The 72,089-nt window shown below is 33.1% G+C and overlaps 4 protein-coding genes and 1 non-coding gene across 6 annotated transcripts; 4 read left to right on the top strand and 1 right to left on the bottom strand.

Annotated features, from left to right (window-relative positions):
• The first annotated feature begins 15,239 nt into the window (after positions 1–15,239).
• On the top strand, positions 15,240–15,347 carry LOC130983964 (small nucleolar RNA R71). The gene has a single exon (XR_009087929.1). It is a non-coding gene; the product is annotated as a small nucleolar RNA R71 (small nucleolar RNA).
• A 14,014-nt stretch (positions 15,348–29,361) lies between these two features.
• LOC130981978 (receptor-like protein kinase HSL1) lies at positions 29,362–33,251 on the top strand. Of its 2 annotated transcripts, XM_057905762.1 has the most exons (3): positions 29,362–32,100; positions 32,250–32,681; positions 33,064–33,251. In XM_057905762.1, exons 1-2 carry the CDS (start codon positions 29,475–29,477, stop codon positions 32,666–32,668), a joined length of 3,045 nt encoding a protein of 1,014 aa, XP_057761745.1. In that variant the 5' UTR covers positions 29,362–29,474; the 3' UTR covers positions 32,669–32,681; positions 33,064–33,251. The 2 variants fall into 2 exon arrangements, with proteins under 2 accessions (XP_057761745.1, XP_057761744.1); XM_057905761.1 differs by lacking the exon at positions 33,064–33,251 and having other exon boundaries at positions 32,250–32,900.
• A 2,554-nt stretch (positions 33,252–35,805) lies between these two features.
• LOC130980254 (receptor-like protein kinase HSL1) lies at positions 35,806–39,491 on the top strand. Its single transcript, XM_057903931.1, has 2 exons — positions 35,806–38,549; positions 38,750–39,491. The coding sequence occupies exons 1-2, from the start codon at positions 35,963–35,965 to the stop codon at positions 39,145–39,147; spliced, it is 2,985 nt and encodes a 994-aa protein (XP_057759914.1). The 5' UTR covers positions 35,806–35,962; the 3' UTR covers positions 39,148–39,491.
• Positions 39,492–40,185: 694 nt separating this feature from the next.
• LOC130982475 (hexokinase-1-like) lies at positions 40,186–43,852 on the bottom strand. Its single transcript, XM_057906492.1, has 9 exons — positions 43,356–43,852; positions 42,553–42,703; positions 42,282–42,464; positions 42,058–42,132; positions 41,704–41,859; positions 41,483–41,581; positions 41,205–41,335; positions 40,939–41,020; positions 40,186–40,841 (listed from the first exon to the last, which is right to left on the bottom strand). Exons 1-9 carry the CDS (start codon positions 43,619–43,621, stop codon positions 40,494–40,496), a joined length of 1,491 nt encoding a protein of 496 aa, XP_057762475.1. The 5' UTR covers positions 43,622–43,852; the 3' UTR covers positions 40,186–40,493.
• A 25,895-nt stretch (positions 43,853–69,747) lies between these two features.
• LOC130981273 (protein MAIN-LIKE 2-like) lies at positions 69,748–71,706 on the top strand. The gene is made up of 5 exons (XM_057904876.1): positions 69,748–69,819; positions 70,403–70,414; positions 70,501–71,141; positions 71,359–71,446; positions 71,539–71,706. Exons 1-5 carry the CDS (start codon positions 69,748–69,750, stop codon positions 71,704–71,706), a joined length of 981 nt encoding a protein of 326 aa, XP_057760859.1.
• Positions 71,707–72,089: the final 383 nt, after the last annotated feature.

The following is a 72,089-nucleotide window of genomic DNA, read 5'->3' as shown; positions in this document are numbered from 1 at the left end:
TCTCATAACTTATATTTTTATAGTTGACTCATAACTAAAATTTTTTAAATTTGATTGACTTAAATTTAAATTTAAATTAAAGTCAATCAAATTTAAAATTTAAAAAATAACAACCTAAGTAAAACAATCCAAACAAATAAAATAATTTAAAATTTAAAAAATAACAACCCAAGTAAAACAACCCAAACTTAAAATTTAAAAATAACAACCTAAGCAAATAATAATTTATAATTTATAATTTATAAATATAAATCTAAAAATTTCTAGTGACGACACGTCAACAAATGAACTCTCAGACTCAACGTATGAGCGCCACGTCAATAAATGAGCTCCCCATTTGTATTACTATAAAGATTTAGTCCCCCCTTGTTAAAATTTTGTCATTATAACTCACATAAATAATAAGATAATTAGGGCTTTATGAACTAAATTGGATACAAATACAACTCTTACCACGTCAACTAGCTGTTGTAGTGTCCAGCGTGGTAGAAAAGGTGTCATCTTAATACTTTGTTTGTCTTATCATCGTCGAAAATAGTCGAGAAATCACATTAGTGTCCAAATTTAAATCTGAAAGACCAATATAGATAATTTTAAATTTCGAAAACCAAAATAAATAATTACGTGAATTGCATGATTAATTGAAAGGTATAGTTATCAATAGCACATCAAATTAAAAGATATAGACAATCACATAGAAAATCTTTAGCATATTTACAATTCACCAACAATGTTAACATATGTGAATCATCAATTTCATCTATATATAACATGAACACATATAAAAGCCCTTGCACCCAGTAACACAATAACTAAAACAAATCTTAACACAGACTCAAATTCAACAAAAGTAGGATCAGAATAATGAAAACAGAAAAATATCATCGCCAAACATGTATACATTACAAAAAAATTATGATATTTTTTTGTCACTCGTCACTAACCTTTGAAAGCAGAGTTAAAAACCCTTATAGCCATATTCAACATCCACGCACGATTATACACTCTCTGAAAATTAATATTCACCCGCAAATCATTTTTCCTCCAATAACCACTAGTTATTTTTAGAATCAATTTCGGTAAGAGAGCCACTTAGATAAAGATATCAAAAACGTCTTTTTTTAAAAAATATTTTTTAAAAATTAAAATTTAATACATATAATTAATTAAATTGTATTATTTTTATTAAAATTAAACTGGACAAATCAGTTTAACAAAAAAATTAATAAATTAAATTTTGAACCGGTATAAATTAATATTTTTTATAAAAAATTACTATAGTATCTCTATTATAAAACACAACTAAAATATTCCTATTATATATATATATATATATATATATATATATATATATATATATATTATATTTTGAAAACTTTAAATTCTAATTCTGTAACAATAAAGAAAAAAAGGCTAGAATTTAATATTTTTAAAATTAATATATATAATAAGAGTATTTTAGTTATTTTATATAATAGGGGTATTGTAGTCATTTTTTATAAAAAATAATATTAATTTAGACAGATTCAAAATTTGATTAACTATTTTTCAATCAAATTACTTTGTCTGACATAATTTTGACAAAAATAACATAATTTAAGTGATTATATGTGTTAAATTTTAATTATTAAAAAATATTTTTAAAAAAAGACGTTTTCTACAACTTTATGGGAGCATCCCCTTTGGATAAATAGCTTAATTAAGCTCCTTTTAAAAAATAGCTTAAACAATAAATGACTATATTAAAAGTAGCTTATAAATAAATTATTTTGTATTTGAATTTTTAGTTCTAAAAGTACTTATTTTAAAAGAAATGTGATAAAAAGCTTTTTATTATGAGAGAAGTCATTTTTTTTTAACTTTACTATAAACTCCTAAATAGCTTCTTAGAAAACTACAATTTGATTTTAAAAGTTACACCAGATATTAATACTATTACTTTTTATAAGTTAAAAATTCAAAAAAATTACTTTTAAAGCTTTTCAAACAGACATTTAGTTATGGAAGAGAGAATTTTTTTTTGTTTTAAAGTTCAAAAAAAAAGAAAGAAAAGATAAAAGTGATCAAAAGGATGGAGAAGTAATGTTTTATTTTTCTAAAACCTTCAACCTTTTTTAAGCACCAAAATTTACAACATTGTTTTTTCCTTTCTAGCAGCGACGGATCCAAAAATTTTATAAGAAGGGACCAAATTAAATACAAAATAAATTAAAATAATATAATAAAAAATCAACAAAATATCATTTATAGTATATAAGACAAAATTAATAATTATATTATATATAAATTAACATTCAACTACATGCTTTAGCATTTTGATATTTTTAAATTTGTTCTGTGATATTTCATATAACTAAAATATCAATTTATCATCTGAAATAAATTTTGAAACATTCTCTTTTTCAACATATACAATCATATAATTTGTTAAAAATTATTTTTTTTATCTTATTTTAAAGTCTTATTTTAATAATTTTTATTATTTAAAAAATCTATTTAATTGTTACTATTTTCATAGAAACAGTCAAAATAAAAAAATTTTTATAGTTGTTACTTTTTACATTAATACAAATCTATATTTTTAATAACTTTTTAATTATATATTTATACATTTTTATTTTTTTAACCTATTCATTAATTCCTACTAATATATTATAATACACATTATAATTTATACATATTAAGTTTTTAACATATAAATTTTTTTAGTGTGTTAATATACTAAAATATATTTAATCTATAATATATATATATATATTAATTATATAATAATAATAAACTAATAATATTAATTTTTTTTAAAATGGGACCATGGCCACCTTAGGCCTAGTACGACAAAAATTAAGTCAGGTCGTTCAGATATTGAGTTCTGATGATAGAAAATGTGTTTGAGACTATTGTGGTATACTTTTAACTTTTTTTAATCTAGAAGATTAAATTAGAGTAATTGAGATTTAGAGACTAAATCAATATAAATCACCCATCTCAAAAATAAAAATGAGTCTCATTCATAGAAAAATACAAACTTAAAAAGCACAAATTTTATTTTCAGTGGATAAATACATTTTTTAATGAAAGTTTTATTTTTCATCATTCATGAAATTTTCTTCGTATGACCATACTTGAAACTTTATGTGAATACTGAGTATCATAAACTTCATTTTGTTATTAAGTTTCATTGCTTCAGGCGCATTTCATGTTTAGAAAATAGAAATCATAAACTTCATTTTAGTTGAATTATTTTGCTTAATCTGAATGGGTTATGATAAAATTAGGAAGGAATAAGAATAAAAAAAAAATGAAGAAATTTTTATTGATGGTTTGAATGATTGAATTGTTAATTAATTGAATTGAATTGTAAATTATGAAAGTAAAACTAAATATATATATATAAAATATTGGTTTAAAAAAGATAAAAGTAAATAAAGATAAGATAAGAACAACTAAAAATAAAATAAAAAAAATAAAATAAGATAATAAAAATTAAAATAATAATTGAATTTATGTATTTTGTTGGATTGAATTTGTAGGTTATAAATTTTTTTTTATTATTGTTATGGAAAAGTAGTTTAATAGGTTACTTCATAATTCAACTGCAGAATGTGTTCAAACAACTCGAGTGTGCGAAAAGGTAGATATATTCAGCTTTGCGATTATCCATGGTTGAGTAGAGGGGAGAAATTGGAATCCAGCATTCTATAGAACATAGTTTCAATATAATTAATGTTACTAATATAAAACTGACAAATTTTTATTATTTGGAGCAGTTAGTCTTAGTGTAAATATAGTGCTGGAGTTTCAATAATATGTTACCTTCTTGGCTTCTTCCACTGAATAAAAATACCAAAGGTTTTATATTGTGACAAATATAGAGATGTAAGAGTATAATAATTAAAAAACGGATAGACAAGGGGAATGGATCGTTTTTTCTACCGAAAAAAATTGGATGATATTTAATGTTTAATTTTATTTATTATTATTTTTTATTTATTTTTTATTCTATTTATAGAATTAAAAATGAGAGATCATATTTTATTTTTTTAAGTGTTAAAAAATAGAAAAAATCTATTTTTAGTAGACAAGTAGAGGCTATAAGAGAAGACAAGTATTGAGAATTTTTTAGCGATAAGATTAGAGTTAATATTTAATTTGATTTTTGAAATTTAAAGTCGAATTTAATTTGACTTTTAAAATTTTAATGGATTTATATTGGACTTTAAAATTTATAATCGTAATTCATATTAACTCTTAAGTTAATTTTCGTTAATGATATATTGATTTGGTATATTAATTTGTTATGATTTAAATTCTTTTTTCAGATTTTATGTGATCAAAATTTGTTAGAGTTCCAGAAGTTTGATTATTATTTTTAAAGTTATAAAAAATTTTAATTGAACTTGTTATTGTTATTTTTATGAGAATATTGGAGAGTCCATCAAATTTTTAAGAAGCCTAATAAATTTTAATCATATAAAATTTAAGCAAAAATTTCAAATATTATTAAATTAATGTGCAAAATTAACACCTCATTTATAAAAATAAGTTCAAAAATTAATATAAGTTATTATTATAAATTTTAAAAATTAAATTAAATTCATTGTAATTTTTAAGAGTTAATTTAAGTCTAATCTTAAATTTTAAGAATTAAATTAAATATTAACTTAAGTAAAAATGATATAACAATAATATGCAATATTATGTATCAAGTTTTTAATAAATTATTTTAGTATCTCTTTTTAATTTGTATATAATTATAAAGGATATAAATTTAGAATAGTCAGATTAATGAAACAGTCACCAAAAATAATGTTATTCCTAACTTAATTTTCTTAAGTTCAGGCTTAATGAAGTATACTATCTAATATAAAAAAATTATTAATAATTTTAATAAGTATTTAAACATTATAAATATTATTAATTTAGGCATATAAATTTAAATAAATATAAGTATAAATTATATTCATTTATATGTATAAATTCTGATAAATATATATATAAATTATTACTCATCAAATATTAATATTAAAGAATAATATTTATTGCCGATATATTGTTACTGATATATAATGACTATATAATGACTTCTGAGTTCTGACTAGTGGTTTGCATGCTACACCGGTATGAAATTTTGTCACGATATATATATTATCGGTATCCGTGCCCCATTTTATGAGTTGTACTATTCCAACACGTCTTGTTTTCTATTTTTGTTGAGTCTTCCATTAAATTTATTGGAGGAAAGTTTACTCATTGTATACTTTATTTTTTTCTTGTTTTGGTGAGGAAGATGCTAGGTATGTTCATGCTCATTTTCCTTGCATTTTAAAAGAAAATTATACATTATCTGTATTTAGTTGGCATTTTAAAATTATATATTTGTTTTGGTCTTGCTTGCGAAATAGATCGGCTTTAACTAACTGATGATGACTGAACTAAAATCTTGGAGGCTGAACGTCCAATGTTTGAGTCTAAATTTTTCCTTTTCGTCGTAGCGTGAGAGCACGAGCAATGGTGAGAGAGAGGAGTGTACCTGCAAAGGCACTCCAAAACTTAAGTCAGTATATTGTCTTGTTCAAACTTAACTTAGAAAAAATGATTTACCTTCCTTTATACGATAGGTTCCTTATCCGTTACGCTTTAGGCGTTAACGTCGGTTTTGGGATGATGGGTATCGTAACTGACGGGTTTGTCATTTGAACATCGATTATGATAAGAACATAAATCCAACCGAGTTATGGCTCATAAAAGCCGAGCTATAACGGATGATACCGAGTTATAGCTCATATTGATGACGGTCTCAATGTCGAGTTATAACTCATATTGATGATGGCCATATCACAGCCCCCAAGTTTAGTCTGAAGAGGATTTTTTAATGAAGTAGGTTGAGCTTCTTGGTGAGTTATAACTCGGTTGAATGAGTTTATTGAGTGAGCCCCCAGTTCAACATACTTCATTAAAAAGGAATTTAATTGTTTGGAAAGTAGGGGGTTGTGTCCACTTTTATTGAGGAGAGAGAAATAGTACTTGGAGTATTAAAAGCTTCTCCTGTTCTCAAAGCAACTGCACCGTTTGATGTGATTGAAGTAGCAGTTACTTTGATATATGATTAAGTTTAGTGGTTTGGCTACTAACTTTTGTTTACCTGACTCATGATTTTTGCTACTTTGAAAATAGAATGCGTAAAAGAGGTATACATGCCATCTCTTTCATTTTTATTTTATCATCTGCGTCTTCTTCCTTTTTGCTTTTCTTTTCTGGTTTTGTCATGGGGTTTGATAAGGAGAAGAAAGGGAAGATTGATTGGTCCTATGACTGGGTAAGTGAAGATGTAAAGTCTCGGATTTCCTTGTTTCGTGATGATGCAGCTGTAAAGGAGATAGATGTAAAGAAAATCGTGAGGGTTGGGTGTGGTGTTGAAGTGGAGTTACTGCCATGTAGTAGTGAGGATAGGGTTTACCATAGGGGGCAAGGATTTGAATTTTTCTATATGCATAGTTGTGTTTTAGAGGAACTACGAGTGAGGTTACCTTTTACTGTTTTTGAGTGTCAAATTCTGAAGCAACTAAACTGTGCTCCTTCACAATTGCATCTTAATGGCTGGGCATTTCTGAGATGTTTCGAAATATTAATGGAATTTCTGGAAGAGGAGCTTTCTGTGGATTTGTTCTTTTCTCTATTTCAAGCTAAAGGGTTTTGGAAAGGGTGGTGGGTTAATCTGAACAGCACTCCCGGGTTTGGTATCTTCAAATTATATAAATCATCTTTCAAGGATTTTAAAGAGATGTACCTGAAAGTGAGAAATGTTGAGAGAGAGTTTTCGTTTTATATGGATGAGTTGTTGGCTGAGAGGTTTCCTTTATGGTGGTGTTCGGAATCTCAGAACATCCTCGGGGCCGAACTCATTACTCCGAGAAATGTGTGTATTATTGAGTTCCTGGTGTAACAAATTGATCGGAAAGACTTGATTTCAATGTTTGAATTGTTAAAGTGGGATGAAAACAGAGATGCTGTGGTAGAATATATGGGTGAGTTGTGTTTATGTATCCGTTCAATTTAGTGTTTAAATTTGCACTGATTTGTTGTTGTTTGCTTGGAACTTTCAGGGGGTAAGTATCCTGGTGTTTCAGCTGCGTCGCTGAGGTCTCGAATCAAAAATAAGAACTTGGAAAAGGAAGTTTCTTTGACAAATCGTGAGAAGGTGGTAGGGGCTAACGAAGTTAGTCAGCCTCCTAAGGGTCGTAGGAAGGTGATTTTAAAAAAGAGGAAGTCGGATGTAGTAGACTTGTCTGAGGAATCTAGTGGGAAAGAGTAGAGAGTTTTCGTAGAAGAAATTCAGGCTTTTGTTGTGAATCAAAAAAGACTTTATGAGATGTTTGAGCAAAGCAAATGTCTGTCTGTGTGGGGGAAAGACTACCCCTATATGGCTGTGGCGGACGAGTATTGTCAGTCTTCCGCCAATGTTTCTTTAGCGAATGAGGTCGGTGAAATGGCTATCGGGCAGTATATGCAGGTAAGGTTTTGCTTTTATATTGGCAATCTAGTTTTGTTAGTTGGATGCTTTATATACCTTGTAGTTACCATTTTTTGTAGGTTGTTGGTTTGAGGCTAGCCAGTTTAGGGCGTAGTCAGAAATTGAGGCATAAAAAGGTGACAGTTGAAAAAGAGGAATCTTCACTGTTGAAAGAAGAATTGAATAAGAGCAAAGGTACTGTTGCCGAGTTACAGACTAGGTTGACCGAAACTGAGAAGCAGTTGAAGGAAACAAAAGATAGTTATGCTAAGGATGTGGAAGATTTGAAGAAAAAGGAAGCTGATTTGGCGAGTGTGGAATCTCGGCTGATTGAGGTTACTGCCCAGCTTAAAGAAATGGAAAAAAAGAAAGGTGATGAAATTTTGGACTCTATTATTGAGGAGTTTGAAAGAGCATGCTTACAGGCTAAGTACCTGGTACCTGATGCCGATCTGTCTAAGATGGATCCTGCGAAGATTGTCCATGATGGAAAGATGGTTGAGGATGATGGTGTTGCCGAAGATGAGGCTGAGAATGCTTAGTATGCTTTTCAGTCGTTTTATATTTGATAGAACTTTTAAGTTTTTTGGATTTGTTGTTGGAACATGTGTAATGGTTTAGACTTTGTGATCATTTCTATTTGTAGTTATGCTGATAGAGCTGCTTGACTATGTTTTATATATTATTGTTGGAATTGCTTTTTGAGTTATTTGAGAAAGCTTGTTGCTTATTTGATTGGAATTTCTGTTTAGAATATTCCTTGATATTAGCGCCGAGTATTTTCGGATTGAAAATGTTCGTCGTTTGAGTGTTAATAGTAGATGAATTTGTAGATATGCTTTGAATTGGGAAAGTAATCAAAATGATTGATACGTAGAGTTCATATATATTTTGAGATGAACTTTATTTATTAAAGTGATGAACCTTTGGATACAAAGGTGCAGGTAGGCTAGCCTGGTTAAAACCTCTCCAAGCAAAACCCTTTGGAAAAAAATCTTGGTAGTAGGAAAAAGAGTACAAGCCTGTCCCTGACTTTTAACTATAAATTTTTTTAGGGAGGAAACATTCAAAGTATTAGGTATAACTGTACCATTTATTGATTCTAATCTGTATGCTTCGTTGCCGAGGACTTGTGTAACTCGGTATGGGCCATCCCAGTTTGCTGCGAGCTTTCCATGGGATGGTGGTTTTCGTGCCACCTCTGTCTTACGAATAACTAAGTCGCATTTTTCAAATGATCGGCTTCTTACCGACTTATTGTATCGCCAAGATATTGTTTGTTGTGCCGCTCGTTGTCGGAGTGTTGCTAAATCCCTTATTTCTTCGATGATGTCTAGCTCGGCTCGCCAAGCTTCGTCTGGGTTGCCGAGATGCGTTCTGATGGAGCTCTGCGAGATTTTCAATGATATCATAGCTTCAGAGCCATATACGAGTCGGAATGGCGTTTCTTTGGTTGATGATTGTGGTGTTGTATTATATCCCCAAAGGACTTCAGGAATTAGCTCGGCCCAGAGTCCCTTAGCGTCGTCTAATTTCTTCTTAAGTGCATGCAAGATGACTTTATTTGCTGCTTCCGCTAGTCCGTTTGTCTGAGGATGTTCAACGGAGGCAAAGTGTTGTTTGATTTTAAGGTTCTGTGGTGCGTGAAATTGTGAACAATACTTTTCACAACTCTCATAATCCCCGGTCATGAACTCCAAAAACTTGGTAGTTCAATTCCATGGCATTACACAACTTCGCACAACTAACCAGCAAGTGCACTGGGTCGTCCAAGTAATACCTTACGTGAGTAAGGGTCGATCCCACGGAGATTGTTAATATGAAGCAAGCTATGGTCATCTTGCAAATCTTAGTCAGGCAGACTCAAATGTATATGGTGATGAACGAAAATAACATAAAAGATAAGGATAGATATACTTATGTAATTCATTGGTAGGAACTTCAGATAAGTGCATGAAGATGCCTTCCTTCCGTCTCTCTGCTTTCCTACTGTCTTCATCCAATCCTTCTTATTCCTTTCCATGGCAAGCTCGTGTAGGGTTTCACCGTTGTCAATGGCTACCTCCCCTCTCAGTGAAAGCGATTGCATATGCCCTGTCACGGCCGCGGAATTCATGTCGGTTCTCGGTCAGGAATAATATCCATCGATACTTTTGCGTCTGTCACTAACGCCCCGCCTGCTAGGAGTTTGAAGTACGTCAGTCAGTCATTGAATCCTACTCAGAATACCACAGACAAGGTTAGACCTTCCGGATTCTCTTGAATGCCATCAGTTCTTGCCTATACAAGAAGACTCTGATCTCACGGAATGGTTGGCTCGTTTGTCAGGCGAGCACTCGGTTGTCAGGTGATCAACATCAAGTTGAAGAACAAGTGATATCTTAGAATGAAGAACAAGCGGAATTGAATGGAAGAACAATAGTAATTGCATTAATACTCGAGGTACAGCAGAGCTCCACACCTTAATCTATGGTGTGTAGAAACTCCACCGTTGAAAATACATAAGCATAAGGTCTAGGCATGGCCGAATGGCCAGCCTCCCAAATTGAGTTCAATCATAAAACATGATCAAAAGCTCTCTCTCATAAAAATACAATAGTAAAAGGTCCTACTTATAGAAAACTAGTAGCCTAGGGTGTACAGAGATGAGTAAATGACAAAAATCCACTTCCGGGCCCACTTGGTGTGTGCTTGGGCTGAGCAATGAAGCAATTTCGTGTAGAGACTCTTCTTGGAGTTAAACGCCAGCTTTTATGCCAGTTTGGGCGTTTAACTCCCATTTGGGTGCCAGTTCCAGCGTTTAACGCTGGGATTTCTTGAGGTGACTTTGAACGCCGGTTTGGGCCATCAAATCTTGGGCAAAGTATGGACTATCATATATTGCTGGAAAGCCCAGAATGTCTACTTTTCAACGCCGTTGAGAGCGCGCCAATTGGGCTTCTGTAGCTCCAGAAAATCCACTTCGAGTGCAGGGAGGTCAGAATCCAACAGCATCTGCAGTCCTTTTTAGTCTCTGAATCAGATTTTGCTCAGGTCCTCAATTTCAGCCAGAAAATACCTGAAATCACAGAAAAACACACAAAATAGTAAAGTCCAGAAAAGAATTTTAACTAAAAACTAATAAAATATACTAAAAATTAACTAGATTATACCAAAAACATACTAAAAACAATGCCAAAAAGTGTATAAATTATCCGCTCATCACAACACCAAACTTAAATTGTTGCTTGTCCTCAAGCAACTAAAAATCAAATAAGATAAAAAGAAGAGAATATGCAATGAATTCCAAAAACATCTATGAAGATCAGTCTTAATTAGATGAGCGGGGCTTTTAGCTTTTTGCCTCTGAACAGTTTTGGCATCTCACTCTATCCTTTGAAATTCAGAATGGTTGGCTTCTTTAGGAACTCAGAATCCAGATAGTGTTATTGATTCTCTAGTTAAGTATGATGATTCTTGAACAGCTACTTTGAGTCTTGGCCGTGGCCCAAAGCACTTTGTCTTCCAGTATTACCACCGGATACATACATGCCACAGACACATAATTGGGTGAACCTTTTCAGATTGTGACTCAGCTTTGCTAAAGTCCCCAATTAGAGGTGTCCAGGGTTCTTAAGCACACTCTTTTTGCCTTGGATCACAACTTTATTCTTCTTTTTTTCTTTTTCTTTCTTTTTTTCTTTTCGGTTTTTTTTTTTCCGCCTATTTTTCTCTTTTTTTTTGTATTCACTGCTTTTTCTTGCTTCAAGAATCATTTTTATGATTTTCAGATCCTCAGTAACATGTCTCCTTTTTCATCATTCTTTCAAGAGCCAACATTCATGACCACAAATTCAAAGACATATGCACTGTTTAAGCACATTCAGAAGACAAAAGTAATGCCACCACATCAAAATAATTAAACTGTTATAAAATTCAAAATTCATGCAATTCTTTTTCTTTTCAATTAAGCACGTTTTTATTCAAGAAAGGTGATGGATTCATAGGACATTCATAACTTTAAGGCATAGACACTAAGACACTAATGATCACAAGACGCAAACATGGATAAACATAATAAAATTCGAAAAACAGAAGAATAAAGAACAAGGAAATAAAGAACGGGTCCACTTAGTGATGGCGGCTCTTTCTTCCTCTTGAAGATCCTATGGAGTGCTTGAGCTCCTCAATGTCTCTTCCTTGTCTTTGTTGCTCCTCCCTCATGATTCTTGATCTTCTCTAATTTCATGGAGGATGATGGAGTGTCTTGATGCTCCACTCTTAGTTGTCCCATGTTGGAACTCAATTCTCCTAGGGAGGTGTTCAGTTGCTCCCAATAGTTTTGTGGAGGAAAGTGCATCCCTTGAGGCATCTCAGGGATCTCATGATGAGTGTGGTCTCTTGTGCTCCATCCTTTCTTAGTGATGGGCTTATCCTCATCAATAGGGATGTCTCCCGCTATGTCAACTCCCACTGAATAACAGAGGTGACAAATGAGATGAGGAAAGGCTACCTTGCTAAGGTAGAGGACTTGTCCGCCACCTTATAGAGTTCTTGGGCTATAACCTCATGAACTTCCACTTCTTCTCCAATCATGATGCTATGAATCATGATGGCCCGGTCTAGAGTAACTTCGGACCGTTGCTAGTGGGAATGATTGAGCGTTGAATGAACTCCAACCATCCTCTAGCCACGGGTTTGAGGTCATGCCTTCTCAATTGAACGGCTTGCCTCTTGAATCTCTCTTCCATTGTGCGCCCTCTTCACATATAACTGTGAGGACTTGGTCCAACCTTTGATCAAAGTTGACCCTTCTAGTGTAAGGATGTTCATCTCCTTGCATCATGGGCAATTGAATGCCAACTTACACTTTCGGACTAAATCCAGTAATTCCCCCGAACCATAGTAAGATAATTCTTTGGATTCGGGTTAACACTTGATCATGGTTCTTGGTGATCCATGCATTGGCATAGAACTCTTGAACCATCAAGATTCCGACTTGTGAATGGGGTTGGTAAGCACTTCCCAACCTCTTCTTCGGATCTCATGGCGGATCTCCGATATTCACCCTTTTGAGTGAAAAGGGGACCTCGGGGATCACCTTCTTCAAGGCCACAACATCATAGAAGTGGTCTTGATGCACCATTGAGATGAATCTATCCATCTCCCATGACTCGGAGGTGGAAGCTTTTGCCTTTCCTTTCCTTTTTTTAGAGGTTTCTCCGGCCTTGGATGCCATAAATGGTTATGGAAAAACAAAAAGCAATGCTTTTACCACACCAAACTTAAAATGTTTGCTCGTCCTCGAGCAAAAGAAGAAAGAAGAGAGTAGAAGAAGAAGAAATGAGGAGAAAGGGAGTGGCTTTGTATTCGGCCAAAGGGGAGAGAGATGGTGTTTAAGGTGTGTGAAAATGAAGGAGTGAAGGAGGGTTTATATAGGAGAGGGGAGAGGGTTGTTCGGCCATTTGAGGTGGGTTTGGGTGGGAAAGTGGTTTGAATTTGAATGGAGGGTAGGTGGGGTTTTATGAAGGATGGATGTGAGTGGTGAAGAGAAAGAGGGGATTTGATAGGTGAGGGGTTTTTGGGGAAGAGGTATTGAAGTGATTGGTGAAGAAGGGAGAGAGTGGTAGGGTAGGTGGGAGTCCTGTGGGGTCCACAGATCCTGTGTGTCAAGGAAAGTCATCCCTGCACCAAATGGCTAACAAATCACGTTTGTGCCATTTCTGGCGTTAAACGCCGGGCTGGTGCCCATTCCTGGCGTTTACGCCAGGTTCTTGCCCTTTTCTGGCGTTTAACGCCAGTCTGGTGCCCCTTTCTGGCGTTAAACACCAGAATGGTGCCAGACTGGGCGTTAAACGCCCAAATGCTAGCCTCACTGGCGTTTAAACGCCAGTGGGTTCTTCCTCCAGGTGTGCTATTTTTCTTCTGTTTTCATCTGTTTTTGCTTTTTCATGATTTGTGACTTCTTATGATCATCAACCTACAAAAAAGATAAAATAACAAAAGAAAATAGTTAATTATAAAACATTGGGTTGCCTCCCAACAAGCGCTTCTTTAATGTCAGTAGCTTGACAGAGGGCTCTCATGGAGCCTCACAGATGCTCAGAGCCATGTTGGAACCTCCCAACACCAAACTTAGAGTTTGAATGTGGGGGTTTAACACCAAACTTAGAGTTTGGTTGTGGCCTCCTAACACCAAACTTAGAGTTTGACTGTGGGGGCTCTGTTTGGCTCTGTTTTGAGAGAAGCTCTTCATGCTTCTTCTCCATGATGACAGAGGGATATCCTTGAGCCTTAACACATAGGATTTTCATTCACTTGAATGATCAGTTCGCCTCTATCAACATCAATCACAGCCTTTGCTGTGGCTAGGAAAGGTCTGCCAAGGATGATGGATTCATCCATGCACTTCCCAGTCTCTAGGACTATGAAATCAGTAGGGATGTAATGGTCTTCAACTTTCACCAAAACATTCTCTATAAGTTGTCTGCCATCTCTAGTGAGATTTTTGCAGCTTGTACCTCAGAGATCCCTAACTTCTCCATTACAGAGAGGGGCATGAGGTTTACACTTGACCCTAAGTCACACAAGGCCTTCTTGAAGGTCATAGTGCCTATGGTACAAGGTATTGAAAACTTCCCAGGATCCTGCCTCTTTTGAGGTAGTTTCTGCCTAGACAAGTCATCCAGTTCTTTGGTGAGCAAAGGGGGTTCATCCTCCCAAGTCTCATTTCCAAATAACTTGTCATTTAGCTTCATGATTGCTCCAAGGTATTTAGCAACTTGCTCTTCAGTGACATACTCATCCTCTTCAGAGGAAGAATACTCATCAGAGCTCATGAATGGCAGAAGTAATTCCAATGGAATCTCTATGGTCTCATTTTGAGCCTCAGATTCCCATGGTTCCTCATTGGGGAACTCATAGGAGGCCAGTGGACGTCCAGTGAGGTCTTCCTCAGTGGCGTTCACTGCCTCTCTTCTTCCTCCCAGAATTCGGCCATGTTAATGGCTTTGCACTCTCCTTTTGGATTTTCTTCAGTATTGCTTAGGAGAGCACTAGGAGGGAGTTCAGTGATTTTCTTGCTCAGCTGACCCACTTGTCCTTCCAAGTTTCTAATGGAGGACCTTGTTTCAGTCATGAAACTTTGAGTGGTCTTGATCAGATCAGAGACCATGGTTGCTAAGTCAGAGGGGTTCTGCTTAGAGGTCTCTGTCTGTTGCTGAGAAGATGATGGAAAAGGCTTGCCATTGCTAAACCTGTTTCTTCCACCATTATTGTTATTGAAACCTTGTTGAGGTCTCTCTTGATTCTTCCATGAGAAATTTGGGTGATTTCTCCATGAAGAATTGTAGGTGTTTCCATAGGGTTCTCCTAGGTAATTCACCTCTTCCATTGAAGGGTTCTCAGGATCATATGCTTCTTCTTCAGATGAAGCATCCTTAGTACTGCTTGGTGCATTTTGCATTCCAGACTTTGAGAGATCAAATTGACTTGTTGAGTCAATATTTATTCTGAGCAGAATGGCATTCAGAGCATCAATCTCAAGAATTCCTTTCTTCTGATTAGTCTCATTGTTCACAGGATTCCTTCAGAAGTACATGAATTGGTTATTTGCAACCATTTCAATCAGCTCTTGAGCTTCTGTAGGCGTCTTCTTCAAATGAAGAGATCCTCCAGCAGAGCTATCCAGAGACATCTTGGATAGTTCAGAGAGACCATCATAGAAAATACCTATGATGCTCCATTCAGAAAGCATGTCAGAAGGACACTTTCTGATTAATTGTTTGTATCTTTCCCAAGCTTCATAGAGGGATTCTCCATCCTTTTGTCTGAAGGTTTGGACTTCCACTCTAAGCTTACTCAATTTTTGAGGTGGAAAGAACTTTGCCAAGAAGGCATTGACTAGCTTTTCCCAAGAGTCCAGGCTTTCTTTAGGTTGAGAGTCCAACCATATCCTAGCTCTGTCTCTTACAGCAAAAGGGAATAGCATAAGTCTGCAGACCTCAGGGTCAACCCCATTAGTCTTGACTGTGTCACAGATTTGCAAGAACTCAGCTAAAAACTGATGAGGATCTTCCATTGGAAGTCCATGGAACTTGCAATTCTGTTGCATTAGAGAAACTAATTGAGGCTTAAGCTCAAAGTTGTTTGCTCTAATGGCAGGGATAGAGATGCTTCTCCCATAGAAATCGGGAGTAGGTGCAGTAAAGTCACCCAGCACCTTCCTTGCATTGTTTGCATTGTTGTTTTCGGCTGCCATGTGTTCTTCTTCTTTGGAGAATTCGGTTAGGTCCTTTAAAGAGAGTTGTGCTTTGGCTTCTCTTAGCTTTCTCTTCAAGGTCATCTCAGGTTCAGGGTCAGCTTCAACAAGAATGCCTTTGTCTTTGCTCCTGCTCGTAAGAAAGAGAAGGGAACAAGAAAATGTGGAATCCTCTATGTCACAGTATAGAGATTCCTTGAAGTGTCAGAGGAAAAGAAGAGTAGAAGAAAGAAGTAGAAAATTCGAACTTATCAAAGGAGATGGAGTTCGAATTTTGCATTAAGGGATAGTGTTAGTCCATAAATAGAAGGATGTGAGGAGAAGGGAAGTAATTTTCGAAAATTAAGTGAAAGATTTTGAAAATATTTTTGAAAAACATTACTTAATTTTCGAAAATGAGAGTGGGAGAGAAATAAAATGATTTTTGAAAAAGATTTTGAAATTAGAAATAAAAAAGATTTGATTGAAAACTATTTTGAAAAAGATGAGGTTAAGAAGATATGATTGATTTTAAAAATATGTGATTGAAAAGATATGATTTGAAAATAATTTTAAAAAGATTTGATTTTAAAAATTAGTAACTTGGCTATCAAGAAAAGATATGATTCAAACATTAAACCTTTCTCAACAGAAAAGGCAACATACTTGAAATGTTGAATCAAATCATTAATTGATAGTAAGTATCTTTGAAAAAGGAAAGAAATTGATTTTGAAAACATTTGATTGAAAAGATATGATTTGAAAAAGATTTGATTTTGAAAAACTTTGAAAACTTGAAAAAAATTTGATTTGAAAACAAAATTCTCCCCCTTGTGCCATCCTGGCGTTAAACGCCCAGAATGGTGCACATTCTGGCGTTTAACGCCCAAAACTATACCCTTTTGGGCGTTAAACGCCCAACCAGGTACCCTGGCTGGCGTTTAAACGCCAGTCTGTCCTTCTTCACTGGGCGTTTTGAACGCCCAGCTTTTTCTGTGCAATTCCTCTGCTGTATGTTCTGAATCTTCAATTCTCTGTGTTATTGACTTGAAAAGACATAAATTAAAAATATTTTGGAATTTTAATAATAAAGGATAATCAAAATGCAACTAAAATCAAATAACAATGCATGCAAGACACCAAAACTTAGCAGTTTGTATACCACTGACACTAACAATATGAGAATGCATATGAGACACAAAATACTTCAAGTCAATAGAATTCAAAGATTAGAGCAAGTAAATCATCAAGAACCTCTTGAAGATCACTAAGACACATGAATGCATGCAATTGACACCAAACTTAAGATGAGACTAGTGTCTCAACAAGAAACATAACATATTTTTGGTTTTTATGATATTTTTTTTGATTTGTGTTTTTCGAAAATTAAGTGGAAAAAGATATCAAAATTCTTAATGAGAATTCCAGGAATCAGTGCAATGCTAGTCTAAGACTCCGGTCCAGGAATTAGACATGGCTTCACAGCCAGCCAAGCTTTCAAAGAAAGCTTCGGTCCAAAACTAGACATGGCCAAAGGCCAGCCAAGCCTTAGCAGATCACTGCTCCAAAGCAAAATTGATAAAAATCAACAAGCTCTTGTGATGATAAGTTGAAACCTCGGCCCAATGAGATTAGACATGGCTTCTCAGCCAGCCAGACTTCAACAAATCATCATGAAACTCTAGAATTCATCTTCAAGAATTTCGAAAAAAAAAATACCTAATCTAAGCAACAAGATGAACCTTCAGTTGTCCAAACTGAACAATCCCCGGCAATGGCGCCAAAAACTTGGTGCGCGAAATTGTGAACAATACTTTTCACAACTCTCATAATCCCCGGTCATGAACTCCAAAAACTTGGTAGTTCAATTCCATGGCATTACACAACTTCGCACAACTAACCAGCAAGTGCACTGGGTCGTCCAAGTAATACCTTACGTGAGTAAGGGTCGATCCCACGGAGATTGTTAGTATGAAGCAAGCTATGGTCATCTTGCAAATCTTAGTCAGGCAGACTCAAATGTATATGGTGATGAACGAAAATAACATAAAAGATAAGGATAGATATACTTATGTAATTCATTGGTAGGAACTTCAGATAAGTGCATGAAGATGCCTTCCCTTCCGTCTCTCTGCTTTCCTACTGTCTTCATCCAATCCTTCTTATTCCTTTCCATGGCAAGCTCGTGTAGGGTTTCACCGTTGTCAATGGCTACCTCCCGTCCTCTCAGTGAAAGCGATTGCATATGCCCTGTCACGGCACGCGAAATTCAGCTGTCGGTTCTCGGTCAGGCCGGAATAATATCCATCGATACTTTTGCGTCTGTCACTAACGCCCCGCCTGCTAGGAGTTTGAAGCACGTCACAGTCATTCAGTCATTGAATCCTACTCAGAATACCACAGACAAGGTTAGACCTTCCGGATTCTCTTGAATGCTGCCATCAGTTCTTGCCTATACCACGAAGACTCTGATCTCACAAAATGGTTGGCTCGTTTGTCAGGCGAGCACTCGGTTGTCAGGTGATCAACCATGCATCGTGCAATCAGAAATCCAAGAGACATTCACTAGAGCCTTGGTTGCTTGTAGAACAAAAGTGGTTGTCAGTCACCTTGTTCATAAGTGAGAATGATGATGAGTGTCACGGATCATCACATTCATCAAGTTGAAGAACAAGTGATATCTTAGAACAAGAACAAGCGGAATTGAATGGAAGAACAATAGTAATTGTATTAATACTCGAGGTACAGCAGAGCTCCACACCTTAATCTATGGTGTGTAGAAACTCCACCGTTGAAAATACATAAGCATAAGGTCTAGGCATGGCCGAATGGCCAGCCTCCCAAATTGAGTTCAATCATAAAACATGATCAAAAGCTCTCTCTCATAAAAATACAATAGTAAAAGGTCCTACTTATAGAAAACTAGTAGCCTAGGGTGTACAGAGATGAGTAAATGACATAAAAATCCACTTCCGGGCCCACTTGGTGTGTGCTTGGGCTGAGCAATGAAGCAATTTCGTGTAGAGACTCTTCTTGGAGTTAAACGCCAGCTTTTATGCCAGTTTGGGCGTTTAATTCCCATTTGGGTGCCAGTTCCAGCGTTTAACGCTGGGATTTCTTGAGGTGACTTTGAACGCCGGTTTGGGCCATCAAATCTTGGGCAAAGTATGGACTATCATATATTGCTGGAAAGCCCAGGATGTCTACTTTCCAACGCCGTTGAGAGCGCGCCAATTGGGCTTCTGTAGCTCCAGAAAATCCACTTCGAGTGCAGGGAAGTCAGAATCCAACAGCATCTGCAGTCCTTTTTAGTCTCTGAATCAGATTTTTGCTCAGGTCCCTCAATTTCAGCCAGAAAATACCTGAAATCACAGAAAAACACACAAACTCATAGTAAAGTCCAGAAAAGTGAATTTTAACTAAAAACTAATAAAAATATACTAAAAACTAACTAGATTATACCAAAAACATACTAAAAACAATGCCAAAAAGTGTATAAATTATCCGCTCATCATTCTGCAAAAAAGATTGAAATTTCTTATCGACAAACTGGCGACCATTGTCAGTGATGATATGGTGAGGAATGCCAAAACAGCAAATAATATTTTTCCAAATGAAAGAGATCATTTGTTGGGATGTAATTTTAGCCAAAGGTTGGGCCTCAACCCATTTTGAGAAATAATCAATTGCAACTAGAAGAAATTTTACCTGGCCCGGTGCTATGGAGAACGGACCGAGTATATCCAGCCCCCATCGGTTGAAAGGCCATGTAACATTGGAATGATGTATATCCTCGGTAGGAATACGTATGATCGAGGCGTGTTTCTGGCAATTGTCAAAAGCCGAACTTTGTTTTGGCTATCATGCTTTAAAGTCGGCTAAAAGAAACCGGCGCGGAGAATTTTTGAGGCTAAGCTTCGAGCTCCTGTATGTGTTCCGCAAATTCGTTCATGTGCTTCTGACAATGCTATGTCTGCCTCGGCTTTGCTAAGGCATTTTAGCAATGGGTGAGTGTATCCTCGTCTATACAGGGCTCCGTTGAGTATTGTGAAAAAATATGCTTGTCTGTGGAACTTCTTTGTATTGTCGACGTTATCTAGTACATGACCTGTTTGTAAATATTGTATGAAGTCGTTTCTCAAATTCCTTTCCTGTGTAACACTTAACACATCTGTTAGACTAACACTTGGAGATGTTATAGTGAATTGATGTAGTGTAGATAAGTCAAGTTGTGTGCTGACGAGTTTAGATAAAATGTCGGCCCTTTGGTTTTATTCTCGTAGTATGTGTTGTATTTCAAATTTTGAGAATTTTGAAGTTAAATCTTTCACTAACAGTAGATATTTAGAAAGAAGAGGATCCCTTACCTGGAAAAGGTTGTTTGCCTGCTGTACTATTAGTAGGGAGTCACAATATACCTTTATAGCAGATATTTGGAGATCCAAACAAAATCGGAGTCCTGCGACTAGGGCTTCATATTCAGATTGGTTGTTGTTGGCTTTAAAAGATAAGTGTAAGGAATATTCCAAGATGAAGCCATCGTCGGCCTCCAGGCAGATTCCAGCTCCACAGCCCTCATTGTTGGATGAGCCGTCTACATATAAAGTTCATTGCTTTCTATGGTCCTCTTCTGAAGGTATTGTAAGCTCTGCAATAAAATCGGCCAAGAACTGGGACTTAATCGGTCCCTTGGATTGATACCTGATGTCGAACTCAGACAATTCGATTGCCCATTTTATTAGTCTGCTTGCAATTTCTGGTTTGTGTAACACCTGTCTTAGTGGGTGATGTGTTCTGACATAGATTACATGGCTCTGGAAATAAGGTCGGAGTCTTCTCGCCGAAAATATTAGGGCTAAGGCGAGATTTTCTATTCTCGGATAGTTGAGCTCGGCGTGTTGGAGAGTTTTACTGACAAAATATATCGGATGCTGAGCTTTGTTCCTTTCTGTAATAAGAGCAGAACTTATCGCCCAATCAGTAACTGATAAATATAAGAATAAATCCTCCCCTTGGAGGGGTTTTCGCAATATCGGCGGTTGTGAGAGAGTTGTTTTTAGTTTGGTAAAAGCTCTCTCACAGTCATCATTCCATTCAAATTTGCTTTTATTTTTTATTGTTTAGAAAAAGGGAATAGACTTTGAAGCTAAGCATGATACAAATCTCGATAGCGCAGCAAGTCTTCCTGTAAGGCGTTGTACTTTTTTTTACTGTTGTTGGGCTTGTTAGTAAAAAACCTAAGAACGGCGTTTGTCAGGATTTGCCTCAATGCCCCTGCTTGTTAGTAAAAAACCTAAGAACTTACCACCTTGAACGGCGAATGCGCATTTCTCTGGGTTTAGACGCATGTTGTAGCGGCGTATTTCGCCGAATATTTCTGTTAAATCATCGATATGGTTTTCGCCGATCTTTGTTTTGGCGACCATGTCATCGACATACACTTCGATATTTCTGCCGATCTATTTAGCGAAGACCTTGTCCATAAGACGTTGGTAAGTTGCTTCTGCATTCTTTAATCCAAAGGGCATAATTGTATAACAGTAGTTACCAAAATCAGTGATAAATGCCGTTTTACTTTGATAAGAGGGGTGCATGAGGTTTGATTATAACCCGAATACGCATCCATAAAACTTAAGGTAGCATAACCTGAGGCGTTATCTACTAAAGAGTCTATGGATGGTAAATGATAAGAATCCTTCGAGCATGCCTTGTTTAAGTCAGTAAAGTCGACGCACATGCGCCACTTACCGTTTTGTTTTCTTACCATTACCACATTCGCAAGCCAGGCAGTAAATCTGATTTCTTTGATGAATTCCGCGTTGATAAGCTTTTGAGTTTCTTCTAATTACGCCCTTTTCTTTTCATCGCCGAGTTTTCTTTTCTTCTGCTGTACTGGTCGGGTGGTTCGGGTTTATAGCCAGTTTGTGGGTGATGATTTGTGGGTCGATGCCGGGCGTGTCTGAAGGCGTCCATGCGAATAGGTCGGCTTGTTCTTGTAGAAAGGTAGCGATGTCCTTTAGCTCCGCCGCGCTGATTGATGTACCTACATAAGTAAATTTATTAGGATCATTATTGAAATAAACTTTCTGTAAGTCGTCTGATGGTGTAGGTTGTTCAAGAAAGTTGGCTCTTGGATCCAGGTCGGCTAATGCCGAGTTGTTGGTGACGAGGTCGACATTGTTGACTTGTTGGTGGGAACGATTTGGGAATTTCATGCTGATGTTGTAACATTGGCATGCTTCTTTATTATCTCCGTGGATCGTTACAACTTGATCGTCCTGCAGAGGAAACTTGACACACAGGTGAACTGTAGAGACAATTGCACTGAACTTGTTTAAGAAAGGTTGGTCAAGTATAAGATTATATGGGCTAAAGCAATCTATAACTAAATATGGAATATCACAAGTTTTTGAAAGAGGATGCTCACCCAGTGTGGTTTGTAACCACACTGAATCTAATATTGGAACTCGCTCTCCCGAGAAACCGACTAGGTCTCCCCCTGTTGACTAGAGAATGTTGTCACTGAGCTTCATCTTTTGGAATTGTTGAGTAGAACAGAACGTCGGCACTGCTCCCGGGATCTAGGAGTACTTTTTTTACCAACAGATCCCTCAATTGAAGAATGATGACCACAGAATCATCTAAGATCTGGATGCTAGAATTGTAGTCTGCGTGTGTAAAAGTTACTTGCAGGAGTTTGTTTGAGATTTGAATCTCGCGTTGTGGTCCCTCCACAGAGCATATTGCTCGGAATGATCTCTTTCTGGCCGAATTTGAGTATCTTCCACTGGCGTATCCCCCTGAAATACAATTGATTACACCTCGTGGTTTTTTGTATTGGCTTGAGGATAGCTTCTCTTTTTCTCGGTTTAGGTGCTCAGACGAGTCATTGGTTGTGGAAGGTGTGGTACGTTTTTGGATGTGACCTCCAATATACTTGTCAAGGTGTCCTTGCCGAGCTAGCCGCTCCAAGAGGTCCTTTGCGACCACATAGTCGTCAGTGGTGTGGCCGTGCTTCTGGTAGAAAGCACAATATTTGGACTTGTCCACATTCTTGGTATCTTGATAGGTACTAGCTTTCCTTGGTAGCTTGATTAGCTTTGAATTTAAGATTTCTTTGATTATGTCTTCTCTCTTAGTGTTGAACTGCATATAAGAATCAAATCGAGGAGTTAGTTTAAAATTTTTCTTAGTGCTCGGAGCCTTATCTTCGTCTCAGTAATATGTTTTCTCGAACTTCCGAGCTTGTTTGAGCTCCTCGATATCAATTTGGCCCTTGGCTTTCTCGCGAAACTCGGCAAGGGTCTTCGGCTTGGCTATCGCGATGGTTTCTTGGAACTTCCCAGGTCGGAGTCCGCTTTTGATTGCGTGCAGATGGACCTCGGGGTGGAGGTCGGGTATACTAATGGCGACTTTCGTGAAGCGGGTCATATAGTCCTTCAGGCTCTCCTTTGGTCCTTACTTGATTGTATTCAGATAATCCGAGTCATGCAGATAAATTGCAGATCCAGCGAAGTGTTCTTCAAATAGCTTGGCCAGTTGCTGAAATCGTGAAATAGAACCTACAGGCAAAGCACACAACCAATCAAGTGCAAGACCGTCTAAATAATTCGGAAAACAACGGCATCAAACAGTATCTGATGCACCGTTAACGATCATTATTGATCGGAATTTTTTGATGAACTTTTTTGGGTCTCCTAGCCCATCATATGGTGTGAGTGTCAATGGCAGGGTGAATCTTTGTGGTAATTCGAAGTTCATCACTTCTGGAGTGAAGGGTCCTACAAGCTCGTCAGGCTCCTCGTTTTCGTCTTCAGGCTGGGCTCCCTCAACTCGGTTGGTCTCTGAGACGTGGGAGGGGTCGAAATGATGCTCATTATCTTCTGTTTGCTGTCGATGAGCATTGTTATTTTCGATCTGAGCATGGTTCAGTTCAGCAATTTGAGCAGCCATTATTTAATTCTCGTCGGCCATCCGCTGATTGGCTTGCTGTAGCTCGGTTACCATCTGCAGAAGTTCGGATGTAGAAGGGGGTGGTACGTCAGCCATGGGTGTGAGCGAAAGTAATGGGACCAAAAGAGAGAACTTATTTCTTCGGGCCCCACGGTGGGCGCCAATTGATCTTGCCTGCGAAATAGATCAGCTTCGACTAACTGATGATGATCGAACTAAAACCTCGGAGGCTGAACGTCCAACGTTTGAGTCCGAGCCTTTCCTTTTCGTCATAGCGTGAGAGCACGAGCAATGGTGAGGGAGAGGAGTGTACTTGCAAAGGCACTCCGAAACTTAAGTCAGTATATTGTCTTGTTCAAACTTAGAAAAAATGCTTTACCTTCCTTTATATGATGGGTTCCTTGTCCGTTATGCTTTAGGCATTAACGTCGGTTTTGGGATGATGGGTATCGTAACTGACGGGTTTGCTGTTTGAACATCGGTTATGATAAGAACATAAATCTAACCGAGTTATGGCTCATAAAAGCCGAGTTATAACGGATGATACCGAGTTATAGCTCATATTGATGACGGTCTCAGTGCCGAGTTATAACTTGTATTGATGATGGTCATATCATGTTTTAAGGTACTGAGATAGAGATTGAGAAACTAATACTCAATATCATATTTGTTGGTTTAGAGATTGGTACTAAAATTTTTGTTTCCAAAATTTCAGTATTTCAAAAAAGTAGAGACACAGGGGACTAAAATTTTTAAAGATGGAGACTGAAATTTTAATAATATTTTATACCTAAAATATCTTCATTTTAATTAATTAATTCTAAGTTTACTTTTTGTGCAAATTAAATTAGAGTTTCATTCTTATTTTAATTTCTATCTTCTATTTTATACCAAACAAAATACTGAGATTTATTTCAATCTCTATCTCTCAGTCTCAGTTTTTTTGTCTTTGTCTCTCCACCAAATACTACCGTACGGTGATGATGTGTTCTAAAAATAAGCTACATAATATAACATCATTTTGATTTGGCCTAATTTGAGGTGTCGTTGGTTTGATAACTTTGATTCAATTCGACGTGCTTTAAAATGGAAAATTCTTATTTAGTAATTTTTTTCACCTAAATTTAAACACATGATTTTTAACCCTATAAAGAGTTTTTCTCTAATTAACCTTAACATAAGTGATTTTAGAGATTGGCTGCGTTCTACTTGTTAATTGGTATGATATATACTTTGCTAGTCTAATTTAATCTGATTTAGACTTAACGTTGTTTACTTTGATATTAGCTTGTCAGAAGGTTTATAACTTAAGTTTAGTGTGTTATATCCTTCTTAATTTTAGAGCAATATGCTACCATAATTAATAAATATTGTTATTTTAGATCAACACATAATTAATAATAATTTGTACTTATATTTATTAAAATTTATATATATAAATTAATAAAATTTATTTGTTAAAGATAATTTAATATTTATATTAATTAAAAATTTTAATTAATTTGTATCTTAAAGACATATTTTAAACATATAATAATAAAATTTTTAATATTTTTAATATATTCAATGTATTAAAAACGTATAAAAATTAATTTTTATAATAAATTTTATAAAATAATTTTTTATAGTATGATTAATTTATATTCTTAAGATATAAATTAGCAAAATTTTGATTAAATAATAACTAAAATTACAAAAAAAATTGATGGACTCAAAAATTTCTCTTATTTTTATGTGTGTGTATTACGTTTCCTTTTCCGTGCATCATTAGTCCCATGCAAATCAATAGTGACATTCTTGCACCTAACAAAAAACTAGACTTGATTGACATGTATGTGAATATTTAGAAGTCAAAATTAGTTTAATTATGCAGAAATTATTTTTTTTTATGGATATTAGAGTGGTGTATTGGCTGAATATTGGGGAAAGAGGAGTATTGCTGGAATATGGGTGCAAGGTCAACACGGGGGGGGGGGGGGGGGTGTGGCTGAGCAGGTGGAGAGACGTGGCAACACGCCGGGGGCGTGGTGCCTGTGGCTGAGCAGGTGGAGAGACGTGGCAACACGCCGGGGGCGTGGTGCCTGCGACGTGGCGCAGCTCCATCAACACGCCATGGGCGTGCTGACTCACCACGCAGGGGCGTGGTGCCTGGTGAACCGTGCAGCGCAGCAGAGATTCTCGCCGAGTCCCAAGGCACTGCTCCACCACGTAGGGGGCGTGTTGCAGGCTGCCTGCATGGAGGGGACAACCCCCCCTCTCCGGGAACCAGCGAACTCTTCTCCTTCTTCTATATAAACCGATGAATGCTGAAGGAATGAAATGAGAGAAGAGAAGCAAGTTAGCTTTGGGGTTTCTTCAGTGTAGTGAGTTAGAGTTGAAAAAAATGACTCGGTGTAAGAGTAGTGAGTAGTAGTAGTGAGTGACTAGTGAGTAGTAGTAGTGAGTGACTGTAGTGCAAAAAATAATTTTTTAGTTTAAGGGATATAATAAAAAAAAATGGTACGTAATTACTTGGCGCCCGAAGAACATATTATCAACTATTTGGATCATCCTATTTACGTAAGTTAGCAAGTTTTAATTATTTTTTGTATTTAAATTTTTTTTATGTATTTATGTTTGTTTTTTTATGTATTTATATATTTCACCTTGATGGACGGGTCCGTCTCGACCAATGGCCTTATAGCATCAGCAACTGTATCTGAGTCCAGCTTGGAATGATCTTGTGAAATCGTTTCCGATCGTGCACGTGCCTACCATTGTATCTTCGTATCTCCCAACAAACCTTTTTTCCGTATCAAGCTAGCTCGGATAAGCCAGTCACATCCATGCCCGTACATCTGCATTTTGCATAGAACGTCTGTGGCTCAGACTAGACCTCATAGTCAACTCCTTTAGATATAGTGAAATTTCTAATTGCTGCGACGACCGACTTTCTACTACTGTATTCCATTCCAATCCGGAACTCTCCGCCTCAGGATCAGCAATGCCTACAGAAAGTCAAAATCATCATTTATTGCTAAAGGCAATGTCTAAACTAACAAAAACTTATTATTTAGTCAACCGTACCTATGTTTGCATATTCCGAAAACTCGGGGGCATGCATGGCCTCGAGATCCAACTCACGCATAAAAGGTGGAAGTCCATCGGTTGACTGCTAGACGGATGAACCACATTCTCTGCTGCTGCCTCAACTCCCACGTCCCATCCTCATCTTCGCCGGCCTCATAAGTGGCTTCGAAGTCCTCTTCGCTGTCACTATTCATTCCTTCGTCCACTGCAGCTATCATCATGTATGTCTATATCGTTTTGAACCTCCACAGTTTCAAACTCACGTACAACTCAATCTGTGGGTGTCGCATCTGAGTCTGCCGATGAATTTGAAACATATTCTCCATACTCGCTTCATCAGAAATCGGCAGGACATCAAACTATTAGACCACCAAAAACTACAATCGGATTTCGATACAGAATTCTGCTCACTCTCATTAATTGTACGTTTTCCATGCTTTGACAGAGGCGTTCTGCAGCTCCATTAACGTCATCGTGCATGGAATCACAAACGAAAACGGATTCTGGGACACAAACCTCACTCCCTCATGAGTATTATGTATTATCTCACCGTTGCGATACACCACCAAATTTGCGGTTCCATTACACTAACAATATCCTTAAAGAACACTCAAAACACACTCAAATCTTCTTCACTATGCAAACTACCACCGCGCTCTGCCTTATATAGAGAGGTGAACTTAACACGTGCCCACGTGCTGACTCAGCACGCCCCCCACGTGTTGCATGCGTGGACCAATGCCTGTTCGCCACGTCACCACGCCCCCCACGTGCTCCCCCGCCAACCATTGATAGCCACGTCAGCACGCCTCCAGCATGTTGACTCAGCACGCCCCCTGCGTGTTTCCAATTATGATCCAACCCATGATTGCCACGTCAGCACGCCCCCTGCGTGCTGACTAAGCACGCCCCCCGCGTGCTGCCATGTTGGCCCAACCAGATCAACCCACGTAGCCTCCACGCCCCCACGTGGTTCATACAACACGCCCCCTGCGTGTTGTTCCTCCATCTGACACGTCCATATTTGTGTTATACACACAGTTATTCCATTTTCAGGGTTTACACCATAATGCTTTCCATATTTAAATTAATCAGCCTTAATTATGATTTGAAAATTAATTTGTTTGACTTATATAACGATACACTATTAGATATATTTGTAAAACTCTCTTGTTGTTAATATATGGAAATTATTTTTTAATATAATATAATTTTTTTATTTTTAAAAAATTATATACATACAAAAATTAATTATCAAATTTAGTCATCGATCACCATATATTTATACATATTTATATAAAATAGTTCCATATAAATATATAGCTAATTTTTTTTTGTACAAAAATAATATCACTATTTAGGAGTTAGTAATTTTTAATAATTTTGGCCGGCATTTATAAAACAAACATTAAAATACTTTTAATAAATAAATTTGACTAATTTATATATACAAATTCTGATAAATATATATACAATTTATATTGATTTATATGTGTAAATTATAGTAAATATAGATGTAAATTATGTATTTTTTTGCTATGATGCACGAACACTGATAAGAACATGGGACATGACATGATACCGGACACGTCGACCCAAGAATTCTAAAATTTAATAAGATCGCATGTATATAAAATATAAAATATTTTTTGGATAAATCGTAATGATATTTTAATATTTTATTGATATTAAAAGATAAATTAATCTTTTAATTATTTTTAATGTGTTATTTTAATTATATAAAATATATATATTTTTTTAAAAATAATAATATATATCATTTTTAAATTTATTTCAAAAATACATATTAAAAATAAAATTAAACATATTGACACATGATTGTATTTAAATATGTCAAAAAAATAATTTTTTATTTTTTTATTAAGACACAATAGTTTATCGAAATATTCCAAAGTGTTTGACACGTGAGCACGACACCATATTTCATAATTTTGTGTACAAAATTTTTGTAAATTTAAGTATAAATTATTGTTAATTAGATATTAATCTAAAACGATAATATTTGTTCATACTATTTGAAAAACAAAACAATTTGCTGGAATATTTGGAAACTGGAACCCACAGTTAATATAATCAAATAATTTCTTATTAATAAATGGGATATATGAACACGGTATACATAGCAAATTTTTGACCCTGGTTGGCTGGTTTTCCATCCATGTTGGTCATAGTTTTCTGCGTGTGAATTGGGCACTTGCAGCTAAATTAGTTGGGTTCTGGATTATAAGCAAAATTGAATAAACTAGAATAATTTCTTTTTATATGAATATTAAAAAATATATTATGTAAAACATTAAATCATATTTATTAAATATTTCATATTTATTCTCTCTTCTTTATTTTTTTCTCTTTTCCTTGATTGAATTACCAATAAAAAAATAATTAAAATATTCTTTTTTTTAAAAAAATACTTTTATTTAGACCAATAAAATCTTAATCAATTATCAAGAGTCAAATTTCCAGACAGTGGTTAATTGGTTATTAATGACTTTTTCCGTCCCAAGAAAGGCATTGACTTTTCTGACCCAAAACACACATATTAACACAATGGATTTCAATAGTCAACGTTTTGAAATTTTCAGGACCAAAACACAATTCTCCAAATTCGTAATCACATTCCCACTTTACAAACAATAAATCACTTTGCAAATCAAACTCCATTTTTGTTCATCTAACGAACAAAGAAAAAGAAATCAAACACAGATGAAGGAAGTTAGATTTTCATGTTTCACTCTTGTGGCGTTGATCATCATGTTCTTGAACCATGCGAACTCTGAGTCTCAGCTTCTTCATGATCAAGAACATCAAGTCCTAATGAGGATCAAGCATTACCTTCAAGACCCTTCTTTTCTCAGTCACTGGACCCCATCAAACTCCTCTCATTGTTCTTGGCCTGAGATTTCTTGCACCAATGGTTCTGTCACAGGAATAACTTTGGTTAATCTTAACATCAATCAAACAGTGCCATCTTTCATTTGTGATCTCAAGAACCTCACACTTGTTGATTTCAGCAACAACTCAATTCCTGGGGTGTTCCCAAGTTATCTCTACAATTGCTCCAAGCTTGAGTATCTCAATCTTTCTATGAACTACTATGTTGGTAAAATACCTCATGATATTGATACTTTGTCCAGTTTGAAGTACCTTAACCTTAGTTATTCCAATTTCACCGGTGACATTCCTTCCAGTGTTGGAAATTTGAAGGAACTAAGGTTCCTTGCACTGCAAGATTGTTTATTCAATGGTACTCTCCCTGACGAGATTGGAAACTTGTCTAATCTCGAAACCTTGGATTTGTCCAGTAACGAATTGCTTCCGCCTTCGAGGTTGCCGTTGAGCTGGACCAAATTGAATAAGCTGAAAGTGTTTTACATGTTTGAGTGCAACCTGTTTGATGAAATTCCTGAGAGAATTGGAGAAATGGTTGCACTGGAGAAGCTGGATTTGTCGCAGAACGATTTAACCGGAGAAATTCCAAGCAGTTTGTTCTTGCTGAAGAATCTGAGTGTTGTGTACCTTTGGGGAAACAAACTTTCTGGGGAGATACCATCCAAGATTGAAGCATTGAATCTGACCAACATTTCGTTATCAAAGAATATGCTTACAGGGAAAATACCAGAAGATTTTGGAAAACTCCAAATGCTAATGGAATTCAAATTGAACATGAATAACTTGTCAGGGGAGATACCACAAAGCATAGGGAGTCTTCCATCTCTAGTGGATTTTCGTGTCTTCATGAACAACCTATCAGGTACTCTTCCTCCCCAATTCGGCCGAAACTCCAAGCTTCAATCCTTTCAAATTTCATCCAACAATTTTATTGGAATGCTTCCAGAGAATTTATGCTATTATGGTGAATTACTTACATTAACTGTTTATGAAAATAGCTTGAATGGTGAGCTGCCAGAGTCACTAGGAAATTGTAGTACCCTTCAGAACCTGAAAATTTGGAGCAATGAATTTTCTGGTAACATTCCTAGTGGCCTTTGGAAATCTCCCAATTTGGTGAATTTCATAGCAAATCATAATAGGTTCACTGGTGAAATCCCTGATGAATTGTCACCGAGCATTTCGCTCTTCGACATAAGTTACAATCAGTTTTCTGGTAGAATTCCACCTGGCGTGTCATCTTGGACTAATGTGGTAGAGTTTATTGCAAGTAAGAACTATTTGAATGGAACTATTCCTCATGAGCTAACAGAACTTCCCAAGTTAACAAAACTCTTGCTTGATCAGAACAACCTCACTGGGACAATTCCTTCAGACATAGCCTCATGGAACTCTCTAGTTACTCTAAATTTGCGCCATAATCACTTGTATGGACAAATCCCAGATTCAATTGATCCATTACCTGCACTTCTAGAACTTGACCTCTCAGAGAATCAATTCTCTGGCCATGTTCCTTCTCTGTCTTCAAGACTCACCAATCTCAATCTATCATCCAATCATCTGACTGGGAAAGTTCCAAGTGAATTTCAGAATTCTGCATTCGACACAAGCTTTTTGGACAATCCTGGCCTTTGCGCTGATACACCGGTGCTGAACATTACATTGTGCAATTCTGGCTCACAAAATTCAAGCAAGGACTCATCATCTTGGTCCCTTGCCTTGATCATAGGCCTTGTTTTAGCAGTCTCATTACTCGCTATTGTGGTGTTATTCTTGGTTATCAGATTCATCAGGAAAAGGAAGAAAGTGGATAACTCATGGAAGCTCACTTCATTCCAAAGGCTGAGCTTCACTGAATCAGATATAGTTTCTTCAATGACAGAACATAATATCATTGGCAGTGGAGGATATGGTACAGTGTACCGTGTCAATGTCAATGGTTTCGGCTTTGTTGCTGTCAAAAAGATTTCTGGGAACAGAAAGCCAGACCGGAAGCTTGAGAATTCGTTTCTCTCTGAAGTTAAGATATTAAGCAGCATTCGACATAGAAACATTGTGAAATTGCTATGCTGCATCCACAATGATGATTCTATGCTTCTTGTTTATGAGTATATGGAGCATAGAAGCCTTGACAAATGGCTGCACAAGAAGATCAAGCCATCATCACTATCTATTTCAGGTTCAGTCCAACATCATCATGTTGCACTGAATTGGCCCAAGAGAATACAAATAGCCATTGGTGTTGCACAAGGACTGAGCTACATGCACCATGATTGCTCCCCGCCCATTGTTCATCGCGATGTGAAAACGAGCAACATACTTTTGGATTATCAATTCAATGCAAAAGTTGCTGATTTTGGCCTAGCAAGGATGTTGATCAAGCCAGGGGAACTTGCCACCATGTCAACTGTTGTTGGATCATTTGGATATCTTGCTCCAGGTAAATCTTCTGTTACATTAGTCCTTAAATGGTATACCTTAGTATAATGTTGGCAATAATTGTGTCAAATAATTCTAGCTATGCAGCATTGATCAATCAACTTCTCTTAGTTGCTGTTGATATTGTTTTCCTTCATACTTGAAATGCAGAATACATTCAGACCACAAAAGTCAGTGAAAAGATTGATGTTTTTAGCTTTGGGGTGATCCTATTGGAGCTGACAACAGGTAAAGAAGCTAACTATGGAGATGAGCACTCATCTCTTGCAGAATGGGCATGGAAACACATTCAGTTAGGAAGCAACATTGAAGAGCTACTTGATAAAGAAGTCATGGAACCTATTTACATGGATGAGATGTGTCATGTTTTCAAACTTGGGGTGATGTGCACTTCAAAGCTTCCTGATTCTAGACCTACCATGAAGGAGGCATTGCAAGTATTGCTACAAAGTGGTGAATCATATTCTTTTGGCGAGAGGAATAGTGTTGGACAGTGTGATGCTGTTCCTCTTCTTAGAAATTCAAAACGTGAGCATAAATTGGATATTGATGGTGACAAACTAGCTTGATTTTGTGATCAAGGTCAGTATCATCTAAGATATATAGGTATTCAATCATATTATGTGTACACCAAAAAAATCTGCTACATGTATGCAAAAATCAATCATTCATGTGTTTGTATATAAACACATATATTGTTTAAATCGTTTTTAATGTGTATTTTATGTTGCAATATGTATTTTATACATGACAACTGATTTGGTGATTGATTTTTTATATACAAGTAACATGATTATTTGATATTTTGTTATTTTTTAATCTATCACTTATTTTTTTAGTATATTTTTAGATTAACAGATATGTATTTATTTGTATTTAAATACATTGATCTACTGATATACTAAATTGGACAGTGATGATTAAAATAGAAGAAAGTATGACCCATAGTGGCTTTTTGATACAGTCCTTCGTTGGTGCCAATTATGGAGTTGGAGTCAGTGCCTTGTTAAAAACATAGAACATAGAACATAGCAATAGGATAGCATGGTACATATAGATATATCAATAAGAGGAAATAAATCCTGCCGAAACTAAATAAAATCCTCTGTGTTGTATAATAACAAGATATTTAATGCAGAAAACTTGCTTATCTTTATTTCACAGCAGCAGTTTTTATTAAGGATATACTCCTTATAATTGTGCCATTTGAATGTCATTTTTTTTTGCTCCTTACTATTTTATTAATAAAAAAAATAAAGTAAGAGAAAAATTCAAAGAATAGTAAAGTTTATTGTTTTTGGTTAGTGCTTTAGTCATCAGTCCAATTTTTTTAGATTAGCAATCCAACAACATATTTTTAACCTACACTTTTAAATATTATTGATTAATTGTTAGCCAAAAATAATAAACTCTGTCGGTCATTCATCTAGTGTTTTTCAAATTTACTAGTATCACTATGCATTATCTAGTCGTCGCAATCTTTATATTGGAGATTTTAATTTAATGATATTCAAATATAGGAATGTTAGGGGTCAGTAATTTTAATGTTTTGTAACTATCAATTGGCCATCAATAATATTTTTAATGGTATGAGATTACATCTAATGGTATCTAATGGTAGAAGATTTATCACTTTTGTTTTGATAGTTAAGTACTGGCCAAAAAATACAAAAATTACTGACTCCTAGACTTTTCCATTCAAATATTCGTTATATAATTCTTCTTATCATTTTAACTTTTAGTTTATCCTAAATTATTTTGTTATGTATCACTTTTACCAAATAAGATTAATGACACAGCAACAGTAGTAGTAGTAGTATAAGTGCACCTTAGGACGGTGAAATTCTAGAAAAGGGAAAAAAAATCCACTTTCTGATATTTGATTTTCCCTTAAATCTAACACAATCTCAAAATAAAACTTAGAAAATCAAATGATCAAAATAATAATTTTTTTGGTGAGATGTGTTATTTAAGATTTGTTTGGATGAGCTTTTAAGAAAAGATCGTTATCTTTTTTGAAAAGATCTTATAGAAAAGTAAAAGTAATTTTATATTTTGGATATCTCATGTAAAAAGGTTTTTTTATCTATCAATTATGTTTAGATATAACAATATAAAAGTACTTTTTTGTTTATTTATTACATAAAAAATATCTATTTTTTTAAGAAAAAAAGATCTTTTAAAAAAAGATGTAAATTACAGCTTCTCAAAAAAGATTTTTTTATTCTACTAATGCTTTTACTTTTACTACTAGAAATTTGCCAAACACGATAAAAAATAAAAAAGATCTTTTTTCATTAAAAAAAATATTTTTTTTAACAAAATAATGACACCCAAACATGCATTTACTATTTCATACTATTTTTTAAGTATATTTTTTTATAAAACTTTTATTCTAAATTTCTAATATAACGAGGAAAGAAAATATACAAATCAAAGTATAGCATATAATTTCTTAAACTTAAGATAGACAATGAAAAGCTGCATGGAAAATGGAAAATAGTCAAACATGGCGGATGCTTGTGCTTCGTGTAAGGTTCCGCATAAAAAGCTGATGTGAACTGTGGGCTTGTAGTCTAATGTTGACCGCATAAAAGTATGCAAAATTAAGAACATTGAACAACGGTGCAATCAAATGATTTTGTAGCAATAATTAAGAAATAATATATATATATATATATATTATTTTTATATTATTTTTTGTGTATTTTTGTTTTTGTATATTAAATATGATGGGAAAAAAATGGAAATAAAAAAAATTGTGATATATGTCAATAAAAAACATATAAAAGAGATAAAAACAAAAATTGATATAAATATTATTTTTCATAATAATAATTGTGGTGATTGTTGCTTGATGTGTTATCTTTCTAGAATATGAATAAAATATATCTGTACTCACGTGAATTGAAGTGAGACTAGTATTTTCAATTTTCATACAAACCAATCTAGATAACTATTAATAGACTAGATAGGGAATCTAACCCGATTGAATTTTATTTAGAGTTAAAAGTTTAGGAAAAGTTTTGATAGGAGTTATTCAGGAAAAAGAATACATAAAAATAGAAATAAATAAAATATTTGTAACCTTTCCTAACTAGTCTTTGTTTATAAGAAAGAAATAAATAAAAGATTAGTTGGGTGGTTGCCACCTGATTACTCCAGGTTCCTTTAACAACAGACAAGAAGCAAAAAGCTAAAGAGTTTAACCACTGTCCAACAAAGAAACCCCCAAGCTTGAATCATGGAGTAAAGAAAGTATCACCAGGTTGGAAAAGCCATAACAAAATCACCATCAAGGCTTCAAAGTTTTAAATTATTAAGTGTTTTGGTTGCCCCAATAATATGACTTTAAACAATACTAAAAATAAAGTTTACTTATCAGTTTTATTACTTGTTAACTTTTAGCCATTTGTCCGCTTAAACAAGTATTCAAAGTTCGAATTGGCTAAAGACAAAACTTAAATGAAGCTTAGATTTGCAATAGATTAATCTTTGATCTACCAAAAGATAATTATTGAGAATCATGGAATGATTTGACTTGTTTAACTAAACTGTAATTTAATTATTCTTAATTACCATCTTTGTTCTTTAAATAAAGACAACTACTTAAGAAATTTCCCCTTAGCACATTGGTCTATTAGCATAAACTAGTAATCAAAGAGTCCAAATCAATGGTCCAAGGGTTCACAAGAAAATAATTGGCATAAACTACAGTATAGTAAAAGTTAAAACTCTGATTTTGAAAGCTACTGATGAAGAACTGTGTTTCTAAACCAGGAAGAAAAGTCATTAGTGTTCATACAATAAATCCTCTTCACTCAGTAACACAAAGTGTGAAAACCATAAACAATTAATACAATATGCAAATTCTCTATCTTCTCTCTTTCTTCCTCTTCTTCCTCACATATGCAGCATCTCAGTCTTTGTATGAACAAGAACATGCAGTGTTGTTAAAGATAAAGCAATACTTTCAAAATTCACCAATCCTCAGTGACTGGACCTCAAACACTTCACACTGCCAATGGCCAGAGATAACTTGCACCAATGGTTCTGTCACTTCACTATCCATGTTCAACTTCAACATAACTCAAACACTTCCACCTTTCATGTGTTCACTAAAAAGCCTCAAACACATTGATTTTCAGTTTAACTATATCCCTGGTGAGTTCCCAAGGTTCCTCTATGGATGCTCCAATCTTGAGTACCTTGATCTCTCAGAGAACTACCTTGTTGGTGAGATTCCTCATGACATAGACAGGTTGCCAAGGTTGAAGTTTCTTAACCTTGGGGCCAACAATTTCTCTGGGGACATTCCAAGTAGCATTGGGAATCTCAAAGAACTGAGGAATCTTCAACTTCATATGTGTCTCTTCAATGGTACTTTCCCTGATGAAATTGGCAACTTGTCAAACCTTGAAACCTTGTATATGTACACAAACATCATGCTCCCTCAAACAAAGTTGCCATCAAGCTTGACCAAGTTGAAGAATCTGAAGGTCTTTAGGATGAATGATGCCAACTTGGTTGGTGAAATCCCTGAATCCATTGGAGAAATGGTGAATTTGGTGGAGTTGGATTTAGCACAAAACAATCTGAGAGGAGAAATTCCAAGTGATTTGTTCAAGCTGAAGAATCTGAGCTTCCTTTATCTTTTCAAAAACCAGCTTTCTGGAGTGATACCTGGAGTTGTTGAAGCATTCAACTTGGCAATGTTGGAAATTTCAGAGAACAATCTCACTGGGACAATACCGAATGATTTTGGAAAGCTCAAAAGTTTGACTCAGTTGTGCTTGCAAATGAATCAATTATCTGGTGATGTACCAGAAAGCATTGGTACTTTGCCATCTTTGACAGATTTCATCGTTTTCCAAAACAACTTATCAGGTAATCTTCCTAAAGACTTCGGCCGCTTCTCAAATCTTGAAACTTTCCAGGTTGCATCTAATAGTTTTACAGGAAGCCTTCCCGAGAATTTGTGCTATAATGGAATGTTAGTTGGTTTAACTGCTTATGACAATAACTTGAGTGGTGAGTTGCCAGAATCTCTAGGAAATTGCAATACCCTGCAATATCTGAGAGTTGACAAGAACAACCTTTCTGGCAACATTCCTAGTGGCCTGTGGACTTCCAGGAACTTGTCGACGTTTATGATAAACGAAAACAAGTTCACTGGTCAGCTTCCTGAAAGATTTCCTAACAATCTTTCAACATTGGCCTTAAGTTATAATCAGTTTTTTGGAAGAATCCCAGATAGAGTGTCTTCATTGAAGAATTTAGTTGTGTTCAATGCAAGTAACAACTTCTTCAATGGAAGTATTCCAAAGGGGCTAACAGAGCTTCCACAAATAACAACTCTTTTGCTCGATCGGAACCAGCTCACAGGGCCACTTCCATCAGATATAGTATCATGGAAGTACCTAGTAACTCTGAATTTGAGCCATAATCAAATCTCTGGAGAAATTCCAGATGCAATTGGCAAGTTACCTACATTAAATGTGTTGGACTTGTCAGAAAACAAGATCTCCGGGCAAATTCCACCACAAATTGCACAGATGAGGCCTACCAATCTCAATTTGTCCTCAAATCTTTTGACAGGGAGGGTTCCAAGCGAGCTTGAAAACATTGCTTATGCTACAAGCTTCTTGAACAATCCTGGTTTATGTGCTGATACTTCAGTGCTAGACCTTTCCTTGTGCAGGTCTAGCACTCGAAAAACAAAGACTAGTTCACCTTTATCTCATGCTATGCTTGTGAAACTGCTGGTAGCAGCCTCCTTACTAGCTTTCTTGTCAGTACTCTTGTTGATTGTATTTTATAGAAAAAGGCAGCGAGAATTGCGAAAGTCATGGAAACTCACTTCCTTTCAGAGACTGAGCTTCACGAAATCAAACATTGTGTCTTCAATGACAGAAGAAAATATTGTAGGCCGGGGTGGATATGGTGCAGTATACCGTGTTGCCATCGAAGGTTTAGGCCATGTTGCTGTGAAAAAGATAAGGAACAGCAGGAAATTAGAGCCGAAACTCGAGAGTTCATTCCTTGCAGAGGTTGAAATACTGAGCAATATTAGGCATACCAATATTGTCAAGTTGCTATGCTGCATCTCAAGTGAGGATTCTCTGCTCCTTGTCTATGAGTATCTTGAGAATCACAGCCTTGACAGATGGCTGCACAAGAAGAGTAAGTCATCATCAGGACATTATGATATCCTTGATTGGCCAAAGAGATTGCATATAGCCATTGGAGCTGCTCAAGGTTTGTGCTACATGCACCATGACTGCTTGCCCCCGGTTGTTCATCGAGATGTGAAGTCAAGTAACATTCTGTTGGATTCTGATTTCAATGCAAAAGTTGCTGATTTTGGTCTGGCAAAGATGTTGGTCGACCCGGAAGATGTTGCTACCATGTCCTCAGCCGTAGCCGGCACATTCGGCTACATTGCTCCAGGTAAAAGGAAAAAATATTACATTGCTTAAGTTCTCTATTTCCATTTGGTACCATTACAGATAATAGGAAGTAATAGCATCATTTGATCCACAAATAAATTATATAATTAACTCCACTTAAAGAAGACTTAGTTGTTGTAGTTGTATAGAGTCTGTAGACATACATTTAAATCAATATTTTGTTTCATAATTGTATTCCAGAGTATGCTCAAACAACAAGAGTCAATGAGAAGATAGATGTCTATAGTTTTGGAGTTATCCTTTTGGAACTAACAACCGGAAGAGAAGCAAATCAAGGAGAAGATGAGTACTTGTCTCTGGCCGGATGGGCGTCACAGCTTGTCGCTTTAGGAAGTAACATAGAAGATGTTCTGGATGAAGATGTTAAAGAACCAAGTAACTTGGAAGAAATGTGCAGCATCTTCGAACTCGGGGTCAAGTGCACTGCACCAGTGCCAACTAGTAGACCTTCCATGAAGGAGGTTCTAAAAACATTGCAAAGCTTCAGTAGTCCATTTGCCAAAGTAGAGAAGAATGTTGGTTACTATGATGCTGCTCCCCTTCTTAAGCATGAAAAATGGGAAAAGCAGATATATTGATAGGTGGTAAGGAATAATGACAGCAAGGTAGATAGGCAATCCAATTTTGAAGTCTTCCCTCCATTCTATTTTATCTGTCGCTGGAGAGTTTCGCAGCGACAGATAAAAGGGAACGGAAGGAAAATGCAGAAAGGTTAATAAATTGTCTCCCAAAAAGGCTTGTTTTGAAGTCAGCATAAGTCAGTGAAGCTTATAGGACACGTACATTATGACAAACAAGCAGTAGTTACAAGTAGGGGATCACTAGTAGTTGAAATGATTACATAGTTATGTAGCTTCATCTAATGAGACAAACCTTGTTGCTTGTGTTTACTTGTATAAAATGATGTCGGATTTTCTTTCTATTTGCTTCAGAAATATTTACATGCTCGTAAAACACATTTAGTGCTTAATTTAGAAACCGTAAAGATAGCTACATTTCAATTGAACGGAAGAAACAGTAAAGCACTTATTGTTAGTTTTTACAAGTTCTTTCTACACATCCCTATAGTTTAGCAGATAAAAGTTTGTCTTTTAATCATATATGAATTTAGTGTATTATTTACAAATGCACTAAATTGGTAACTTAATGCAATTCGTGTAGCCAAAATAATTTTTAAAGCGATATTATAGTATTAATATTTATTTTCCAATGAAGATATAAGACATTATGAGAGTTAAGAGAAGGCAGTGATGTGAATAAACTGTAGAATGAAGCTAGGGTAGACTTGTGGTGCATCATTTGTATGAGTTATATGGTATTTATGGCCATCTTGAAAGCAACAATGATCTATATCTATATCTTAAAGACTACTTGTGATTAGATACATTATTTTTCCAATTTACAAAATCAGTTAAACCGACGTTTATTTTGAAGTGAAGAAAGTATATCATGCCAAACATAACTAGATGTTGATGGATAACACATAAGTTTTGAATCAAAATCCATAACCCTACAGTCTTCATGTAAAATGATAGTTAAGAACTATTAGATGGTTTGATATATTTGACTAAACTACTTTACATAATATGTGTAACATCTTAGTTATCATCTTCATATGTGAGTAATCACCAATAAATTAAACCATAATTTATTATGTTGAAAACAAGGTTACATTGGCAAAAAGTAGAGTAATCAAAACTGCAGTTTACAATTAGGTCACTCCCTATTATTCCTTAGCATGGGAGAGACAGACACTCTAACCAAAATTATTCCCCAGATAAACACAGCCCTATCCTTCACTTACAAGCTCTCTTGGACCTTTAATTAAGGCTTTGCTGCTACAATCTCTTGATATATTATTTATACAAAAACAGAAAAGGAAGCTTAAATTACACTTTGTTTATCCTTGGCATTAACCACATCTTTAGGACTCTGTGATTCCCAAATACTGGGAGTGTGAAGCTGCAAGGAGGGCTGCGCCAATGCCAGAGCCGTCATTGGAATGCTCCATAGCAATGGTCTCAGCTACTTCATCTCCCAACAACTCTTTCACTGTACTCTCCAAGCAATTTCTGAATTTAGCATAGTGTTCAAACAATCCACCATCCACTGCTATCACCGTTCTTTGTTTTCCCCCATCCTTGACAGTGTCTCTTCCTATTTTCTTAAGGATGCCTACCATGCTTGCGGCAGCCAGTCGAGCCCCACGAATAGCAACAATGTCGAACACTTCTACAACAATCTTCCTCATTTCTAAGGACGAGTTATCGATCTGAAAAAAGGAAAAGCAATCAGGACACCTAGCATGTTCATTCGGGAAGACACAAATACAGATTCCTATTCGTCCTTAATCGTAATCTGTAACTAACCTTTAAAACATCCCTCAATTTCTTTTCAACGACCTTCAGATCTGATGATGTGTCTTGATGCATAGCAGACATGTCTGGTGTCCTATATATCCCATAAAATATTTGTGAAAACACACTTCGATATAAAGAAAATGGAAATAATAGTTTACAAAGCAGATTTATATTACTAAAACCAAAGCAACAAGTTTCAGTAGTCATATGATCAACTTAGAGGCTATCAACCAAGGCAAATAAAACAAAATGTTTGGCTGGATCTTAAAACATACCTAAGTATGAATTGAGTTCTCAACTTTGGTGGCACACTATCTCCAAACAAATCAGCTTCTTCAGCCATCTTTAGTAAAACTCTCCTTGCAATCTCCCCCAAATACATACCAGAAATTAACTTCTCGAAAATCTAGAAGAAATGGCGGAAGAGTATTATAGAAACACATTAGTTATGGCACATTTGGATCAGGTTTTATTCACTGCATGGAACAGGCACAATTACTAAAGCAAATTTTACAAAAGGCTATGATTTAAACCAATTATAGATAATGATTACCTGTTCTCCAGGGTTTAGGCTTTCGGCATCTAAAGCTTTGTCATATTCTGTTAGAGGAAGATGGGAGGAGAGGAAATTTCCCCACTCCATGTTTATAACCTACAGAATCAGTGAACAATCAGCGCGCTTTGACACACCAGTATGTGCTTCTTAGAATCATGTTACACATAGTTTTATCATTGTATAAGAAAATATGATTTATATATTCTTAATCAAATCACCATCTCTCCTGAATTTGGTAGAAGACCCTGCCATTTGGGAATTGCTTGTGCACGTTCTACATATGCTGCGTTTGTCCCAGTACCAAGAATCACACCAGCAATGACATCCTGATTGCCAAATCTCGCTCTAGCTAATGTTCCAACAGTATCATTAACCTGCACATTGTATCACCAAGTCAGGTTAATGTTTTCAGTTGATGAATCAAGTAACCAAGAATTTGTTTTCCTTTCTTTGTTGAAACTATATCGCCTCAATAATTCAAATTTCTTTTGTCAGGCTTGAATTGGAGATCATTTCTAAAGCCTAACATCAAGGGAAAAAGGAAGTCACAAAGAAAGGAATCCGGGACTAACTAGTGCTGCAACACGCATATCCAGGCCAATTTTCTCCAATGACTTGGTTAGCCTCCCAACCACATCTTCTCCAACCTACAAAAAGTCCAAACAAAATCCATCAAAAAAAGGAACATAGTAGTGTCTGTGATGACAGAGACAGAACACTCATGTATATATATGAATCGCACAATTGACACACCATAATCACAAACGCAAATGACAATCAAGGTTACAGGGATTACCATATCCTCAATATTGAAACCTTTTGTCCACTTTATTAGAGTTCCAGATGCAATTGATGTTTGCCTCACTGGAAATGAGAAGGTGAATCCCAGTTCTCTTTGTCTGCCAGGGGGAGGATGAAACTCTTCGGGTTCAGAACTAATAAACTTTGCAAGCGATGTTGCTATAAAATCAAATAATTCCTGAAATGATGAACATAATTAACAAATTTCAGGGTGCAGGCAGGCTCATTGCAGCCACAAATTTTCTAACAAGTAATAACAAACTTACATCCGATGAACTCGTCATCAAATGAGGAGGAATCGAAACTTCATTGTGCTCTATTTTGACAATGCCTTTCCCATTTCCACCTAATTGCACACGAAGGGTGCGAAAGTTCGTCCCACCAAGATCCAATGCATAAAAGGTTCCTTTCTCATCCCTGTTAAAAAAAAGGGAGAGAATACAAAGAGTGACTCAGAGGAATGAACCTTCAAAAACTACAGTCACATAACATAGAACATACGTTGGTTGTTTGCAATAAATTGAAATACAATAAAATACTTAATCACTGAGGTATACTCTTTGTACATTTGTCTTTAGATTCTCCACAACACAATATAAAGGTTATAAACAATCCAATGCTTACAAGTAAGCCATTATCATCAAACTGATACATAACCAACAAAAAATATTAAAAAAAGAAGGGTAAGAAGTCAACATATAGCATTCAGTCCAGTTCAGCAGTAATCAACTAATCAGCAACATCAGAACTATAACTTACTTTATCCACACAAACTCAAGAAGAAGATTAAAAAGTAAAAAAAGAATGAACAAATAATAATAAATTAGAAAAATTGAAAGGGTTTTGCTATGAGAACCAAGTTTTTGACTTTTAGTACATTTAATGTCAAATTGTAAAACGCAAAATATAGAATTATATTCCATGACTTAAGAACAAGATCGATATAAACACATTCCCAACATTATAAAGAAGAAAATAAAAATTGGAACAAAAACACACGCAAACAACATATCCAAAACGAAAACAGAAATTAAAAAAAAAAGAAAAAAGAAAAGAAAAATGGGCTAACCCGGTAGGAAGATTGTCAACAAAGCTTATCAACATCTTGAGCTTGCTTCCACCATCAGAAGCAAGACCAGCGTGCATCTCAACCTCCATGGCTTCAGCTACGAGCTTCAGCTTCGAAGTTGGTGTAGCACACTGTTCTTCAAGTTCCTTCGCTATCGCTACTGCGCGTTCCCATTTTGCTGAGTTTCCGAAGTGGTGGCGCACCACCAGCGCCGCCGCTGCAGCCGCCGCGCAGACCACTGCTGCTCCCACAGCCGTCTTCCCCATGAGCACCTCGTCGGTCACTGAGTCTGAACTCGCACCGAGTCAATCACGAGTTTTGTTTGCAAAGTTTGGAACTTTTCGAAGAAGGTAAAGGGGTGGAGGAGTTACGAGAGAATCGGGAAGATGTTTGTGGATTTTTGGAGCTACCGAGATTCCTTTTTATTCTGCGCGCTTTCATGTCAGAAAATGATTGCAATTTGCGCGGAGAGAGAGAGAGAGAGAAAAACAAAACAAATATACAAAATTCATTTTCTTAGTTTTCTCACTGGTCAAATTAAGAAAATATTATACCAGGAGTACTAGGAACTAGCAGTTGTTATGATTTGTAGTTATCTATTACTCATCACTAATATTTTTAATAATACGGTAAAATTATATCTATTAGTATGAAATTATTTGTTTTTCTTTTACTAATCAGCTAAATTTTAATAAAAATATTAAATTTCATGATTTTTTATATTATATACATAAAAGACTTTTATTTGTAATAAAATAGATTAATTTTGATAGACTAATTCTTTATAAACGAGAGATATACTAGAAAGATTAATATGTTGTATTTAGCGGTGAAAAAAAGTTAGATAGTCTATTAGAATCTATAGTTTGATCTGTATTTGATCTGACTTATTATAAAATAGGTATAAATTTTTAAAAAAAATTTATTATGTTAATAAGTCAAATTTAAATTTACTAATTAGTTTTATTGACTTGTTAAGTTGTAGGTCGGTTAATATATAATTATATATATAAATAATTTTTTATTATTAATAAAATTATGAGATATTTTAAATTTATTATATTTAATTATAAATAATTTTGTATATTTTAAATACTTTAAAATTTAAAATATTTTATAAATATTAAATATAATATATTACATATAAATATATTTATTAAAAAATATTTTTTTAAATTATATTTTTATTTTTGTTGAGCTAAGAAATTAATTAATAAAATTGATGATGACAAACATTTAATTAGTGGACTAATCACCCAATTAGTTTTGATTATTGTTAATAAGTAATGCAGGCCAAAAACAAGTATTGCAGCAGCCCAACATCAAACAAAAGATATATGCTAATGGGCTGAATGGTAAGTGAAAAATAAAGACAAACTCAAGTCATTCATCTCAAGCAAAATTCATCAAAGAAGCAAAGCAAGGCACCAACGGGCTGAAGTAGAGAAGAACCCGATCCAAGCCCGAAATTGATTTCAATTTCCCACCATCTTGCCTTACCAAAAGCAACATTCCTCTCCTTTCTAATCAAGTCACATCAAGGCTTCAGAAAAGTAAGAAAGAGAAAGAGAAAAAGCTTTCTCCCTAAGCTAGTAACCAAAGAAGTAAGAGAGAGAAAGTTTAAGCTTGAAACACAGAAGCTAAAACAGAAAATCCTAACCAAATCAAGCTTGGGTTAAAGGTAATCCATCTCATCTTGCATGCATCAGATCTTCTTCTCTTCTTCCCAACTCTCTGCTCTATCCGAAAATGGCATTCAAGGGAAAGTTGTTCTCTGCCCTATCCTGCTTCACATCTACGGTCACAAGTGATACTTGGGGACCAAGTAGTTTTTCAATGACTAAGATCAAGTTGACCATGAGAAGATTTCTATGGTTGCTGTTTTATGACTTTCGGTCAAGAGGAAAAGTGAACATGTGGGTTGGTGAAGCTCAAGGCTCAAGGTGTTGACCTTGGAAGAAGAACCCAGCAACATGCAAAGAGATAAAAGAAGCTTGATGTTCATTCAGAAAGTAAGGAGAGAAAACCAGAGAGTGAGAACAGTGTTCTGTGAAGAAGTTCCTCTACTTGGATAATGCTTTCTTTCAAAGAAGTATTCAACCAATACTGAAGAACTGCATCTAAGGTTTGCGAATCTGGTTTTGCACATAGCAAAGAGGCTGCTGATGAAATCAATCTCCTTCATGTTTTACTGATTGTAATGTACTTTTCTAAATTTATCTTTCTGTAATTTCTTGAGAGAAAAGGCATTGTGAGAAAGTTTAAGAAAAAGCCATGAGTAAGGCTGAGAGAAACACTTGAGAGAAAAGCCTAGAGTTATTTTCTGATTTCTTTAGGTTAGTTAAGTGTCTTGTATCTTGTACCTGTTTTGGTATCCATTTCTTAGTTGGGTCAGCACTAAGAGGAATAGTTAGGTATTAGCATAGCCAATGTCAAGTTAGAATAGAACTTGAGTGTGAAAGGATTGGGTCAATCCTGTGAAATTGGTGTATGTAATACTGTTAACTATAGTGAAATTCTTCCATAATTGTGGAGGAGACTGGACGTAGGTTGCATAGCACAAGACAACCGAACCAGGATACATGCTGGTGTTAGCTTTTCTCTTCTCTGCTGAGTTCTGTTTTCTGATATTCATGAGACAAAAATAAATTGTCTCATAAATTTTCGCTACTGAGTTCAAACAGAATCAAAATTGTAATTTTGTTTAAAATGGTTAAAACAGCAACTTAAAAAAAAAAACATAGATTCAACCCCTCCTTCTCTAAGCCTACCACAATTTTCAATTTTTATTAAAAAATTATTATATTTTTTAACAGATTTTAGATCAGGTCAGACATAATACTTTAAAAAAGTTCATAATAAATTATAAATCAGATTCAGATCAATTAACTATATAATAAACCGAATTTTATTAAAAACAAAGTTTAGCATGACCTAATCTATTTTCATCTCTAGTTGTATTTCTATATTTTTTTGTCATATTACTTGGAACCTGTTTATGATTTATGTTTTGATTACAGCCTGGGTTGACCTTGGAAAAGATGATTAATGAGCACGTGAAATCCTAATTGCAATGTTTAGATACTCTCAAAGTTTTATATTGGTAATTTTATGATTTCTCACAGTATTATCAATTTGGACCGATAAAAAATTAATATGTCGTATGCGATAATTATTTAAGTAGGTTAATAAATTAATTTTTAGACTAATTTAATTTAATTAATTTTATATTAATAATATTTAAAAAAAATTAACTCAAATAATTTAAAATTATTTTATTTAATATTTATTAATATTTATTAAAATAATTATATAATTTTAAATATTATAAATATTATATTATATAAGATAATTTAAATTTTTATTTTTTTAACATTATTATTTTATGTAAGTATACAAAATTAGTTTTTATCCTAATTTCCTAATTTAAGCTATGAAATCAGATGGTCAGACACATATAAAATAACAAAAAAAAAACACAATTCTTTCTAATATTATATAAATTAATACATAAAAAAATTATTTAAATTCAAAAACCTTAAAATTATTATTATTAACTTATTTGTGCTTCGCAGATGTTACCAAAGGCTTGGATCAGGAGTAAAAGAAAGTAAATGGAGGGTTTAAAATTTTCAAACTCTTTTTTTGTTCATAGTTTAAAATAATTAGGTAGAATATATTTGGAGAACTTATGATATATTTAATATTTTTACAATTTTATACTTTACCAAGATACTATGTATAAAAAAAAGTAAATTGTAATAAATAATATAATAATTTATTAAGAATAAAAATGTAATTTCAATTTAAGTCTCACAAACCTCTCTTATTTGAAAAACACCTGAAAATAAAAAATTTAAAAAGTCATGTTTTGGAGAATTAACAAAAAAATAAAAATTCATATCCTCACTCTCTAAATAATAGAACTCATGCATTAATAAAATTTAGGTAGTTAATATTTAATTTGACTTCTAAAATTTAAAGTCGAATTTACATATATCTTTAAAATTATAATTAACTTAATTTAAATTCTAAAATTTATAATAATAATTTATATTAATTCCTAAACTAATTTTTGTGAATAATATGTTGATTTTATATATTAATTTATCAAGATTTGAGTTCTTCGCCTAGATTTTAAATAATAATATCTACTAAATCTCTTATAAATTTGATGGACTTCTAACATTTTTACGAATACAACAATAATAATTAATAAGTTCAATCTAAAAATTTTAAAACTCTAAAATAACAGTCAAACTTTAAAAATTCTAATAAATCTTGATCAAATAGAATCTAAACAAAAAATTTAAATAACAATAAATTAATATATCGAATTAACACGCTAATAACAAAATCAGTTAAAAAATTTATACAAATTACGATTATAAATTTTAAAATTTAATTTAGATCCATTAAAATTTTAAAAATTAAATTGAGTCGAATTCAAATTTTATGAAGAAAATTGAATATTAACTAAAAATTTAACCCTTCAAATTTTTCCTTTCCAAAATTTTCATATTCAAACTCATGAAGATTATCTCAAACTTATTTGTGTTACGACTTACGAGGAACATGATGAAATATGAATGATGCAACAATGACATGAACGACAAAAACAAGCTTCTTGTTTCCATTTTCCAATGGCGGGGAAAAAATGTTGCTTAGCTAATTTTCTTAGTTCGCGTAATGCTGACTTTAATTTGTGCTTTGAGGTGGCAATGACTCACGCATATCATCACCCAAATATACTCTCCCATTTTAATATAGTGAATTAAGTAAATTATTATTTATGATTATGACTAAACAAACATAAATAGCATCAAGTGGTGATTTCTTTTTTTCTTTCTCTCTTTTTTTTTAATAAAAGTAAATGCTTTAGTTTCTAATTCGAATTGACCAACACAAATTTCATTAATATATATTATTTTAAATTAAAGTTATGGGTTCAACAAGTAAAATGTGAATAAAAAATATTTCATGCTAAAAGAAGTTTATCATCACATGATTCAAATATCTTCTACACAAATAAAATTACCTTCTAAAACTATTTATAGTTTCAATCCAAAAGGTATGATTTAATATTTTGACTTAATCAGAACTTCTGTAGAAGTAAAATGTCTTTAGCTGATAATTATTTTAAAAATTTTGACTTCAAGGTTAAACCTTTAATTAATTAAGATGTATCTATTTATATATAAGAAATATAAAATAAAAGACGTACTTTGTAGTCCTTGGACCACCAATGAAGATGACAAATTGGATTTTTCATACCTAGGTAATTTGTGAGACATGGTTTTATGATCATTTCTGATCTATGCTTCAATTTGGAGGCTAACAGACACACAAAAAAAAAAAAGACACCAAAAAAAAATTTGGAGGCTAACAGCCACAGGGCTGCTAAGTTTTTTTTTTTTTTTTTGTCTTTCCTTGAAAAAAAGTATTGTATTTTATTATCTATCTCTTTTTAATTTCTATTTCAGTGAGCGCCCCCTATTTTGGCAATTTAATTGATCAAAATTATATCAAGGGTGCAAAATTAAAACCATTAAATTAAACCAATGATAAGATCTGACGTCATATTGACATATTCCATTAAAAAACTAGTGAATAACCCGCGCTAAAATTTCAGGAGATATATTATATAGGATATTAATTATATATAATTGTATGGGTGAATTCTATGGTGTAGAAATAAATTTTTTTCTACACATGAGGAAACTAACGTGGCATAGGTTTAGGAGTGACACCTATCTCTTGCTATTATTGTTTTGATCAGATGTGACAAGATAAATACATCAAAATTTAGATTTTGTCTTTTTCAATTAAACATTAATACTAATAAACTTTAATTACAGATATATTTTTGTTGTATTGGATCAAAAAAATTGGGCAAAAAAAAACAATAATATTTGGACTGTAATGGATTACTATTAAAGAAATATATTTTATTATATTTATTTTATCAATAAAATTCATTAGTTTTTATTAAATATTTAAGTATGCATAAATAATATTAAATACTACAAACAATAAAGTCACCAAAAAATACTACAAACAATAAATATTAAAAAATAAACATTTAAATTCAAAATTTAATCTCTAAATTATTGTGTATAATATTAAATTTTTCTTACATTTGTATAAAAAATTAACAAGTATTATTTTTATTTTGTGAGAGTACCTTTAAAAAAAATTTGTCAATAATACTAAATTTTTCTTACATTTTTTCTTTAGTCCATGAATTATTTATTTTTTAAAATTAATTTATAATATTTTGATTTATAATAAGAACGATAATTTATTTAGAATTACAAATATAACAATAAAGTTAAATTTAAAAAGATGAAAAAATATTTATATGCAAAACTTGAACCTAAATAAATATTCATGCATATAAATAATTTTAAATATTGAACATTTTAAAATATATTCATACGTACCAAATAATTTGAGTTATGTTTCAGACTCCAGTTTTGTTTTTTAAATTTTTTTCACTCATCTTTTTAAATTTAACTTTGTTGTTACATTTGTAATTTTAAATAAATTATCATTCATACTATAAATCAAAATATTATAAATTAATTTAAAAATAAATAATTCATGGATTAAAGAATTTTTTTAGCTAATTCATAAACACTTTTAATTTTGATATTGAATTCATAATAGTATTTTTTCAATAACTTATGAAATTTGGTGTGTTTTTTTATATGGATATCACAAATCTAACATTTTAATTTGAAAAGTTTAATTTTTTGAAATTTAAAAACACAAAATGGAACTTCTGATTTGTAAACTTACACAAATCTAATCTTTCAATTTATGAATTTTAATTTTTAAAATTTTTAAAATACAAAAAATCCACCCTCCAATTGATGAACTTTATTTATTTTTTTAATTTTTAAAATACAAATAAGACTCTCTTAATTGTGATTACATTTATACTAAATTAAAACATATCACTCATCTTTTTAAATTTAACTTTGTTGTTATATTTGTAATTCTAAATAAATTATCATTCTTATTATAAATCGAAATATTATAAATTAATTTTAAAAAATAAATAATTCATGGACTAAAAAAAATGTAAGAAAAATTTAGTATTATTGACAAATTTTTTTTAAAGGTACTCTCACAAAATAAAAATAACACTTGTTAATTTCTTATACAAAATGTAAGAAAAATTTAATATTATACACAATAATTTAGAGATTAAATTTTGAATTTGAATGTTTATTTTTTTAATATTTATTGTTTGTAGTATTTTTGGTGACTTTATTGTTTGTAGTATTTAATATTATTTATGCATACTTAAATATTTAATAAAAACTAATAAATTTTATTGATAAAATAAATATAATAAAATATATTTTTTTAATAGTAATTCATTACAGTCCAAAAATTATTATTTTTTTTGTCCAATTTTTTTGATCTAATACAACAAAAATATATCTGTAATTAAAGTTTTATTAGTATTAATGTTTAATTAAAAAAGACAAAATCTGAATTTTGATGTATTTATCTTGACACATCTGATCAAAGCAATAATAGCAAGAGATATGTATCACTCCTAAACTTATGCCACGTTAGTTTTCTCATGTGTAGAAAAAAATGTATTTCTACACCATAGAATTCACCGTATTGTATATATGTTTTATTGTTTACTTAGATGATATTTAATAAATATATTTTATTATTAGGATTATTGTTTTTACCACTTAATAATATCACATGTTTACTAATAAAAATAAATAAATTTTTAAATGACATCGTTTTTAAAGTTTAACTACTCTTTAGGATACGTGATAAATAAAAATAATTAATAAAAATGATATAAAAATTTAAAAATTTTTATATTTTTATTAAAAACGATGTAAATTAACATAAAATTTGTTTTATAGATATTATATTTTTAAAAAAGGGCTCAACATATTTTTAAATTGACAAAAATCTATTTGTAAGTATTGTAAATCCTATGATTGTGTTTAAATATACTAATTTGATTTTTTAAATCTATATAATTAATTGATAGACTTTTTTCTTAACCAATATATGTTAATGTAACATGATTGTGAAAAATCTGCAACATATTGTGGTACTGTTAATTGCTTTTTCTATGATTTTATTATATTCAATATAAAAAGTTTAATCCAAATATTAATTACAATTGTAATTATAATATTGTAATATTCTATAATATGACAGGCAAATAATGGTGAATTGTGATTGGGCACTAATTCCAATTCCTCCCTCTTTGCCTCACCATTCACCAATTATGCTCTCCTCTCAAATCTGAAACCTCTCACTCACTCAGTAGTCACTCTCCATTCCTTTGTTACAATCACCAAAGATCATGGGCTCAACTGCAATGAGAAAGTTGTTCGTTAGCGAGTGGTGACGTTATTATATCAATCCAACTACATCTTCTTTAAATATTGTCTTTTATTTAATTTAAAAAAAAACAAAAAACAAATAATTTTTTAAATTTTTGAACAACTAATACATAAAAATAGATATTTAAATTAACTAAATAATAATAAGTTCTTAAAAAAACTGACTAAAGACTAAAGTTAAAAAACAACTAGCATTTCTCTCATCATATTATTACTAATCATTAAAGTAGTATTTATTTTGAGGTATTAAGACAGAGATTGAAAGACTAAGATTTATTATCATGTTTGTTGGCTTAGAGATTGGTATCAAAATTTTAGTCTCTGTTATCAAAATTTTAATATTTTTGTACTCCCAGAAAATGAAAACCCAAGACACTGAAATTTTTAGAGATAAAAACTAAAACTTTAATAAGATTTTACAATAATGCTCCACATTCATATAAAAAATTTAACCAAATTATCCAAGCACTTTTTTGTTAACGCGCCTCCCCCTCCCCATAAGTTATGTGAAATACACGCGCGCTCCCTCTCCCTCCTATTAACGTAACAGAATTACGTAAAACTTCTTCTTCAACGTAACATTCTTTAATGTTAACGATCTGATTGCAATTTTTGGATTTGCTCTGCTACTCGTCGTTCTTCTTCATTTTTTTCTTTACTGCTCGTCGTTCTTTTCTGCTGCTCGTCTTTCTTCTTCCTATTCTTCTTCGTTTTTTTCCTCGATATGTGGATTTGTCTTCTTCATTTTCAGATTTCAATAGGCTATCAAAACAATGAATGATTCAACTTCAAATCAGTTTAATGAGAGCGATTTGGATTATTCTTCTTAATCGAATCAAGCGGACAAGGTTTTTATTATTGAATTGAATTGAATGCAATTGCTAAATTCTAGACGTAGGTGTTCTGATTTAGATTAAACTTAATTGAATTGAATGGAATGCATTCTTTGAATTCTAGATGCAGGTCTTTCGAATTTGATTATATATATACAATGTTTGAATTTGAATTTATATAATGGATAATGTTCCATTCATTTAGTACTATACAATGGTTTCACTTTAATAACATGTTCGATTCATTATGCAGACAGTTGTTTAAATTTGAATTTATATAATGCATAATGTTCCATTTATTTAGGACTATACAATTGTTTCGCTTTAACAATATATTCGGTTCATAATTGTTTCGCTTTAATAATGTGTTCGGTTCATTATGCAGACAGTTGTTCGAATTTGAATTTATGTAATGGACAATGTTCCGTCCTTCATCAAGGGTTCTGCCCTAGCATAAATCCTCATTTGGGATATTATTGATCCCTAAAAAGGATATAAAGAGTAAAATCAGGCACAAGGAGTGATTGAATAAAACGTGATAAATATTCAATCAGTAAGAAAAATATTTTCTGCATACAAATAAACTCAAGTGAACACTTAACAATCAAGTGAATATAAATCACCAACTCCAATGAACTAAACTTTATACATGTTTGAATAAAACGTGATAAACATTCAATCAGCAAGAAAAGTATTTTCGCATGCAAAAAAAGTCAACTGAATACTTAACAATCAAGTGAATGTAAATCACCAACTCAAATAAACCGAATTTAGGGATGGAAATTTCCCCCAGCGGGTGGGGGTATCCGTGGGGATTTACCCGTCGGGGGACAAATTTGGGGGTCATTTTCTCCCTGCGGAGACGGTGGACGAGTATCCGTTTAATAAATGGGACAGTGTAACACCCTACCACACAGAATCTTATGATTAACTCATAAGCTGAGATGGCAAGATATTACAACCTCTAAACGTAAGGTTGCTACAAGTGTAATGTCATCTTCAAATGGAAGAGAGTATAATGATCAAGCACAAGGATTGTTCGCGGCTAGAGGAAGGACTAATAAAAGAGAAAAAAGGTAATAAGCGTGAAAAGTCTAGGCCAAAATCTATACCTCACGCGAAGAGAACATGCTTTAAATGTGGTGAGGCTGGACATTTCAAAGCAAATTGTCCAAATAAGAAGATAACTTTCAAGAAACAGAACAACGACAACCCAAAAGAAAAGCAAGAAGCAAGCTACGTCTCAAATGATGAGGAGGATTGTTACTCTGTAATAGAACAATCTTATGAAATCTCCGGTAAGTGAATTCTTGATTTAGGAGCCTCTCACCATATGTGTCCAAATAGGAAGTGGTTTACTACCTATAAAAGCATAAATGATGGCACAGTTTTAATGGGTAATGATCATGCTTGTAAAACTATGGGGTTGGGTACTATAAGAATCAAGATGCATGATGGAGGAGTAAGAACCTTAAAGTGAGGCATATTCCAGACTTGCGGAAAAATCTTATCTCCATAGGTTTGTTGGAGAAAAATGGCTGCAAAATAGTTACGAAAAATGGGGTACTAAAAGTTATTCGTGGTTCTTTGGTAGTGATGAAGGGAGTTCGTCACAGTAATCTTTATTCTCTTTTGGGGACAACAGTCACAGGTGAGTTAACAGTTGGAATCGGTGAAAGTAGAGATCAAACAAATTGCACAAGAATATGGCACATGCGGCTTGGACATATGTCAGAGAAAGGTCTATCATTGTTTTGTGGACAAGGTTTGCTGAAGAATATGAAGAAACCACAAATGAAATTTTGTGAGCATTGTGTGTATGGAAAGGCACATAGGGTGAAGTTTTCTACAAGCAAGCATAAAAGCAGAAGGTTGTTAGACTATGTGCATACTGATGTTTGGGGCCCGGCTAAAGTTACTTCCAAGGGTGGTTCTAGGTATTTTGTTACTTTTGTTGATGATTATTCTAGGTATGTTTGGATTTATTTCCTCAAAAATAAGAATGAGGTATTCGATACTTTTAAGGGGTGGAGAGCAATGGTTGAAAATCGAACAGGTAGGAAGCTGAAAATTCTACGATTTGATAATAGCACAGAGTACACGAATGGAGCTTTCAAGGAGTTCTGTGACTGAGAAGGCATTGCAAGACACTGGACAGTTAGAGAAATACCACAACAGAATGGAGTCGCCGAATGACTGAATCGTACGCTACTTAAGATGGCAAGGTGTATGTGCTCTAATTCCGGGTTAGGCAGAGAATGGTGGGCAGAATCAGTTGCTACAACTTGCTACATAGTAAATCGATCCCCACATTCTTCTTTAGATGGAGACACACCTTATAAGGTGTGGTCAGGGGAACATGCAGATTACGAGAAACTCAAAGTCTTTGGATGCACAGCTTATTATCATGTCAAAGATAATAAGCTTAATGATAGAGCTAAGAAGGCAATCTTTTTGGGGTATCCAAGAGGGGTTCAACTCTATCGCCTTTGGAGTGTAAATGATTCTAAGTTTGTAATTAGTAGGGATGTTACCTTTGATGAACGATCTATGGTAGCTTTGTCTAAAGATATGGTGCCAAATGATGGTGATGTTGAAAAAACTTCAAATACTCAAGTGGTGGAGATAGAGTCTAAATACCAACAAATAGACTCTAGTAATATTCAAGTGGAGCATCCTAATGCTACTCGAGATGACGCAGAGGATGAACTTGATCATAAGGAAATTCAGTGAGAAAATGCACATGCATTACAACAGCAGTAGCAGGATTCTTTGGCATCTACTAGGCCAAAAAGGAATTATAAATTTGTTTAGAAGTTCGGGTCAGACAAGCCTTTGAGACATTATGGGAAGGTAAACTTGGTAGATTATGCACTCTCAGTAGAGGATGATGAGCCGATCACCTTCAAACATACTATCAAAGATAAAGATAGAGAGAGTTGGTTGGTCGCTATGGAGGAAGAGATGCAATCTCTTCATAAGAACAAGACATGGGATGTGGTCCCATTGCCCGTGGGAAAGACTGCAATTGGTTGTAAGTGGGTGTATAAAAGAAAAGAAGATCCTACTAAGTCAGATGGTACAAGATTCAAAGCTAGGTTAGTAGCAAAGGGATTTGCACAGAAAGAAGGTGTTGATTACAATGAGATATTTTCTCCTGTGGTGAAATGCACTTCCATACAGGTGCTTTTAAGTCTTGTTGCTCATGGTGATCTTGAGTTGGAACAACTTGACGTGAAGACTGCATTCTTGCACGGTGACTTAGAGGAAAAAATCTACATGTATCAACATGAGGGTTTCAAGGTTGAGGGTAAAGAAAGTCAGGTATGTCGCTTGAGGAAATCGCTATATGGATTGAAACAATCTCCTCGGCCATGGTATAAGCGATTTGACTCCTTTATGTTAAAACAAGGTTTTTTTCAGAAGTAATTATGATTGTTGTGTATACATTTGTAAGCTTCCTGGAGGTGATTATATCTATCTTCTATTGTATGTGAATGACATGCTTATTGTCTCTAAGAGTAAGGTAGAGATAGATATGTTAAAAGTTCAACTTGGTAAAGAATTTGAAACAAAATACTTGGGTGCTGCACGAAAAATATTAGGCATGGAAATTAAAAGAGAGAGATCAAGCCAAAAATTGTTCTTGAGCTAAAGAGGATACATTGAGCGCGTCATTGAAATGTTTGAAATGAAAAATGCTAAATCGGAGGTAACGCCGCTGGCTCTACATTTTAGGCTCTCTGGTAAACAATCTCCCATAAGAGCAGAGGATAAGGCTTACATGAAAAATGTACCTTATGCTAGTGCAGTCGGTAGCCTAATGTATGCTATGGTGTGTACACGCCCAGATATTTCACAGGCAGTCAGTGTTGTTAGTAGGCTCATGGCAAACCCGGGTAAGACACACTGGGAAGCAGTCAAGTGGATATTAAGATACTTGAAGGGTACCATTGACACATGTTTATGCTTTAGTGGAAAATCATGTCAAATCAGCGGCTTTGTTGATTCTGATTATGCTGGTGATCTAGATAGAAGACGTTCTACGACTGATTATGTATATAAAATACAAGGTGCTCTAATTAGTTGGTGATCGATGTTACAAGCTACAGTGGCACTATCTAGTATAGATGTTGAGTATATGGCAGTAGCAGAAGGGGTGAAAGAAGCATTGTGGCTAAGGGGTTTTCTAAATGATTTGGGATTGAAGCAAGATTGCATGAATTTGAGTTGTGATAGTTAAAGTGCAATTCATTTGGCTAAAAATCAGGTTCATCATGCTCGTACCAAGCATATTGATGTAAGATATCACTTCGTACGCGATGTTATAGAGAAATGTAACATTTCTCTTATAAAAGTACACACAGATGAAAACCCTGCTGATATGTTGACTAAAGTAGTGTCAGGAAACAAGTTCCAACACTGTTTGGAATTGCTCAATATTGCTTCATGTTAGGCATTACATGGAGAAATAGAGGAACTACGATTGGTTTGATCCTAAACAAGGTTACGTAGACAGTCATTGTAAAAATGATGCAAACGGATATGAATACCACACTTTAATCGTCCAAAATTTGAGTAGATTTCAAATTGTGAACGAGGTGGAGAATTGTGAGAATAAAAGAAAGGCAGAGAGAAAACAAATAAAGGGAGGCAGACAAAGGATAGAAGAGATAAAATGGTAGATAGTTAAGGAGCTTTTATAGGAAACTATTTTATAGTATGCTCTCTTGTTATTTATGGAAGTTAGAAGACTATATAAATGAGTGAAATCAAAATGTATTCAATTCAATTAAAATTAAAAGAATTCACATCCATACCAATTATTCATTTTCTTTCTTTTTTTTCTTTAATAATTATATAACGAGTGTATTATTGAGTAATGTTTAATTTCATATTCTATCTATTAGAAGTCAAAATTTGGCTGCAGACTCAACAATAACAAAAAATAACTACAACAGAAATCAATAATTTAGTGACAGATTCAAATTATCACTAAAAAATAGAGATGATTTTACTAGAATTTGTCTAAAATTATTGCTAAGCAATAAAAAATCGTCACAAAAAATGTTTTTATTGTAGTGGATTTTTTTTATACTGATGAATTGAACCATTTTTAATCTTAAGTAGTACATCACAATTTCACACACCATTCCCACAATACAATTATATGGATCTTTATATTCTATTAAATGGATTAAACTCATATTTAGAACCCCAGTGCAGTTTGAAAGAGGCCAACAAATCTTTTGTACCACGCCTCATCTGAGTTGTAGTGAAATATGAATTGGAGAGAAAATATGAATGTTCTTCAAAATATGAAGGCTCTTGTTTTTCAGGTTTGCTTTTGTTTTGACAAAATTAGAAAGCTTGAAGCCCACATTTAAGAATAATAACGTAAGCTATATGTTGTATACCCAAAAAGGGTTAATTTCAAAGCCCACAAGCTCATATGGTCTCATAATTCTTATACAGTAGTAGCATTGGGATTCAGCCCACAGAATGAAAAAATATCAGCAGTATCCAAATAGCGCTGTTTCTAACTTTCTATGACAAGGAAAACAAAAATCTTGCCAAAAAAAATGCCAGAGAAAAAAAATTAAATAGCTATAATTGTGATAAAAAGGTTGGTTAGGTGAAGCTTGAATAGAGAAGCTAATAGATGTGCAAATTTTTTAATTAAAAAAAGCTTAAAATTAAAAGATTTTTTATTTTAAAATTTATCTCTCCCAAATTTAGTAATCATCCTCAATGAAGATCATAGAGGAATTTTCTTATTCCGTATTTTTGTATTTAGTTTGTGTTTGTTTTTTAGTATTTTTTTAGTTCTGTTCTAATAAAAAAAAATGAAGCTTGAATATCTATTTTATTTTGTGAAATAAAGTTGTATAATTTTTGGTAAATACTCATATTTTATATGAAGTTGATGATTAAAAATTATTAAATAATAATTTAATATGTTTAACGAAATTATAATTTAATAATTTTTAATTATCAATTTTACGTAAATATAATTACATGAGCTTTCACCATATTTTTACTTATGAAAGTTATTTACTACAAACTAAAAAGTTGTATTATACGTACTTCAAATAATATTTAATCTTTTTATATCATATTATGAACATTTAAAATACGTATTATTATATATTATAACTATAAGCATGTTATTACCTTCAATTATCAATCAATATATTTTATGACGGAAAAAGAGAAAAAAATCAATTGAATTTTCTATGGCCCATCTCATGGTTGATTGCATCTCAAAAAGTGAAAAAACAATAAGGGGTTAGATTATTATTATCCACTATATACTATGTCTCTATGTCACATTTTCACCCCCAACAATCACCTTTAAGGTAGTTTAATCATGAAATAGAAAGAAAGAAGAAAAAATATATATATATATATATATATATATATATATATAATTCTGTATATTTAATATGCTATTAATTAGAATAAATATAGAGAATTAACTTTTAATTAGTTGATATTATTTATTAATTTTTATTGTAAAATTATCTTTTTAACTTTTTTTTAGGAATTTAAGATTTAGAATTAGGATTTAGATATAAAATTTATGAGTTAGAATTTAGAATTTAGGATTCAAAATATAAAATTTAGATTTTAAAATAAAAAATAATTTTAAAAAAATTATTAACATTATCCAAAAAATAATTAATTTTTTAGTTGAACTCTATTAATTAATACCTTAACCTCCATCTATTCTTTTATGATGACTGTGATACATAGGCAATAAGTTTTATTGGGAGTTTCAAGAGTTTAATAATTGATAGAAGTTTAACCGCGATTCCTCCGAATGCAAGATTTTGATTATATTGTCGAATGAAAATTTGAGAGGTTTTCCTTTTATAGTTTTTATTTATTTTATGTAATTTTTTCTGATACATTCATGCATTTGTTGCAAGCATATGTTTTTCTCTTCATATATAAGAGTCGAATAAAATAAAAATTTCAAAGACAAGAAAATATGCCATGCAACCTATGTAGTATTCATACACATGACATTATTATTTCATGTGTTTTTAAATCAATGTCTTTTTATTAATTTTTATATTTGACACAATTTGCGTTTAAAACTTTAAATACGTTAACTTTTCATTGTTAAAAAAGTTCTATGATATGTATTTTAGAATAGATACAGTTTTATTATTATTTTTTTAAAGGTGGATATTATTTTATTATATAAAATAATAATATTTTCATAAAAAAGTACAAAAGAAGTTGGATATTCCTAATTATCACCAAATGTAATTAGAAGATAAATAGCTTAAGAAAGAGTAAAGTAAGAATAAAGAAAAATTATTAGCATTTATCAGGTATGGCTATTGAGTTCACGCACTAGACTGCTGGCTTCTTACACTATCTCCTTCGGCGCTGGACTTGTAAGCTTCTCAAAGACACACTTATTCCTCGCTTTTCAAGTGCTCTAACACAGCGCCGCGATGAAGAGCATGCATCTTTTGTCCTTTGATTTGAGCCGTTGTCCAAGATAAGGTTTGTTGCTACCAATTGATGAAGGTCTCCTCTTCTCTCTACCATAAGTCAGGGGTTATTAAGTTTAAACTCCAGATTATTGAAGACAGAGGGCATTAGAACAAGATATGAGAAATTGATTCATCTTTCAGCATGCATTTTAGGCAAGTGGCGGGGGTGGATGCAAACCGGCTATGAATTTGTTGCAAAATCGGAAGCTTTTCATGAAGACTCTTCCATAAACAAATCTTAATTTTATGAGGTAATTTCAATTCCCAAATGTTATTCCTTACTCTGTTATTCTGTATGTTCTGAGGCATCAATAAAGTAAGAGAATGAAAGAACCCATAAACAACTTTGTATCCTGACCCAACTTCGTATATACCAGATTTTGTCCAACACCAATTAATTTCATCCTCCTCCATTCCTCCTCTGTTGGTTTGATGGAAAAAATTTTATTGCATATATCAACTGAAAAAATTAACTCAATCAAGTTTCTGTTCCAACTTCTATCAGGATTTAGTAACGCACTAATATGATACATTTGCAGATTTGGTGGGATTGTGACTGCAGCTTGAGAGACATTAAAGGACAATGGTGGTGAAAACCAGGAATCATGGAAGATGCGAACATTAACATCAAAGCCTATTTTCTATAACAAATCTTTCTCAATCACCTTACAGCCTTCAAGAATACTTCTCCCGTTATTATCATTATGAACAAGTATAAAAATTTAATTTTTAATTAGTTAATATTTTTATAAAAAATTAATTTTTAATTAGTTAATATTTTTATAAAAAATTAATTTTCAACCTTCCTTGTTTTGAAAGTTTAAGTTTTAGTATTAGAATTTAAAATTTAATTTATGATAACAAATTAAAAAAATAAATATTAACTAACTAAAAAAGTTGCTATATATATATATATATATATATATATATATATATATATATATATATATATTTTCCTATATATATGCATGATTTTAAGGGGAAATTAAAAAAGATTTAAATTTCTGATATGTTTATAAAGTCTTCACATAAAATTTTTGGCAGGTGGCCGCTATCTAAGAAGAAGAATAAGGAGGAAAGAAAAAAGAAACTATATACTGTTGAACCACACGATGTTGAAGATATTTTATTTAATTAGTGTTATAGCTTTTAGGGATTTGGCAATCATTCTCCCTCACCCCACCATTGATATCATCTTTGAATGTCTTCCTATATTGAAACTGATTAGACAGAAACCAAATAATCATTGAGTAAAATGGATAAACCATAAACATTTGCTTATATATTGGTTCCAAGACCAAGAGGGTGTGTGCCACACTTTAACCTATTAATTAACAACTTAAGAATAAGTATAAAGAATTAATTTTTAATTACTTAATTAATATTAGTTTATTTTTTATTTTTAATTATAAAAATTTTCTGTCTTTTATTTAAAAAATTTAGATCTTATAATTGATGGTGGCTTAAAAGCTAGCATTTAAAATTTAAGATAACATTGATAATTTTAAAAAAAAATTAGTATTAGTTGAAAAAATATCGACTCCCTAATCATACTCATAAATGAAGTGATAGAATATTAATTTTTTTGGATTGTTCACGGTATTTTTCAACTCGACAGGCTAAAGATTAATTCGTTGAGAATCAAAGTTTCATTTAAAAATTTGCTGTTGGTCAATGAATTGCTTACATAAAGCGAAATTTAAAGCTCTAACATTTATTTAAGCGGATGAGTGAGTTGACTACTCGACCAACCCAAATTGGTTGCGATAGAATATTAGTTAGTTGGGGAAATGTTGATATGTAGAAATTAAAGAATTGAGTGAGAGGAACAGGTTTAGCCACTAAGCAGCTGTTGCTTGTTGCAGGACCAAAGGTGTCCAATTAATGCCTCAACTCATGACTACTGTGCAATTTGACACTTCTTTTTCAATCTATAGTTTCAACCCTAGTTATTAATATGAAGATATCCAAGTAGTTTTCATGCAATTGGATTGTATGAAGCAATCAAAATATACTAATATTTTGGCTATTTTCAAGTGAAATATTTTGATTTAATTTTGATTTCAGATTTATCATTTGATTATGTGATTCAACAGTCGAAACAACAAAAACTCTTGTTTTTCTTTTGCTGTAAAATTATCTTATAAAAAATCCGATGGTAATAGCATCGGGAAAAAAAAAAGTTAACAATAACTTCTATATAGTATTAAAAATAATGTTTCTTATAATTGAGTAAACATTAAATTTGCTCTTTATCTTTTTTTTTTAAGAATAAGATAATTTCTGTTTTAAAAAATACATTTTGACTCTAACAAAATTATTTTAGAATAATATGATTTCTTTATCAAAATAATTTTAAATAATAACTGAAATTAGAATTGTGGGACTTTTATTTATAATTTGTAGAGAATTTTAAATCTCTACAAAATTTTTTTTTACAATAAAATTAACTATCATTATCACTATCAGTATCACCATCTTTTTCATTATCATCGTTATGCAATTATATCTTATCATTGTCGTTATTTCTTTTACTATGTCACATTGACAATAGCACTATTAACAATATTATTCTCTACTCTCATTTTTTGTGCGATACGATTTTTCTTTCTAAAAATTTTTTTATATTATAATTACTTTTTTTTCCTTGTAACATTACTTTCAATAATGATCATTCTCCACTTAATTAACCATCATTCATGAAAGAATTTTTTAAAAATAATCTTATTAATAGTTTGTAGGATTTAAAATCTTACAAATTATAAATAAACTACTACAAAACGGTCTAACGGATTTTTTAACAGAAAAAATTATATTATCCTGAAATAATTTTATTAGGATTGGCGGTGTCCTTTTTTGGGATAAAAATTGTCTTATCTTTTAAAAAAATAGACAAAACTCAAATTGGGTGTTTACTTTAAATAATCCACTAAGATTTAAATGAGTTACACTCAATGATTTTGTATTAGATATAATAACTTCAAGGAAGGTTTGTGACTTACCCATTATATTTTAGTAACATTCTAAGGTTTGATTTTAGAATATGTAATTCGCAAGGGTTTAAAACTCCTACAATTCAATATAAATCGCTGTAAATCAGTGCAGTAAAAAATTGACGTAATATTTGAAACAATCGCTGTAAATAATGGAGAGCAAAAAATTGCCACAATATTTTTTTAAATAGCGTCAGTTTAACAAAAATATCTATAATTAAATTATAGAATACTTTACCGTGTCACTTAATTAAACCGTCATAATATATTTTTTGAGTTAAAAATCGCCGCAAGTGAAAAAAAACCCACAAATTAACTTTTTTTTTTTTTTTGGGTAGTGATTGACTTGATGTTCAGTTCCAGCATCAAAGGAAGTGGTTGTTCAACAAGATATACAAGAGATTGTTTCAAATTACAATAATAAGTAAGATCACAGACAAACAAACTGGAATGATGAATTTCTCTTTTTTTTTTTTTAAAGAAAATTAAAGTTATGGTTGTTGACTTATTATGTGTAACTAATTTACTTTTATAATGACTCTTTCCGCCGTATGAGCTAATTATAAACCCTAATTCCCAAATTAAAGGGCCAGTTATAATGTGTCTAGAACATAGGAAAAGAAAAAAAAAATGACCACCCAAAATCCAACCGTATCTAACCACAATCATTTCCCACATTTTATTATAAATTGAATTTCTGTCCCCCATGTTTAATTAAATAAATTCCCTGATTATTCCTTCATCACTATGCTAATTAGTTAACATATATTATGTAATCTTTTGTTGTAGCTTGTAATGCTCCATTGTTGCAATGGAAGGTGGTGACTTAATTAGCTTGATTATTATTAATTCTTTTTAGTAGTTATTGACCAATTTAAAAGAACTAAAGGCCTCAAGAAATTTAATCAAGAAAAGAGGGATCTTGTGAGCTCTAAAATTAAGGTTATTAATAATATATTCCATGCTTTTTATTCATGGACTATATACATATACTTTATCTTAAAAAAAAAACACTTTTTTTTTGCAGTTTTCAGGACCACTAATTATTATTATTATATGTGTGGGGTAGGAACAAGGACGAAATTTTTAGTTAGAATAAATTCTCTACTAAGTTTAAGGAATCAAAGCCCTGTGTTTACCTCTTCTAGTGAAGCAGGATATAGTGTTGAATTTTAATTATAAATTGTATTTGGGAAGACTCAAACTTTTCTTTCCATAAGCTTTTAAATTAAGATTTAATTATATAATGATTCATTGTAAACTCTTTTTTTTTTTTGCTTAATTTATTAATTCAAATCTTTTTAATCTTGAACTTTCTTTAGCCACTTGATTAGCATATGGGAATGAATATTAATTAAAACAACTAACACAAACAAAAAGCAAAATCCCATTCAGGGGAAAAAATTAAGTAAAAAGCTAAGAAAAAATCTACCCCACATGGCAGCTACCAACAATGCCACATGGAATCCAATTGTTACCATTTTCTATCTTTTCTTTGGGTAGGGTTTCATTATGGTTTTGTCACAACAACATGAACTAACTCACTATTGTTAACTCTTAATTATGACATAGTTGATAAAATGTTACTGAAAAATGAGTGGTCAAACTGGGAAATTCTTATTGGCTGAACTAGAAAAGAAAAAGGATAGAATAGTGATGATAAGTGATGAGACAACACATGTAGTTTCTTAGTTGATTTAATTTGTGGTAAGTGGTAACACGTAGAAAAGCAACCTCATGTTCATATATAGGATGACAAGCCAAATTAACAATTCTTCAAATACTAACTCATAGTTTGTTGAAATAGGTTTGTTTTTCTCTAACCTGTAATCTCATCATATCTCAACTTTGGGTACATATCAAGCAATTAAAAGTGGTAAAACATTCATAATTCATTCTTCTAGAATATTCTCTAGTATTCATACTAAATTGTATCCAACAAGAGAATACTAGATACTTATGCATGGTTTATTCATATGGGAGACAACCTCATATATATACAATTAGCTAGTCAATTAGGCTGTATTTGTTTATAAATATAAAATATTAAAATATAAATATAAAAAATATAAAATTGTATTTAATAAATAAAATATAAATAAATATATTATTATATCCATTAAATTAATATATTGTGTCTTTTTATTAAAAAAATATAAAAAATTAGAAATATTAGACAAAAATATAATTTTTTATTATTACTATTAATTTTTTATTATTACTATTAATTTTTTATAATTAAATTTTTGTCATTTTGTTTTTTTTTATTTTATGTAAAAAAAATTAAATTAAACTTTTTATTATTTATTCTATCTTATATTTAATTTATTATAAAATAAAATATAAAAATATTAATTTTTGTACTTTTATTCTTGTTTTATATTTTCAATATCCTATCTTATTTTATTCTCAAAATAAACCCAGCCTTAGAATTATATACATTTAAAAAATTTCATATTCTTCTAATAGAATTAACACCACACTCAAAGAGATTAATATGAAATTGGTCAAAATAGTATGAATATAGAAAATAATAATAAAAAAAAATCACCTCTGGCACGTCTACTTTTTTCATGGAAATAACTTTAACCAGATTAAATCAATTTAATCGGCATTTTGATGATATGAATCTCAGAATTAGTGTCAGAAAATACATGGCTTTAGGTTTGTGGAAGATGGCTTAATTAATACTAAGAGCGAGTGAGCCTCTTAATTGTGAATGAGCCGATAGAAACTAAACCAAATTAAAGCAAAGCAAAGAAACTAAGAAAGTTTGTTATTCATTGATATATGAATGCATGTTGATTTAGACATGAGTGTCACATGGCCATGCATGTGCAACAATTCGTTCCACATGGTATATGACATGCGTGTGGGTCTCTCTTTACACCCAACTCATTTGTGTTTTTCTTTCTTTGGAACACTTTTCGCAACAAAATAGCTTCCAAGTTAGGAATGGAAAATTCAGCCTTGTGGCTTATACACAAAGAAAACCAATGAATTAGATAGCTTGATACCAATAATAATGTTAAGAGGAGTATCATGCTTTAAGATTAATAAAAGCTTAGCTACCTAAATTCTACACACACCTTACATGCATTTCAACATTTCTCTATCAAAAAGTGACCTACCAACGTTTCTCAATGTTAGCTTTTCTATGTTAAGAAGTTGGTTTATTTCTTCTTTCAATTCATCTATGTCAAATCATTAAGAAAGATATTTGAGAATAAAAAGATATTTGAATCTATGAACATAAATGAAAACCCTTGAGTTTTGATTTCCAACACAATTCTTGACCACTATATATCTTAATTCATGATCTTAATATAATGTGTGATTCTTTGTTCTTGTTAGAACCGAATAGAAATTCATTCTCTTGTGAAAAAGATTATAAGATGATTTTGATATATGTAGAGATTAAAATTCTGAAACCTTATTTATATTTAATTATTTAGTTCTCACTAATAAACACTTATCAAATGTCTAAATCGATAAATAATCTTGATGACTTATACAATATAAATATAAATTAAAAAAAATAAATTTTTTTAAGAATTAAATGTAAAAGTTTATATATAGTCCGACGATTGCCTTTTCACCGCCGTTAGAGAATCAAACTTTTTCAACAATAATTAACCAATATTTTTAATTTTTAATTTTATTTTATTCTCTCCTATAATAACACCACAAACAATATTGTTTTCTCTTAAATAATCCTCTCTCCTAGTGGCTGGTTAATTGATGATTGAAAATTATTAATTCCTTGTCTTATTCCATATTCAAATAAGCGATTACCCTTCTATATTTCTATTAATTAAGTAGTGGATCAAGTTAAGGTGAGGAATCATGAGCAGTATGAGACTGTACATTTTTCTTTTTGAGGTATACATGGTTGACATGTCCACGTCGTTTGAGAATTATTACGAGATTCTATCTGTTTTGGAGTGTGGTGATGAATGAGCTGGTGTGTGTTAGGCAAATAAATATAGCAGCTGGCTCTTGTGAAACATCCTATCATACATCACGTGCCCATTTTTCTTTTCATGATCCTTCTATCTATTAAATAATAATACTTACATACATACATTATACACTTGGGACTTATTATTATAAGTATAATATGAACAAACATTTTTTTTCTCTTATTTTTATATAAATATACTAGATGGGATATAAAAGTTTATTAATTTGATTTTTCAAAAGAAGAGCTAGCTAATAATTTACTCTGTATACCAGGCTAAGTGATAATAATATATATATAAATTATAAAAAAAATAGTAATACAATTAGAATTTAATTTTAATACATTGAAAATATAAAGAGTTATTACTTAATTATTAGATTTATATATTTAAAATTAATTATTTTTGTTGATATATCAATATGTATTTAAATGTCTGTATAAAACATATTATTAGTATGTGAAAATTAAATTTTTATACTTAAATAATTTAATTAACGTTTTCAGATAGCTTTTATCAAATAAATTATTTATACAAATTATCAACTAAATCTTTCTTACTACTAGTTGTAAAGTTATCAGTTTCTTTTTTTATTTTTTATGAGAGAAAAAATATACGAGTTTGTAAACTTTATAAGAAGTGTAAATAATATAAATGGGGACATTGATTTTTTTTTTCCATTTTTCTTGATAAAACTAAAGTAGCTAGACTTTTCTATGCCCAGCCATTGGTCGATTGGCCCATAGAAAAGTTGAGAATCAATAATCTAAGATCGATTTGATTTTTCAATGACTCCTTCCTACAATATCTAGTTGCCAATGCAAAATAATATTCCTTAAGTCTTGTCACTTTTTGAATTATTCTACACATCTTTTGCTTTTGATGATGGCCCTCACAGTTGAACAACAAGATGGTTATAAACTATGCATGTCCTTGCCCTAATACCTGCTAAGAGAAATTTCAATTTTTTAATTTTTCATGAATCATATGATAATGTTTGTTTTAATTTCGTTATTATTCTAGCTATGACTCTAGCCTACATGTTATAGAGGTTGGCATGCATTGTCTTATGTTCAAATTAAATACCTTTTAAGCTAACTTTTTTTGTGTGCATGTTTTTTGTGATTACATTTTTGAGTACTTAAAAGGTTTTTCTGACACAAGGGAGAAAAGGTTTTTCTGATTATATCAAAGTTTCTGCTTTTAGCTATTTACTATGTGTGAGGGTGATGCCAAGTGTACATACCACCACAATTTTTTTTCTCTTTTTTGGACTTGTGTGCCACATGTTATATGTAGAACTGAATCGAATTTTGTGGTGTTTCTAAAAAGATAATCATATTTGCATATATTATAAACAATATTATTTAGAATTAATTAAGGTACTAAATAAATATTATGCCAAAATTTAAGAGTAATGTTATATGATTGACAAAATTTTTATTATTTTTGTAACGTTTGAATATTGACTAATATTAATAAAAAATATTGTTTCTAACATCTTTTTAAAGATTTAATTACTATGTTGGTCCTTATAGTTTTATCAAATTTTCAATTAGGTCTCTATACTTTTTTTTTTCAATTGAGTCCCTACACTACTTTTAATTTTGTAATTAGGTCCTGTTTATATCAAAAACGTTAAAATTAACAGAATATTTCTCCCAAAATACATGCGATTAAAAATTTAGTTAGGTTTTTAATTATGAATACCTTCAATTTGCGAAGAAATATTCAATTAACTCTAATATTTTTTATACTAGGAAGGACCTAATTATAAAATTAAAAGCAGTGTATGAATTCAATTAAAAGAAAAAAGTATAGGGATCTAATTGAAAATTTGATTAAACTATAAGGACTAACAGAATAATTAAACCTTTTTAAAAATATGTGAAATCTAAAATGTACTACCACAGTTCCTCCAAAACAAAGTGGAGAGAGAAAACAAAGTGGAGAGAGAGAGAGAGTATTTAGTTACAGTAAAACAGATTTTAGGTCTAGTAAGAATGCAATATTGTAATGCGCTAACAATAGCTCTATAATGTGATAGATCATGAAAAATTTCAGCACCAAATTGAGATAATTTTTCTGATGATATCATAGGAGTTGAGACTAATTTAACATCTTGCAGGTTAGAGATTTTTTTATCTTAATAAATTAAATAAATTTTTATTTATTGAAATAAATAATTTTAAAAATTATTACGAAAGTACGTTAACATTTCTTAGGGCAAAAAACACAATTAAGCCAAGGGAGGAAACAAGTTACATGAATAAGCCAAACTAAAAATAGTTTCACGAATCAGCCAAAGCACGTTACTATGTAATTTGAACTAGCTGGATTTTTGAACTACATTAACATATAATTCAAACCAAGGTAACTCGAATTATGAAGGAACACCTGATTAACCTAATTCGAACCTAGGTGAATCGAACTACGAAGGAGTATAATTCGAACTGCCTTGGTTCGAATTACACACGTGAACGCTTTTCCAAGTAATTCGAACCTAGCTGGTTCGAATTACTCACAATTTGTTTCAAATACTAATTCGAACGGGGCTGGTTCGAATTACATAGGTTTTGGCTATATAAGGAGTTCGAATTATCCTCATTCAAACCACTATTTCATTCTCATACCCCACCAAATCTCAAAGAAAACAACCCAGATTTGATCCGACAAAGACTCGAACAGAATACTCAGTCGATGGGGGACGATCCGGAAAGGCTATATCGATTGGACGGAGTTGCTCATATAGCCGGGGTCATCAACGACGAGGTTAGTAGATAGAAAACTTTGTGCTAGCGGTTTATCTGAGTTAGTGATTTTGCATGCGGTTTTAGTGGCGGTTTATGTTAGTGCTTTATCGTAGTGGTATTGCAAGTGGTTTATTTTAGAGGTTTTGCATGCGGTTTAGTTGGTGGTTTATGTTAGTGATTTTTGTTAGTGGTGTTATATGCGATTTTGTTGATGGTTTATGTTGGCGGTTTATTTTGGTGGTATTGGAAGTGGTTTATTATGTGGTTTTGTGTGTGGTTTATGATAGTGGATTTGCATATAGTTTTCGTAAGTGGATTTGCTTCCGGTTTATGTTAGCGGTTTAAGCATGTGATTTTGTTGGCGGTTTAGGTTAGTAGTTTCTATTAGTGGTTTTTGTTAGTATGCTTGTATGCGGTTTTGTTGATGAATATTTTGGCGGTTTATTTTGATGGCATTGGAAGTGGTTTACTATGTGCCTTTGTAAGCGGTTTAGGATAGTGGTTTTGCATGCATTTTTCATAAGTGGATTTGTATGTGGTTTATGTTAGCGGTTTAAGCATGTGGTTTTGCAACTGGTTTGTTATAATGGTTTTGCATGTAGATTGTGTTAGTGGTTTCCATAAGTGGTTTCTGGTGTTAGTTATTTTTTGTCACTGGTTTTCTAAGTGGTTCTAATAATGCGGTCCATGTTATGCCCAGCCACAGCGATGCATCAGGAGCATGCGGCGGCAACAGGGCATGCGACTCGATGAGCGGTATGTTCCGTACTTGCAGATGGCCGGGTTATACCATCTAGCAAGGCTGAACGATAGATGGTTCCGGTTAGATAAGCCCCTTGTCAGTACCTTCGTGGAGCGGTGGCGTCCTGAGATGCACACCTTTCATATGCCGTTCGGAGAGTGCACGATCACGTTTCAGGACGTGGCGTACGAGTTGGGGTTGCCAGTGGCCGGGCGTTATGTCAGCGGTTGCCTTATAGATTTCCAGATATATATCCAGGGTGGCCGTCCAGCTTGGGTGTGGTTTCAGGAGTTTCTTGGAGTGATTCCTCCTCCGAGCCAGGTTCAGAAGTTCGCAGTAAATTGCACCTGGTTCCATGAGACTTTTGGAGAGTACCCCGAGAGAGTCGATGAGGAGACTGTGCGGCGCTTTGCTCGTGCCTATATCATGATGTTGTTGGGCACTCAGCTGTTTGCCAACAAGTCCGGCAACCGCATTCACATCAGATGGCTTCCCTACTTAGCTAGGCTTGAGGAGATGGGTACCTACAGCTGGGGGTCTACAGCACTGGCATGGTTGTACCGGTGCATGTGCCGAGTGGCAAACAGACATGTGGTGAAGTTAGCGGGCCCACTTCAGATACTTCAGTCCTGGATCTTCTGGCGCTTTCCTATGTTAAAACCTGCGGGTATGATGCGTGCAGTTGGCCGTTGCCCTCGAGGTACCCTACTCAGACTTTTCTATTACAAGTTAAAATAGTTAATGTTCATGTACACTTGTAATGTATTACAAATCTGTCACACTTTTAATTAGCCATAACACCCATGTGAGATGCAGGGGGTCAGGTTACAACCTTTCCGGTAGCGAGAAGGGTCCTAGAGTGCAGATGTGGAGACTGAGGATAGACATGTTACAGCCCAGGGATGTGAGTATACTACCGGCTACGTTTATTTAATTAACTAAAATTTATGAATTTGGAGCATGAGTTGGCCTGACAATGTTGGAATCTTTGTGCAGTTTATCTGGATGCCGTATAACTCCCCCGAGGTACTGCAGGTTGTGCATCCGGAGGTGTTGGAGCCTCGGCATACGGCAGTATGGCGGTCTGTGACATCACTGATATACTTTACCGTTATAGAGTGGCATCAGATAGATAGGATTCTACCGCAGTTCAGCGGAGTCTAGCCCCGTCCGCATCCCGCCCTGAACATCGACTTTCTGATGTCGAAGGACGGGAGAGGTGGTGATCGTTGGTTCTCGTCTGCTTTGCAGTTTTGGCATCTTCATTGAGAGAGCCGTGCGGACCACGTTCTCCGGTTCGATGTTGTTGCGGACCCTGGACCCTCACACGAGTTCCTGTAGTGGTGGAGTTAGCATGGAAAGAGGTTCTTGTCACCAGAGATGTATTTGAAGGATCTGAGAGCCGTTTCTATTCCTGTGGAGGCGTCACAGAGGGGTGCTGAGCGGGTTCCTGACATGGATCGTGTTGACGACGTGCCGGATAGGCGTCGGGTCAAGAGGAGAGCTCGTGTGGGGACACGACGGAGCCAGCGTGAGTGGAGGTGGCT

The sequence above is a fragment of the Arachis stenosperma genome, chromosome 5 (genome assembly GCF_014773155.1).
Source record: "Arachis stenosperma cultivar V10309 chromosome 5, arast.V10309.gnm1.PFL2, whole genome shotgun sequence".
NCBI lineage: Eukaryota > Viridiplantae > Streptophyta > Magnoliopsida > Fabales > Fabaceae > Arachis > Arachis stenosperma.
This window is presented reverse-complemented; position numbering and strand designations above follow the sequence as displayed.

What these genes read in the sequence shown, in the direction of transcription:
- LOC130981978 (XM_057905762.1), top strand. Translation starts at nt 29,475, where the DNA reads ATGAAGGAAGTTAGATTTTCATGTTTCACTCTTGTGGCGTTGATCATC. An exon ending in ATTTGGATATCTTGCTCCAG is followed by an intron (nt 32,101 to 32,249) that starts GTAAATCTTCTG and finishes CTTGAAATGCAG; the next exon opens with AATACATTCAGACCACAAAA.
- LOC130980254 (XM_057903931.1), top strand. Translation starts at nt 35,963, where the DNA reads ATGCAAATTCTCTATCTTCTCTCTTTCTTCCTCTTCTTCCTCACATAT. An exon ending in ATTCGGCTACATTGCTCCAG is followed by an intron (nt 38,550 to 38,749) that starts GTAAAAGGAAAA and finishes ATTGTATTCCAG; the next exon opens with AGTATGCTCAAACAACAAGA.
- LOC130982475 (XM_057906492.1), bottom strand. Translation starts at nt 43,621, where the DNA reads ATGGGGAAGACGGCTGTGGGAGCAGCAGTGGTCTGCGCGGCGGCTGCA. An exon ending in TGATGACGAGTTCATCGGAT is followed by an intron (nt 42,465 to 42,552) that starts GTAAGTTTGTTA and finishes TCATCATTTCAG; the next exon opens with GAATTATTTGATTTTATAGC. An exon ending in TACCAAATTCAGGAGAGATG is followed by an intron (nt 41,582 to 41,703) that starts GTGATTTGATTA and finishes CTGATTCTGTAG; the next exon opens with GTTATAAACATGGAGTGGGG.
- LOC130981273 (XM_057904876.1), top strand. Translation starts at nt 69,748, where the DNA reads ATGGGGGACGATCCGGAAAGGCTATATCGATTGGACGGAGTTGCTCAT. An exon ending in GCAAACAGACATGTGGTGAA is followed by an intron (nt 71,142 to 71,358) that starts GTTAGCGGGCCC and finishes TGTGAGATGCAG; the next exon opens with GGGGTCAGGTTACAACCTTT. An exon ending in ACATGTTACAGCCCAGGGAT is followed by an intron (nt 71,447 to 71,538) that starts GTGAGTATACTA and finishes ATCTTTGTGCAG; the next exon opens with TTTATCTGGATGCCGTATAA.